General features: G+C 40.1%; 2 protein-coding genes, 1 long non-coding RNA gene, 2 other non-coding genes and 3 gene segments (V, D, J or C); 3 read left to right on the top strand and 5 right to left on the bottom strand.

The window, feature by feature from the left end:
- Positions 1-1,061: 1,061 nt before the first annotated feature.
- Positions 1,062-4,033, bottom strand: LOC142385706 (Ig kappa-b4 chain C region-like). The segment is given in 4 exon segments: positions 1,062-1,590; positions 2,275-2,356; positions 3,796-3,860; positions 4,024-4,033. Coding segments are annotated over 4 exon segments (498 nt in total).
- A 2,461-nt stretch (positions 4,034-6,494) lies between these two features.
- Positions 6,495-7,736, bottom strand: LOC142385857 (Ig kappa-b4 chain C region-like). The segment is given in 2 exon segments: positions 6,495-6,915; positions 7,705-7,736. A coding segment is annotated over 1 exon segment (303 nt).
- A 6,707-nt stretch (positions 7,737-14,443) lies between these two features.
- On the bottom strand, positions 14,444-16,614 carry LOC142385707 (Ig kappa-b4 chain C region-like). The segment is given in 2 exon segments: positions 14,444-14,743; positions 16,600-16,614. Coding segments are annotated over 2 exon segments (315 nt in total).
- A 16,167-nt stretch (positions 16,615-32,781) lies between these two features.
- LOC142385708 (protein NLRC3-like) lies at positions 32,782-39,306 on the top strand. The gene is made up of 3 exons (XM_075472425.1): positions 32,782-34,716; positions 34,933-35,024; positions 39,296-39,306. Exons 1-3 carry the CDS (start codon positions 33,467-33,469, stop codon positions 39,304-39,306), a joined length of 1,353 nt encoding a protein of 450 aa, XP_075328540.1. The 5' UTR covers positions 32,782-33,466.
- A 5,659-nt stretch (positions 39,307-44,965) lies between these two features.
- On the top strand, positions 44,966-50,892 carry LOC142385709 (ribonuclease inhibitor-like). Its single transcript, XM_075472426.1, has 3 exons — positions 44,966-45,042; positions 47,928-48,101; positions 50,700-50,892. Exons 1-3 carry the CDS (start codon positions 44,966-44,968, stop codon positions 50,890-50,892), a joined length of 444 nt encoding a protein of 147 aa, XP_075328541.1.
- A 139-nt stretch (positions 50,893-51,031) lies between these two features.
- On the top strand, positions 51,032-52,730 carry LOC142385858 (uncharacterized). Its single transcript, XR_012770250.1, has 2 exons — positions 51,032-51,190; positions 51,344-52,730. It is a non-coding gene; the product is annotated as an uncharacterized LOC142385858 (long non-coding RNA).
- A 2,707-nt stretch (positions 52,731-55,437) lies between these two features.
- Positions 55,438-55,511, bottom strand: trnan-guu (transfer RNA asparagine (anticodon GUU)). The gene has a single exon. It is a non-coding gene; the product is annotated as a tRNA-Asn (tRNA).
- An 897-nt stretch (positions 55,512-56,408) lies between these two features.
- On the bottom strand, positions 56,409-56,482 carry trnan-guu (transfer RNA asparagine (anticodon GUU)). The gene has a single exon. It is a non-coding gene; the product is annotated as a tRNA-Asn (tRNA).
- Positions 56,483-72,089: the final 15,607 nt, after the last annotated feature.

Here is a 72,089-nt window from a genome sequence, read left to right on the forward strand (position 1 = left end):
GTTCACACAGTGATACAACCTCGTACAAAAACCTCACAGCTGGAGAGGAACTGAAAGGACTCAACAGATGCTGAGAAAATAAAACCCATCTATATATGACTACAGTTTTTATCATATTTATATGACAGCAACAAAACTTATTAAGACTAAGTTTGTGATTTGAATAATCAGTTTTTATATTTAAATTCATGTTTTGCTTTTGTGTTAGCCATTATCAAAGTATGAATGACTTCATCTTAACAAATAGAGATAAAAACTAATCAGTCTTTTATTGTATAGATTATTTTCTCTGAGCATCATCAGATATTTATCTGAGATCCACGAAGGACCAAATGTGTTGAAATGGATATCTTGGATGGGATCAGATATATCAGCATTAACTCAAAGATAAACCTCCCTAAACCTCCCTTATGCAGTCTGTTAGTTACAAATCATCTGTATCCAGGTTCTTTCACATATCTACTGGAAAAGTTTTTACTAATAGTAAATATTTTGAAACAGTTGACCAAAAACTGATTTAGTATGTTTCAATAAACCTGCCTCCCATTGTCAGCAGTGATACTGATCAAATTATGACTTAAAGAATAAACTTTTATGTCAAACAAAAACTCACAACATTTGAATGCAGACCTTGAAAAATCCATATTTTAGATCAAATTTTATTTGTCTTTTCTTCTTAGGCAATCAAGAGCGCATTTTTCTGCAAATCAGCCAAACAACAACAATGATAATAATGATAATAATAATGATGATAAAGACAAGTTCCTGTTGGAGTCAGTCAGAGCATTTCCATAGAGAGCCACTTTCCATGTATGTTTATGTGATGTTTTATTTTTCATGCACCATAAAACCTTTGCCAAAGTGTAAAGTTTAACCCTGAACTTTCTTCTCCCTTTTTGTCCTGCATTATTCAAATGTTTGTAATTTCACCCAAAGCACATTTAAGGCATCATTTTAAAATTGCATTAAAATATAAGAAAATGAAAAAACAAAGTATACAACAATAATTTGGCACACTTTAAACGTATATGGGTTTAAATTAGACTAAGATTGGTGATTTGAACGAGAATTCAAATGGAAACATTTTGACTTGGAAAAAAAAACTTCTTCATAGTCTGAATTCAAGTTGAAATTTGGTGAAACCTTTATTGAGACAGATGACAGGAAAAGAAACAGAAAATAAATTTCATGATAAAAACTATTAGAATGCAGAAACGTTCAAATATTTGCCCAGTCCCAGTGAGTCAGGTCAGTACTGGAAACACTGGTCTGTTCTCAGTGTCTCTGAGACTGGAGTCTGGGAGGCCTGGGTGGCCTCACAGGTCACAGAGCTGGCCTTCTCCCACAGGTCTGCAGGGAGCCTCAGGGTGCTGCTCCAGCTGTAGAGGCCGTCCTTCTGCAGCACCCCGGGGCTCCTGCTCTCCTCAAAACTGATGCTGCTGCTGCCGTTCACCTTCCAGGACAGAGTCCAGTCTGAGGGGAAGCCCTTGTTGGCCAGACAGATGAGTGTGGCCTTCTTCTGTGAAGAGCAGACCTCCTGCAGCTCTTCACTGGAGGGGGGCAACACTGTCAGGGTGGGACGGACATCACCTAGGAGACACCAGTCAGCTTAGAGAACAGGAACCACACACTTGTCCATAGAACAGCAGACACTTGGACATCTCAGAGCTGATTTTCTCCTTTAAGAAGTTTCTGTCAGGTTCTGCTCCACCAGTCACTGACTAACACATTGTTTCACTTCCCTTTCAGAAGCCTCTGATGCACATCAGCACAGAGAGAATCATCACACAGTTTGATCTGAAATATCTAAAACTGTACGGGAAATTTAAAATAGCAGATGTCGGGATATTTACAAAGTAAGTTTTGCTTTAGTTCCAGTTCAGAAAAGCATCTCACTCACATTAAACATTCTACATATGGAGCATAAATATTGCTTAAACAAATTAACACATGGTTTATTTTAAAGGGGATTTAAAGTAACGTATGACATTATCATTACAGAGATGTTCAAATATTTCTTCAGTTTAATGTGGTTCCACATGTTAAAAATGCATGTTTTTCTTCATTGTAGAGACAGTCTTGCCACAATATTAAAATATTTACTCGACTTTCACAGAAATGTTGACAAATTTTAGCAAAGCTGATCTTCCAAGCTATGAGGATAAATAAAACTTGACAATTTTTGTCAAGAAGATATTTTTCATTCAAACATTAAATGGAATAAAGCCCACTTCAAAACTACAGTCATTGATATTAAATACAGTAAAAACTTACTTCCAATCTCCAGTCTGGATCCTCCACCGAACGTGTACCACAGTGATACAAACTCATTGAGCCGCCGTACAAAAACCTCTGACTGCACAGAGACAAACAAACTCAGCAAAACTTTTTGTTTTTTGTGGAATTTTACTTCAAATGAAAACTGAAGATCAGACAGAGCAACAAATGTCTCACATCAGAGTTTTTATGGTAGTAGTTTTACTTTTGTGAAAAGAAGGATGGACTTATTTAATGCTGTATTGCAAAACATATGTACAAATGGTGAGATATCAGGACCGTATTGATTAACTAATAATAGTTAGATGTTCTTCCATTTTGCATCACATGTTACTGTCATACATGGTCCAACAAATGTTTATCTACTGTATTCATGATTCTTCAGAAACATTCAGCTCTTATGGTTGTCTTTTTATGACATTTTTATGATGTGAAACTGTCAGAAACTTTATGAAGCTCATCTTCTGCATGTTCCAAAATGCTTTTAATGAGAAAAGAAGGGGTGTAGTACTTTTAATTCAACTTGTTTTTTATTGTTGTGGTATTTGTGGGTTATATTTTTGGTTAGATGTCAGCATTGTGTTTCGTAAGCACTACTGTAGGCATGTACAAAAACACATGCAAAATAAAACTTCTAACTTCATTAATCCTGAACACAAGATTTTAACTGCCCAACAGTTTGCTGTTGTCTGATTCTCTCTTTCATGAGCCAGATCATTTCGACAGGAGACAGATCTGGACTGCAGGCAGGCCAGTTAAACACAAACTGTTTAAGTCGAGGTCTTGCATTGTCCTGCTGATATCATTTAATTAATCTTGATGAGTAACTATTTGTCTCCCCAAAACTGCAATATAAACTTCCACTTATAAACAAGTGTGTCTATCTATTTACAGTGGCGGCTGGTGATTCAATTTGTTGGGGGGGCGCAGTTGCGCGTGACGGGTCAAATAGCACCTCACAATCAGAACACAACACACAAATTCTAAAAACCACCTAAACTAGACCATTGTTCAAGTATTAATACAATTAGAGAGATACTTTGGATATTGTTGACCTTAAATAAAGAGTTTTGGGACAGAATAGATAAAGAAATATAGGCTACTGTAATTAGAATAGACCACATGTTACACCATCTAAACACCAGTCAACTAGATAATTGTTAAACTATCAATACAGTTAGAGACAGACATTGGGTTGATCAAAAATGAAGAGTTTTGGGGCAGAATAGATTCAGAAAGTAGGCTACTTTAATGAAAATAGACCATATGTTATACCATAACCACAACATAATAGTAGGGAGGGATGATGGTTCTGAATTTCCTATTCTATTGCAAAATGTACAAATATTCAGGAAAAACAAAGACCACATTAAAAGGTAGGTGTGTCTAATGTTTTGAGGACTAATATAGAAGACTGGATCAATTCTGATGTTTTTAAATGTGCTATATAAATAAAGCTGACTTGACTTGACTGCACTGAAAAATGGACAACAACTAATTTCTACAACAGAGACTCACCTCTGCAGCAATCCTACTGTCTGTGGTCTTCTTCCCCGCTAGCCCAGCGCTTCCTCGGATGCTTGCTTGATGGACGTGATTGATTCGATGAATTGTCCAATCACGTTAAGATTAAAAATAAGGAAAACTCTGCCATTGGTCTGGGCGCACAGAGCTGCGAACTAGAATAAATTTTTCATGCGCCAATGAAAAGCTGCCTCTGCTTGTTCGCGGTAAAAAAAAGTTTGCTAGCTCTCATAGACTCCAGTGTTACCGGCGACCACCTGGAGGAGGGCTTTATATCCAATAGCAAGCCTATCTTAAAGTCGAAAGCATTTAATGGTTGCTGGCAGTGGCATGTAGCCTACAGCAGAGTCTATCACACCACTGCACGAGTAAAAACGCAATGTACAAATGTATAATTAATTTCATATTTGTTATGGTTGATTCACGGGAGGGGCGGCGCTCTAGCGCCCTCTATTGACCAACCGCCACTGTCTATTTATAATCAGCATCATCAGAGAGTTCCAACTCCCTGTTGGAGTCAGTCAGAGCATTTCCATAGAGAGCCACTTTGCATCAGCAGCACCATGCTCCAGTGCTCTGGGAGACTTTATAGTCCTGAGAGTTGAACACTGGATGACTGACAGCTGACCTTCATGACACCAGAAGCCACAGAAATCCTCCTCATCAGAAACATGACTTTGATCTGCGTCCTCATCTGGACTCTCCTCTGCTGCTGCTTCACAGGTAAAGTCCAGAGAATCAAACTCCTCTCCTCTATGAACATCCGTCCCTCTGAAATGAAGCCGACAAAAGCATGAAGCTGCTTTATGTTTTTGTCTCTGTATCCTCAGAGTCCAGAGGTCAGGTCACAGTGACTCAGGCTGGAGCAGTGAGCTCTGCTGTGGGAGGCTCCGTCACCATCACATGTAAAACCAGTCAGGCTGTTTATAACTCCAACCATTTAGCCTGGTACCAACAGAGAGATGCAGAAACTCCCAAACTGCTCTTTTACTATGTTGGAAGTCGAGTATCAGGGACTCCAGGTCGTTTCACAGATGGTGGATCAAACTCTGACTTCACTCTGACCATCAGTGGAGTTCAGGCTGAAGATGCTGCAGTTTATTACTGTCAGAGTGCTCATGTTATCAACAGTCAGTGGGTGTTCACACAGTGAAAAACAGTCGTACAAAAACCTCCCTCAGTCAGGCTGAACAGAAACTGAACCGACAGCTGCAGAGACTGATACAGTTCACTGAGGACACATACACACAATTCTGTAAAGCAAAATAGATATTACTTAAATTATTAATCATCTATTTATATTTTATTGCTTCCTTTCTTATCTGACTGATTTAAAAAAAAACGTGAGGCAAGAACATGGGAAAATCCATGAAAAAATTGTTCATGACCTCTGACCTCATCATCACCATCACTTACCATCATCTCAGTTATATCCAGTTAGAAAACATGAATGCACTCCTCAGTTATCCCCATTTTCATAAATGAATGACTGGATGGCCCAGAAGAAAACTCTAAATCTTCCTATTCAACAGTACATTGATTTAGATCAATAAATATATGTTTATTTACTTAAAAAAAAATCAAATCATGAATAATGAATATGTTTGATTTTTAAAAAGTACCTGCAAACAGTTGAAAATCTGTTTTCCATTTTCTTTACCTGTTTAATCCCACTCAGCTCAGAGTCTGGGGTGGGGCTGCCTATATATATGTGTGTGTGTGTGTGTGTGTGTGTGCGTGTATATTTATTTATACACGTTCAAAAATGTCTGAAAAAACAGCTATCTACTTTTTTTTTCTCAGGTCCATTCATTAACTGTTGTGTCCTTTCACTGATCCTTATGAGTAGAAGAAAACAGCCAATTATCACTGAAATACTGCTGATCAGATAGCAGTTTCTGAGAGAATTGTTGGTAATAATGTCCATATAAAAGATTGTTAGAATCAAGCTGGTAATACTTCATCTGTTCTATTTAATTTATTATACACATAAATGACATAAACTGTTGTTGTAAAGCCACAGTCTCAGAGGAAGTTTGAGATACCTTCTTTATCTTATAATGTAAAGAAACAAAGTTTATAACAGAGCACAAGCAAAGGAGCACATATGAGGTACACTCTTTAACACATTTCTTTGTTTTCTCATCATTTTTAACAGCAGCTCTGACCTCCTTTCCATCACACAGTTTAAAGGAGACGGTGTCATGTCACTCTGAAGGAACAGTCAGTGTTACACTGTCATCTACTGCTGTTAAAAAAGGCAGTTAAAGCCATCCCCCTGTGGATTTCATTGATCTATCGTCCTCATCAGTATATAAACATGTGACAGCAGGGATTCTTGTGATATCTGTAAGCCTCATAATAATACAGAACACTACTGATGACTTCTACATGAGGTCCCAAATGCACTTCAGTAACAGAGAGCTTCCTTCAGTGGTGTGAAAAAACGAGTTGGTCCTTTATGAAAAGGCTTCAGTAAAGTTAATGTTAACAAATCTGAAGCAAAGTCATAAAAGTCTAAATAAAAGTCAAACTGAATAAAGGTTTTATTGCTTTAAGTCTTATTCTGACTGATGGTCTGACTGTTATATAAACAGTGTGGCAAAGAAAAAAGTCATTTGATGAATGGAGCCATAATTAAAGAAATCTTTATTGATTTGAAACATGAAAGATCAACAACAGAAATAAAAACGTTAATGTTGATGCATTTATTGACAGAAAGAAAGACAGAATACACAGTGAGACTTGAAAGAGATTAAAACCAGTATCAGAGTCCCAGTGAGTCAGGTCAGGACTGGGAACACTGGTCTCTCCTCACTGTCTCTGAGACTAGAGTCTGGGAGGCCTGGGTGGCCTCACAGGTCACAGAGCTGGCCTTCTCCCACAGGTCTGCAGGGAGCCTCAGGGTGCTGCTCCAGCTGTAGAGGCCGTCCTTCTGCAGCACCCCGGGGCTCCTGCTCTCCTCCAGCCTGCTGCTGCTGCTGCCGTCCACCTTCCAGGACAGACTCCAGTCTGAGGGGAAGCCCTTGTTGGCCAGACACATGAGGGTGGCCTTCCCTTTCTTCAGCTCTTCACTGGAAGGGGTTAACATTGTCAGGGTGGGAGGGGCGTTACCTAGGAGACACCAATCAGCTTAGAGCACAGAAGCCATACAGCTGTCAAACACCAGACACTTGAACACCTTTACTCTGAGAAAGAAGATTTTCTCCTTTAAGGAGTTTCAGTCACAAGTTTCCTTCTGCTCCAACAGTCTCTCACACCTTGTTTCACTTCCCTATCAGAAACCTCTCATGCATGTCAGCAAGACAGAATAATCACACATTTTCTATTAAAATGTCAAAGAAGTCCTAAAACATCACTAAAGCATGTTTCCTGGTATTCAACAACCTTAACATTACACATGCAGTATTTAGTTTAAAACTGAAAAATAGAAAAAATAAGTGAGAACAATCAAACAAGTTTCAAGTAAACATGAGCCAGAATTCAGAGAATTCTTCAAATGGTTTCAAACTCTAAGCAAACCGAATAAAGAGATCAGACATTTTTCACACTTTTAAATAACCATCTTCACCTACATTCTGTATAGTTGCAGTGAAAGACCGACACTTCATTCAACCAGTAACAACCGTTATGGTGTTGGAAACCTGAAAACTATCCTAAGAAGTTAACACGCTTCATCTTTCCTTCACATCAAGCGGTTTGAATTTATGTCGAAAATGAACGTTGTTCTAACATTTTGACTCAGGTCTCACTTCAACTGCATGACAGAAGAGCAGACTCAAATATAAGAAAACTGAAACTATTGGAAAAAGACAGATTTTTTATCCTTCAACATTAGAAATAAGACATTTTAAACACTAATTAACAACATCCTGTTGAATTTGTAATGTAATATAAACTTACTTCCAACATCCAGTCTGGTTCCTCCACCGAACGTGTACCACAGTGATACAAACTCATTGAGCCGCCGTACAAAAACCTCTGACTGCACAGAGACACGGCTCTCTGACTCTGAGACACTGAACTAAACCAAAAAGCCCTGAAGAATAAATCATTAACCCCAAAAAACTACGTTTTACTTTTTTTCCGTTTTAACCAACGTAACGAGTTTTTTAAAAATTTGGATCGAAATCATGAGATATTTTTTGCACAATAGTATTTGTAAAAATAACTTCTTTTTTTTCCGTCTTAACATGCAGAACAGGGAAAAAACTACAACAAAAGAGAAAAAAAATAAGCAGCAACTAAAAGCAGCTTTAGTTGAACTTACTTCCAACATCCAGTCTGGTTCCTCCACCGAACGTGTACCACAGTGATACAAACTCATTGAGCCGCCGTACAAAAACCTCTGACTGCACACAGAGACACGGCTCTCTGACTCTGAGACAAACAAAGTTACTCAACAAAACAATGATGAATTTATGAGTTAATATCAAATAAAAATATATGAACATATAACACATAATAACACTGTGTATTATTGTATTTAGCATTTACAATTCATGACTTAAATCATCTTTATATTCATCAACGTTTTAGACTGATGATAATTTATGTACTAAATAATAAATAGTCTGGCAAGATTCAGACAGTCTAATTTACTGGTAGATCTCAATTTAAATCACTTTCTAGAATAATTTAACAGTATTGTATTAAAAAGGTTCATTGTTTAAAAAATGTCCTCTGTAGTGGACATTTGTGGATATTTAATCCATTTTGTTCTGGATTTTTTTTAAAAAGATGGAAGGGATTCACTGACAGAGGCAGAGAGAATTTTACTGCAGATCGTTCCAGTAAACTCAGATTTTGAGTTGTCTGATGAGGAAGATGGAGAAAGGTTAGCCTAGGTCAGTGGTTTTCAAAGTGGGGGGCCGCCAGGGGGGCGCTAGGGGGGCCTCAGAAAATTGGAGTGAAGATAAGAAAAAAATAAAAAAATAAATTTCTTTTTTTTTTTTTTTAAACATCATTATAAAAAATGTTCAATTTTCTTTTAATCAGTATTGTAAAATACAATTTATAATAATATATCATATCGAAATGTTATTTGCTATGCTTGTCTTGATTGGCTGCCAGTCAAAACATGGTAGACCTGGCGGTTTGCGCCTGTTCTGTTGCTGTCATTAAGTGGTTTGACAATAAGCCAGTGGTCCTGGCATCCTCTGCCTATGGCAGTGAGCCTGAGGACTCTGGGGATCACCGATGCGTGGCTTCAGTATGAGACTGACTGCCAGTTCTTATGTTGAAATAGACATTTTCATTGATTTATATTGATCGTCATCGTGGTTTAGTTTCACATGTATGAAATTCTAATTTATACTGTAGTGGACACGTGATATCTTTAAAATGATATATATATATATATTTTCAAATATTTGCATTAGGTTAGCATTGGGTTAACAATTAGGAAAGATGATAAAATTGTGATATGACGACAATTTATTTTCCCGGTAGTCAGGACTGAAACCAAAAATGATACTAAAGGAGAAAGAAGTTCCATACAAGACATGACTTGAGTTTTTTTCTTTTGGTTCATTTAGCTTTTACAATTTGTTTTTAATTAAATCTGTTACATTTTTAGAATGCAAAAAGCTGTACACATGATATTTCTCGAAAAGTTAAAGTATGATAAAAATAAGAATAAAGACGTTTTCAGTGAATACTTGTATGAATTGGCTGTTAATCCTTACACATGCATTTTAAAATTTGTTGAAACATTTCAAATAATAAAAAAAACACCATTTAATTTAAATGATTGATTATTTATTTCCAAATTGACAAAAAATTAATTAATAAGTAATTAGAACAGAAACATTTAAAGAAATCCTTTACAGTTTCTAACCAATTTCTTAATGATAAGAAATGTTGGAGTCAGTCAGAGCATTTCCATAGAGAGCCACTTTGCATCAGCAGCACCATGCTCCAGTGCTCTGGGAGACTTTATAGTCCTGAGAGTTGAACACTGGATGACTGACAGCTGACCTTCATGACACCAGAAGCCACAGAAATCCTCCTCATCAGAAACATGACTTTGATCTGCGTCCTCATCTGGACTCTCCTCTGCTGCTGCTTCACAGGTAAAGTCCAGAGAATCAAACTCCTCTCCTCTATGAACATCCGTCCCTCTGAAATGAAGCCGACAAAAGCATGAAGCTGCTTTATGTTTTTGTCTCTGTATCCTCAGAGTCCAGAGGTCAGGTCACAGTGACTCAGGCTGGAGCAGTGAGCTCTGCTGTGGGAGGCTCCGCCACCATCACATGTAAAACCAGTCAGAGTGTTCATGGCTCCAACCGTTTAGCCTGGTACCAACAGAGAGATGCAGAAACTCCCAAACTGCTCTTTTACTATGTTGGCAATCGAGTATCAGGGACTCCAAGTCGTTTTACAGATGGTGGATCAAACTCTGACTTCACTCTGACCATCAGTGGAGTTCAGGCTGAAGATGCTGCAGTTTATTACTGTCAGAGTGCTCATGTTATCAACAGTCAGTATGTGTTCACACAGTGAAAAACAGTCGTACAAAAACCTCCCTCAGTCAGGCTGAACAGAAACTGAACCGACAGCTGCAGAGACTGATACAGTTCACTGAGGACACACACTCAAACAAAAGCACACATTTTAACTATTGATAAACTCTACGTGTAACACACATTTAATCTCTGTCAATAAATGCATATAAACACATTTCACATATTTTTCCGTACATGAACTCTCTGTAAGAGTATTACCATTAATTCAACATTATTAACCCGACATCGCAGGTGACTGAAGCTCCAGTTCTCATCACAGTCATCCAAATATTAGTGTGAATTATCTATATCCAAGTCTCTCCAAGTACATGGAGACAATACCACTACAGAAATGATCATTAATTATATTTCTTGTTTTAAAATTTATTTTGATTAATTTATTTTTTTCCATAAACACTTTCATGGCTGGCAGCAGTTGGAAGATTAATGAAGATTTTAGGACACACAAACAGAAAGTTCAAATATTTAACCTGTGAATGAAATTTGGGCAACTATTCAGATTTCAAGCATGATGGTATCATTAATTATTTTATTTTTATTAGAACAGAGTCTCTTGAGCCTCTGGTTTAGATTGAGGTAAAGATTTGTAGATCAATACATTTTATTTTTAGTAATTTTCAGATGTTTTTTAAAACATATACAGATAAGTTTTTAATAACTTTCCTTCATTAAAAGTCTGGTGCTCCATACAGTCAGTATTTAATACAGTAAGTTATAAAGTAGAGTGTTTGCCATAAAATATTCAAACTCCTCTTCCTCTGAGCGTCTTCTCTCAACAAACTTTCTCGGCGTTCTCAGAACAGTAGCGCTGACACATTGATATCAGAGCAGTTGTGTGATCTGTTCAAATCCTAAACCCACCCCACCCTCATCTCTCTCTTTACCATATCCCACTAAACCCCCAACTAACCCATCAGACTCCTAATCATGAGGGCAAAGCATTTATTTTCATTCTTATTCTTGATAAAGCTCTCTGATGCAGCTGAACAAATATCCTCTGAGATGGAGGACCATGTTATTTATTCCAAAGTTCTGGGACAGTTAACATTAACCTGAGTTCACTGAGCACATTATCTGACATCCTGATCCTCAGAGTTACTTTGTGACTCTGAAATAACAAGTCTGCAACAGTATCACAATGGTAATGTTACCCATCTGGAGACACAGAATGAAACGCTAGATCAGTTCAGCATCAGACTTTTTAATATACCACAGTGATCATGTTAATGCTAACTGCAACAGACTCATCAGCAGAGAGCAGGAAACATCCTGACATGTAGAGCACAGCTCCAGCTGACTGACTCTGTGTGTTTGCATATGTGTCCTGCCTCTCTGCTCCCAGATGTTAAGAGGTCAGTGTTGATCAGTGGCTGTCCAGAGCTTTCAGAGACACTGACACACCAGCAGCACAATGATGATGATGGCACTGACTCTGCTGCTGAGCACCCTGGGGCTCCTTGTTCAGGGTGAGAAACAAACAGCCTTAAATACACATTCACCTGTTGTAAATATTAGAAACGTTCATTCTCTGTTTTTAAATTGAAGACGATTTTTTGTCTAGTGAGACAAATTTATTGTAATAACGTCTGTGCACTTCGTCCAGGTTCATCAGCAGAAATCATTCTGACTCAGACTCCTGGATCTCAGTCTGTTGCACTGGGACAGACAGTCTCTATCAAATGTAAAGCCAGTCCAAGTACAAGTTACTGCTTCAACTGGTACCTTCAGAAACCAGAAGAAGCTCCAAAACTTCTGATTTACTGTACTAACAGCCGTCAGTCTGGAGTTTCTGATCGTCTCAGTGGAACAAGCTCTGGGAATACTGACTTCACTCTGACCATCAGTAGAGTTCAGGCTGAAGATGCTGCAGTTTATTACTGTCAGAGTCTCCATGTTATCAACAGTCAGAATGTGTTCACACAGTGAAAAAAAGTCGTACAGAAACCTCCCTCAGTCAGGCTGAACAGAAACTGAACAGACAGCTGCAGAGACTGATACAGTTCACTGAGGACACACACACACACACAGAATCACAATAAATCTTATCAAGTTTTTTGTACATGACTTTCTCTAATGCAGCCTCATATCCTTTGAATTCTAAGATGAAATAATGTGTGCATCAAGAAGAACTCTCAGGCTGGAGTGCCACTATTAACTATAATTTTCTCCAGTTTTAATCAGTTTGAAGAAACAGATCAGAACTCCTCATAGTAAAAGATGAGTTCTCCCAGAAATCTGTACATCCTTGAATAATATAAGGTATTTTAGATATTAAAGATTATGTGAAGAAGATTTCTTGGAGTGTTCTTATAAATATTGAAATGATATAAGTATACTTCATGATAAATAAATCATATACACTACTAGTGAATATATAACTATATATGCTCACAACATACAATTATATACATAGTATATGCAATTCAAATGCCATAATATGAAAAGTTCATTACTATCCTACTAAGTATTGTGTCTTCCATTTCTCTTTGAATCAAATGTGAAGCTTCGCAGAAGCTTTGAAAGGCCTCAGTTTTACTCACAGACATTAACTGCATGGATCGTTGCTGACTTGGCTTCCATGTTTTCTGGCTCTGCCAACACGTCCAATTTCTGTTTGAAGTTTCCAGAGTAAGAAATCTAAGCTCCTGGGCCTCAGCATCACTTCAGGAATCATCACAGCTTTACTTGATAAAATCTCTTGGACACAAACACCATGACTTGTAAAAACTTTGAAATTCAAATGACAAAAACATGCACGTCCATGCACATAGCAGTCCAATGTATCTACGCACACATCAGGAGTGTAGGAACATTTAATCTGCGGTTTGTGATCGATAAGTTTTGCAGGCAGCATGACAACAATTTATGATGTGTTGTCATATCGAAAACTTCCGCTTTGGAGTTTGTGGAGCAGGTTATCTGAGCTCTGTGGCCTCAGGCATCATCCCATGACTGATCCAGTGGGTGCTGTGAAGCAGCTTCATGGGGAAAATAATGATGAGATTATCAAAGAGACGGGCAGGGAAAAAACATGGCATCATTGGCTGCAAATAGGTGGAGTAAACACAAGAAAGCAGGAGGGTGTATGTGACCGAAGTTAAAGCCTCTGAGCATCTGTTGGTCGGGTTCATAAAAAATCACAGTCCCTTTGAACTGAGAATTTGAATGACAAAAGTCACGCTCTCAGTTCTTCTTTTCCTATAGAGACTATTTATGTTCCCAGTGCTGTATGTATGTTTTCTGATCTAACTTTATACCATGATGACTGATCTCTAAATTCAAGATTGATTGAATGATAGCCTGATATTTTGCTTAAAGAATCTCTGTTTTCTTCAAAGAAATATACACTTATGTCAAGTCTGGATTGAAGACTTTCTTAAAGTTTTTAATCAAATCTTTGGGATCTGAAATATTTTTATATTTCTTTAATTTTCCTGTTGGGATCTGTTTGCATCAGTTCCGTCAGTTCCTCAGTTCTTCCTCTAGATGGCGCCAAGGAGCAGGGTTGGGCCACAGGCTCTGCAGGTGCGTTTTCCTTCGCACCTGCAGATCATCTACCCTCATCAGAGGAGGATAAGAGGAGGTGTCGGCCAGCACTTCGACGCCAGAGTGTTTTACCGTCGTGGTAACTCTAGCCCACTCAATCTTCTTACTGAAGACTTATTTCCTTATTACCTGTTTCAGGTTTTTTCTCCTGTCGATGGTCTGTACTCAACCTTTGTCTGAGTTTCAGAGAGAGAAAAGGGAGAAATGTTTATAATTATAGTATCCATTGATCTTTTATATAAATGTCACACAACTCTTGTGTAAGTGTAGATATCTTCTGGAGTTAGTGCACACTGAATTTTAGTTTCCCTTTGTACCCACTCTATGCGTTCACCGCGAACACAGTTGAGATATTGTTTTATATGTACCTATTCAAATCTGAAAATGGACAAAAAGGGATTCAGTATTCAGTTTGTGTTCATTTGAAAAATAGTCCACATCTGACTTTGAGAACAATTGACTGTTTATTGAGGCCGATAGCAGAAAAAGAAACAGAAAAGCTACATAATGCACATAAAGCAACAGAATGCAATAACTGTAAAATATTTTCCCAGTCCCAGTGAGCCAGGTCAGGACTGGGAACACTGGTCTGTCCTCAGTGTCTCTGAGACCGGAGTCTGGGAGACCTGGGTGGCCTCACAGGTCACAGAGCTGGCCTTCTCCCACAGGTCTGCAGGGAGCCTCAGGGTGCTGCTCCAGCTGTAGAGGCCGTCCTTCTGCTGCACAAAGCGGCTCGTGCTCTGATCCAAGCTGCTGCTGCTGCCGTCCACCTTCCAGGACAGACTCCAGTCTGAGGGGAAGCCCTTGTTGGCCAGACACATGAGGGTGGCATTTCCCTGCTTCAGCTCTTCACTGGAGGGGGGCAGCACCTAGGAGACACCAGTCAGCTTAGAGAACAGGAACCACACACTTGTCCATAGAACAGCAGACACTTGGACATCTCAGAGCTGATTTTCTCCTTTAAGAAGTTTCTGTCAGGTTCTGCTCCATCAGTCACTGACTAACACATTGTTTCACTTCCCTTTCAGAAACCTCTGATGCACATCAGCACAGAGAGAATCCTCACACAGTTTGATCTGAAATATCTAAAACTGTACGGGAAATTTAAAATAGCAGATGTCGGGATATTTACAAAGTAAGTTTTGCTTTAGTTCCAGTTCAGAAAAGCATCTCACTCACATTAAACATTCTACATATGGAGCATAAATATTGCTTAAACAAATGAACACATGGTTTATTTTAAAGGGGATTTAAAGTAACGTATGACATGATCATTACAGAGATGTTAAAATATTTCCTCTTTAGTTTAATGTGGTTCCACTTGTTAAAAATACATGTTTTTCTTCATTGTAGAGACAGTCTTACCACAATATTAAAATATTTGCTCGACTTTCACAGAAATGTTGACAAATTTTAGCAAAGCTGATCAAGCTCTATAAGGATAAATAAAAACTATGACCGGTACAATTTTTTTCAAGAAGATATTTTTCCTGAAGAAATTTTGATGGGTGCCAATCTACTGCCCGCCCAATCGATAAACCCTTTAGTGCAGTTAAAGTCGAGAGTCTCCTGTCACATATAAACTTTGAATGAGGTCTCTGCGATGTCGGATGGCTGAGTTATGGCAACTCCAAAATAGGGCAGTTTCTGGCATTTGAGGCAAAAGTGTCTTCTTTCTCTCCCCTATAACCATGAGTTTTAATCCTGATGCAGATGCCTGGAACAAACCCTATAAAGTTGAGAGTCTCCTGTCACATATAAACTTTGAATGAGGTCTCTGCGATGTCGTATGACTGAGTTATGAGGCCTCCAAAACAGGGCATTTTTTTGGCATTTTTGGCTTGTTAAGTGCTTTTCAATCGATTTTTCTCTGAGACAGGTCTTCTGAAGACAGTTTGTAGATGTTAGAGAAGTGTGAGCCTGTCAATTGTGTTATTTATCTGGTGGCTGAGTGCTTGATGTGGATTTCCCTATGTTTGTAATGGAGAGTTTCATTTTTTAAGAACCTTTTAAGTAATGAAAGCCAAAAGTCATTCCACACCTCTACAGACCCAGACGGACATTTCCACCAGCGGCGTCAATTCAGCCAAAGCTAAGGTATGGCAAGGTCACTATAGTCACATGACTACAGTATCAATAAATATACAATAATCACCGCAAAAGTCTGCTATGTAGCTTATCTGTGTGCAAATGCAGTCTCACTCACATAGCCGCTAACATAACAATGGACTCGTCTCCGTCTCCCTGTTAGCAGTAGCATTAGCATTAGCATTAGCGGCGGAGGTGCTGAAGTGGACAGCCTCGTTAACAGCCTGAGTCCCGCCTTCACTTCCTGGTCCTCCTTTCTCCGCCCCTGGGGCAACATTGGACCCATCATCACCTGCCCTTTCTTTTTGGTGATAAATAAATCTAAAGTTTTCTGCTTTCTTTTCATATTTTACATTAATTAGCAAACAACATCCCGCTAATAACATCAGCTTTGACCTCCAGGCTCCATCATCTCGTGGGAGGGAGGGGGGGCTGGGAGATACCACATTTCAAAAGGGAAGATGATACTTAGATCAATTGATTGTGTTTTTCAGAATTTCATTTGTAGTTCATCTATATGTATTAAATAACAAAATAATCAGTTCAAATTGACACAGAGTAATTCCATGAATTAATTAAAAAAAAAGAAAAACGAACATTTACATTTTGCCCTGGAGCCGCCATTACCTTGCCATACCCAATTGACGCCCATGTCCTCCACCAAAAGTCCACCACTGTGATACAAGTGATTATGGTACAGAGAGGCCAGTTATTTCAAAGTAAAGGCTTAAAATCTCCTCAGAAGCATCATCGCAGCATCATTTAAAAACAAACATATTCAATTCAAACACCATCAGTCTACACAACTTTTTTTCTTCACATTTCACTCCACCAGTTCTAGAAGATTGTAACTTCTGCTGAGGACTTGTTGCATCCCAACATGAAGAAAACACTCTCAGAAACCCAGAAAAGTGGAACAACATACTTCCAACAGGAAAAATATCAGGTTGGAGAAATGTCAAATCTGCACTCTTTTCTAAAGTTTCCACTGAGAAGATTTTTAAAAAGTTCATAGTCACTCATATTCAAATGACCAAAAACCTCTGAAATAAACACTTCCCACCTTCAGCTTAAAGGCAAAGTATGCTGAAGTCAGGTTTAAACTCATTTCAAAAGAAAAACAGCATCCAAACATTAGCTCTTCTCAAATTGGACTAAGTGTAGAACAGGGTAATTTTTTTTTAAATAAATCAATCTTTTCAATAGTTACACATAGAAATTGGTACGAAGAGTTGAACATTAAATCATATATATTTACTTATACAGCTGATAAAACAAGCCCAGATAGCAAATAGTCATTGAAACGATGTTAAATCAACATCCCGCTGTCAACGATAAAGTCATTGAATCAACGTCGAACTCTGACGTTGATTCAACATCATTTTGCACCCTCTATTATCATTGAAACAACGTTGAAATCATACCTAGAGATCAACAAGATTTCAATGATATTTCGATTACAATGGATATTGAAACAATGTTGAAATCATCAACGAAACTTCAATGGTATTTATGCCTATACCACAGGTTTAATCTAAAAAGGTCTAAATTAAAATATTAAAAACATTATTATTAGACCATTAACATTAATATCTTGTAAAGCGACCTTGAGTACCATGAAAGGCGCTATATAAAACAAATTTATTATTATTATTATTATTATTATTATTATTAATCCTGCTATCTACAGCCAGGATGGGCTATGAGCAAAATATAGAAACTATAGCAGACTAAGCCTGTAGGCTATATCGCCTAGCACAAATAACACCCCATGCATTTTTTTTTTTTTTAAATCAAACATCGTTTTTATTGCATTTTTCTTTTTTTTCTTTTAATGCGCGAGGCTATCTCCTGCAGTGGCCGTCGTCCAGATCCCCCCCGCCCGGTCTGGAGCGTAGCGCAGCGCTCTGCACAGCTTGTGCGAATTCATGTATTTGCAGTACTCAGTCGTTGAGTCAGGGCATCTAAAATAAAAAAAACAAGCAAAAAATACATTTCAGTTAAGCATAGCAGACTTCTGCCTGTGACAGAAACACTATGTGTGTGTCTGTGTGTGTGTGTGTGTGTGTGGTATATCTTTCCCTCTCAAATATAGACATAGAATCCTATATTTTAAGACGAAGCTTATTAAACTGAGGACTTACTTGACGATGTGGATTAATGATCTGAAAAAAGAGAAAAAGTAAATCACAATGTCAGTAAACAGCAATTTAATTCTGAAACAATAAACCACTAATTAAAAAAAAAAAACGACGAGAAGATAGTGACAGCCTCCAGGCATCACGCAAGCTGACGTGTTGCTAGCGCATGCTAACTTATTCATCCAGACAACGTTGAATTCAAGTCAATCTTCTGATTGTTAAGTAGCCTATTCAATCGTTTTATTAGACACCTTGCCTCTTCGATCGCTGATCCTAGCTAAAGGTAGGGCAAGGATATGCAGATATACTGTAACACCCCTTGCTGGGAAATAAACCGGTGAATAAAGCATTGCTAGCTAACTGACTATTTCGTCAGGGTGTTTATGAAGCCTGCAGTTAACTTGCTTTTGACAACTTGCAGGGTTGTTGATCGGAGGAATTCTGCTTGATTTATAACAGAATGCTATGACAGTATCTAGCCTATGCACCATGTAAACTATACATTTAACTGTGTAGGGCAGTTCAGCATTCAAAAGATTAAATCAAAGTGCTTTCTTACCTGAAATTGATTCCGAAATGAATGGGATGGGGTGCAGTACCGCCGGTCTACCACATGATGGTCTCCCGGTCAACTATAAATCCATGACTTTTCAATCATCTTTCCCGGTCAACTATAAATCCATGACTTTTCAATCATCTTTCCCGGTCAACTATAAATCCATGACTTTTCAATCATCTTTCCCGGTCAACTATAAATCCATGACTTTTCAATCATCTTTCCCGGTCAACTCAAAATCAATGACTTTTCAACATTACTATTATCACCCGGGAAACCAAATATCAATGATGCATCAATCATACTAAGGATAACTATGTATCAATGTTGTTTCAATATCACTGCGGTCAACATTATGTTGTGTCGGGTTTTCATCAGTTTGCCAATATTGATTCAACATTTATTTTGCATCAAGATTTCAATGTCAACCATTCTGATGATTCAGATGGAAAAACAATATCATTTCAATGTCAGCTTGCTATCTGGGAGCTGTTGTTTTGGGTCTCTCAGTTAGATGATGATGAAACCCCAGTGTGGGTACATATGGAAAGATATGCATCTAGCCCAGTATCCCTACGCTCCCTGATCTGCGCCCCTCTGCCCATAAGCAAGCACCTTTATACGAACAATCCTGTTGTACATGACTCTATCAAAATCTGGGTCCAATTCAGAACTCATTTTAAAGACAGAAATGCCCTTCTGTCCGCTCCCGTCTACGGCAATCACTTGTTTTCTCCGGCCCTTGGGGGGACAGCATTTAGAGAATGGTATAGAGCTGGGGTGGAATGTGTTAAAAATCTTTTTAAAGATGGTGTGTTTATGTCTGCTGCTCAGCTGGAGAAGGAATATGGAATCCCCTCAAGGACTAACTACCTCAGATACTTTCAGATTCGAGATTTTGTGAAAAAGACATTCTCCTCATCCCTTGAATTGCCGCGGAGTGGGTGGATAGATGGGCTGTTGGACTTGAACCCGACTCTTAAAGGGATGGTTTCTATGCTATATGTAAATATCCAGAAGGTGGCTTCCCCATCCCTTGATTACATAAAAAGGAAATGGGAGGAAGAGTTAGAGCTGGACATATCGGATGTTGACTGGGGCTGGGCAGTAGAATTAATACACTCTTCCTCTGTATGTATTAGACATGGACTGATACAGTTTAAGGTGTTACACAGGCTTCATTTCACAAGGGACAAACTGTCAAGAATTTACCAGGGTGCTGATCCGACTTGCCCTAGATGTAAACAGGTTCTGAACTCCCCCCCCCCTTTATTTTTTGTTTTTGTTTTTATGTTTGAATGAATATCACTATTGTTATTACTGTTGTCATTTTTACCATTTTTATTTACTTATTTATTTTTAACCCGAGAGTGTCTGGACCACACGGGTGGTGGCTATGTCTGTCGTCTAGTAGTAGTAGGATCTGTCTTGTTACTGTTTTGTCTGTAGTTTAGACCTGTGTTTGTGGTATATATTTTGAATCCTACTATTTTGTCTTGTTTGGGATGTTTGATGTTTGTGATATGAAAATCAATAAAAACACTTTGATTATTATACAGCTCATAAAACTATTCACAGGACAGAAGTCCTCAGCTTCCTGATAGCTATATTGTTGATATTGATAATGGTCTCCCTATTGGTGTGTTGCATTATACCCCTTTCTGAGAAGTTGGTTGCTGCAAGTGATGTTCAAACAAAGAGTGGAAGAAACCAGCATGCTACCCAGGCTCCGCCCTCGCAGTGACGCAACACCTTCGGCTCTGCTACACTTACTCAGGCAAACTGCTCATTCAGGTGGATTCGAGTTCCCGAAAAAATGGGAACTCCACCCACTTTGTCGGGAAGCAATCAACTTTGAACAGCGCCAACGGCCCAGGGTAGAGGCGTGTTCAAGGTAGTGACGTGGTTGAACTGCCACTCAACCCATGGATTGTACGCGGAAGCGCTTCATTCAATATCAACATGGAGCTGCGTCAAGCTTTTGACACTGCTGTAGATGCTGTAATGAAAGTGTTCGACGGGAGATTCTCGTTAAAAATCGAGCAAAGAACAGCCCTTGAATCGTTTCTTGACAGGAAAGACGTTTTCGCCTGGCTCCCTACTGGCTTTGGTAAGAGTTTAATCTACCAGTTAGCCCCGCTGGTAGCTAAATCATACGTCAGAGGAAAGAGTGGTGTGATTGGCTTAAGCTTAGGCACAGCCTTTTCTGGCCTCAACCAGTAGCAACCCGAGGGAGGCGGGTTGACCAGGCCATTTCGAATCGTATTCGTTATGGTCTTGGTCAGACCAGAATCTCGAAGAGATTTGAAAGTCTATGTTAATCAGGCTAACAGGGGCATTGGCCCCAGCTGAAATCTGATTGGCCCCCTGACGTGCCCCTGTCCTGTCACTCATCTGTCTTTTGTCCGGTTCAGTTCCCGTCACAAAAAACGAAGAATAATGCTGTTTTAGAGTAGTGAAATGTGACCTGATCCAGCAAAATGAGTCACAGTGACCCAAATGTCAAAATTGAGATTTTGGTATCAAAAGAAAAGAATGGAAATAAGCTTTAAAATGATACCATAGTCAAAGTCATACGTTGGATGGTTGTCAAAATATGGCCATTTGATTTATGATCTTCCACCCTCTTTTTACGATTGAAAACCTGAGAAAATCGCGTTTAAAGTTTTTTGCCCGTTTTTTTGTTGATATCTTTCAAAATCCTGTGAATTTAAAGGGATAAACTCTTTATCTTAAAGCTTAATTTTACCAAAGGCATTTGTACACATATAAAATGGTATTAAACCAGACTGAAGCCCAAATGATTAGAAAATATTTATTTTTGTTCCCACACACACTGCTTCACAGCTCGACATAGCCCTCGTCACCTCATTAATATCAGTCACAGGTTGCTCAATGACTTCATCGTCATCTTCCACATGAGTGGCGAATTCTTGCTCCTTTTCCATATCCGAGTCTTTGACATCGCTGTCATTTTCTTCTATAGAAGATATCACCTCAGCTCCAAAAAAATCAGTAACTAGCGCTAGCAAGTCTTGCTGTCCAGCAGCAGAGCTAAAATTGGACGCCACGAGAGTTTAAAGCTTTCGCGACTACTTTCTTTAGCGAATGACATTTTAAAACAAAAACACAGATCAACACACTACACTATACTACAGTGCTACACGATACTAATATTGTAATAAGACGATGACTTTTTTGACAATGACGAATATTGAGAGACTTTCTACAATTAGTTTAGGCTACACCAACACAGATAGCTAGTTTGACAGAATGATGGCTGGACCAATCGCGTGCACCAGTCACTCGAAACGTGACTTCCCGCCTATTGTGAGCCTTTGTGTCACTGTTTGTGTACATTTTTAAGCATTTTGATTGGTTTTATGAAGCCAGCAGAGATAGAGACATTTCAGAGGTAAAGGGAAATCCTCAGAGGTATTAGGAACGGTAGAGGAGTCGATGAATTTGTTCAACCTGTTAAATTTTAACGCATTTAATACAACTTGCAAGTCAACTTGAATTGTCATTTACGTGCCTTTCCTCAATTATATGGACTATACAACTTTGGGAGATTGTTTTTTAATGTCTATTCTTTGAAATTAGCAAAAAAAATATTTTTTTTTAATCCATGGTTTTTCACGTTATCTGCCCGTAACTCAAAATAGAATGTTGCGACTTCCGACTCATTTCGCCAGAGCGGGTCACAAATGTACAGTAGTCACCCACATGCAACTTTGTGTATGTTTGTGAGAGAGATGTTTTGAACTGACAGTATTTGTGAAAAAGTAAAAAGGTTTTAAAAAATTAAATAAAATGTTAGATTTTCTCACATGCTGTGTGTGTTTGAGAGCATTTTGTCTATGTACAGTAAAAATGCATGTAAAATTGGTTAGGAGTTTTTTTTTAAATTGTGTTTTTAATTAAGTGTTTGAACATGGTGTGACTGGTGAAATGTACATACAGTACCTTACCAAAACAGGGAATTGTGTGCAAGGGTGTTGGACAAATACTTGGCCCCTCTATGAACACTGTGGCCCCTTAATGGCCCCTTACTAAATATCCTAGATCCGCCACTGCGTGGGAGGGAGGGAGGGGGGGCTGGGAGATACCACATTTCAAAAGGGAAGATGATACTTGGATCAATTGATTGTGTTTTTCAGAATTTCATTTGTAGTTCATCTATATGTATTAAATAACAAAATAATCAATTCAAATTGACACAGAGTAATTCCATGAATTAATTAAAAAAAAAAGAAAAAAAGAAAAACGAACATTTACATTTTGCCAGTGGCGGTTCTAGGATTTTTCTGAAACAGGGGCCAGAATGGGGCCAAATGTAACCTTCAGGGGCCAACAGTGTCACCACCATCTGATATCCAGTGATGACGCTGCTTAAATAAACATCAATTGGCGACAAGGCAATACACACATTATCCAGCAGGCGGTGAGAAAACATCATCGTCTTACTCAATTAATTTACCAATCATAGCCTCATGGTAAATAGGCTACCAACCTGATTTGGATATTTTGTTTAGGGATGGGGCCGATCCGATCCAGTATCGGTATCGGGTTCCGATATCAACGTAATTCACCTATCGGAAATTTCCGATCCACACCCCTAGATTTCCGATCCACACATTATGCTGAAAAAATTCTCCGTGCACGGTTCTGGTATGCTGCTTTGCTACTGCAAGATGTGGAATGGATTTCCTAAACGGGGCCATCTCAGTGATCACAAGCACGCCTCTGTTCAAGAATTCCATGCCATAGTTTGCAACAAGCCAGCAGGCTAAAGGCTGATTCATACTCGGCGCAAACGCGCAACTGTTCTGGCTCGAGAACCATTAATGACGTCATCGAAAGCGCCAGCCCCTTCACAGTTCCTTCAGCTCATAAGCGCAGTTTGCGCCGAGAATGCGTCACATTTGCAGTTCTCTCCAGACCAGCGAGCGTCACTGTTGAGGAAACAAGCTGAAAAGCATACAAAGAAAGCATACACAATGCCACCTGTGGTGTCACGCCAGCAGAGGCTGGCACATCTGATGCGGAATGAATTTACTCTGGGTGTAGAACTGTATATGTATCTCAGAGCTAAGCGGCTGCGGCAAAAACAGAAGAGAAGGTGGAATGTTCGTCCTTTGCAACAAGACGAACTTTGTCAAACGTTGTCCCAGTGTAACTTCATAGACGTGTCGTACAGATGTTTGTAGAGGCGCATCCTCTCGGTCACCGCGGTCTCTGCAGTGTTCATTTTTTCTTTTTCTTGGTCAGCTGTTTCCTTTGGAGCGCGCGCGGAGTCAGAAAAAAAGTTGTGTGCGCGCCCTTGCGCCGCGCAAGGATTTTCAAGCTTGCGACGGGGGGCGTGGCGGAATTTTGGGACACGTGACCGTTTGCGCCATTTGCGACCAGCTAGTATGAGCGAGGTCGCGCCGAGTAAGAATCAGCCTTAACGTTGAGCATGCGGTCTGGTCTGGTAGTTATTGCTAACAGTTATTTTATCTCAATATGTCTGCTGTGTGGCAATACTTTTTGCTCGATTCACCGCAAAGCGCAACAGCAACATGTAATGTTTGCAAAGCCGTTGTACCCAGAGGTGGACGCTCCGTTGCGGCATACAATACTACGAACCTAATAAAACACCTGCAGAAGCACCACCCTAAAGAGCACGGTGAGTTCTTAGCCGTGAGGGGGCGGAAAGCACAGACTAGCCGTCAGGAGTCACTTTTGCAGTCATTCGAAAGACAAGGTAAACTCTCACCAGACAACGTGAAAGCTAAAGAGATCACTGAGAAGGTACTGAACTTCATCGTACTCGATGACCAACCATTATCAGTGGTCGAAAATGAAGGCTTTCGCGGTCTGATGGAACACTTGCAGCCAAGATATAGTTTACCATCGAGGAGATATTTGTCAGAGACTGCGCTACCTGAACTTTATAACCGAGTGTCAACCAAGTTAGCGGACAAGTTAAAGGGAGTCCCAAATCTGAGCTTTACGACAGACATTTGGACGTCAGATGTCTGCCCAATGTCACTGATAAGTCTTACAGTGCACTGGATTGACCGCGAAACATACAGGCTTTCTTCTGCCGTGCTCCAAGTAAAGAAATGCAGAGGCTCCCACAACCGTGCAACAATCGCAGCATCCATAACAGAAATGCTAAACAACTGGGGGATCCCACTGGAAAAGGTACATGCTATTTTGCGAGACAATGCGAGCAACATGAAGGCAGCAATGCAAGACATGTCCGTTTCTAACCTCGGCTGTTTCGCTCACTCACTGCAGCTCGTTGTGAATGAGGGTCTCATATCACAGCGCAGCGTTAGCGACGCCTTGGCTAACAGCCGAAAGATCGTAGCTCACTTTAAGCATTCACAGCTTGCACAGTCTCTCCTGGAAGACCTGCAGCGTGAAATGCAAGTGGGAACAGCGACCAACCCGTCTCGCCTGGTTCAAGATGTGCAGACTAGATGGAATAGTTCCTTCTACATGATCAAGAGCATCCTGAAAGAGAAACGACCCCTCTGTGCTTATGCTGCCGACCACAACTTACCAGCAACACTGTCAGCCAACGACTGGGCTTTGCTTGAAAAAACAGCGACTGTGCTGGAGCCCTTCGAGGAGTTAACCAGGAAAATCAGCTCGGCTACCTCCACTGCAGCCGAAGTAATTCCAGCCGTCACAGTTTTACAACGCCTGCTCGCAGAGAACACCAATACCGACAGCGGCATCAAAACAATGAAAAGTACGCTTCTCCAAGCTGTCAACCGGCGTTTCAGCGACATCGAAAGTGAGCCACTCTATGCTGTTGCCACTTTAGTGGACGCTCGATACAAGGACAGGTGAGGCATTTTTTGTTGCAATTTAATCAAAATGCTGCTGAATCAAGTGTTAACCTATTCCTAACTTTAACGTGAATATTTATTAATTACATTAACTTAATGTAAAATAAAAGTAATTGGATAAGGGGGGGGGTGTGCATGTTTGCCTGCCTGCATGCCCAGCTGTATAAATTGTACTCAATGTTTCTTCTTCTGTGTGTGTGTGTGTGTGTCAGATTCTTTACAAGTGGAGAACCTGCCAGGAGGGGGAAGGCTCTCCTGATTCAAGAGCTGGAGAAGGTGGAGCAAGCACTCACTGATGAAGCTGGGACAACGGTGGCTGAGCCAGCTAAGAAGATTGCTTGCATGGAAGCTGGGCCAAGCACTGGTGTTCCTCCAGGCACAACGAAAAGCAGCTTCAGCAGTCTATATGACAAAATTTTGGAGGAGCATGATGAGCCTGCAGGAGGTACCCAGACTGCGGTCACACAAATGCAGATGTTCTTAAAGGAACCAACTATAGGTGAGGGAGACAGCCCTTTTCAATACTGGGAAAACCACCATGCTCGGTTTCCCCTCATTGCTGCAGTTGCCACAAAGTTCCTGAGTGCCCCTTCAACCAGTGTGGAAAGTGAAAGACTTTTCAGCACAGCATCCAATATCGTGGATGAAAAAAGAAATCGCCTGACAGCAGAGCGGGCAGAAATGCTAATCTTCCTAAAAAAGAACCTGCCAATGTTTAAGTGAAAGTGGTTGATCCTGGCCTCACTGTTATGTTATGTGTTATGTTATCTCAGATAGTGCTGGTGCACTTCATTTGTTCATTTGTTCATTTTGTTAAGACAATGTATTACCCATTATGGGTTGCTGAGGTGAATAAATATTGAAGGCCAACTTGAAATCCTGCTTGCGTGTAGTTTGTTAACAGTAAAGATGATGATCATGTATGTCCTCATAAATGTAAGGGCTATTTTTTGGAGGTTTAGTAGGCTACAACTTCTACTTAAGTGCTTCCTGTGCCAGTATACTTTGGTCTATCATCAAGTGACTGGTATAATTTGAAAGAACAAGGCTGTTATCAGAGATATCGGAATAGTATCGGTATCGGCAGATATCCAAATTTAGTTATCGGAATCGGATCGGAAGTGAAAATATGTGTATCGGTGCATCCCTAATTTTGTTTAGTGCAGAGGTCGCGTTAACCGACAATTGTCCGTCATTGACGGATTTTTTTCAGCTATGACGGAAAAATTTGAAGGCCGTCCGTCATTTTGACGGATTTGACCATTACCATTACCAATAATAAAAAAAATAACAATAAAACACACAATTGAAATCATAGGCAAGTTATGACATTTTTCTTACTCTACATAAGTTTCATTGCAGTCACCAACTTTCAATCTGAGCCGCAGCTTTGGTGTTCAGTGGGCCGATACATTGTAGCCAGCTGCGCGAGGGTGTTCTGATAGCCGCCCGTCTGTAACTTTGACAGATGATGAATCATAAAAGTAGCCTACCGGTAACCTCACACCCGACCTGGTGGTGGCGAGCTCGTGCATATTAATTAGCAATTTATTAGCGATTGATTAGCTGTCATCATGTTCAGAGGCTCTTGCCGGCTTCTTATCGTTTCATTGGGAGACATGTTTCCCGACTTCAGAGCTTTAGCTGAAGTGGCGCTGGTCATTCCAGTCTCCAGCGTCGCAGCTGAGCGTGGGTTCAGCCTTCAGAATAAAATTAAAACCTCAATGAGAAGTCGTCTGTCGGAGGCAAGGACGCAAAATTTAATGACAATCGCCTCGGCAGCAGTCTCAATTGAAGCGTTCGATTACACACAAGCGAGCTCCCTATTCAAAGCAATGCGGGCCAGAAGGAAGGTTTGAGCTACAACAGGTCAATTGCAGATTACCACTGCAACCATTCTAAGTGGACTGTTCATATTTCACTTCAATTGTTCTAAGTGGACTGTTCGTATTTTCACTACAATTTTCTTCGTTCGACTACGTTATAAAATAACATGTTCATATGCCCAACAGCCGCAATGTTTTTAGCAGCGAAAAAAACGAGTTCACAAGTGACCGAACGTCAATCTCTGAAGAAATGCATAAATAAAAAAAATATTAGCTAATACACACTTGTTCTGTGAATTATTTTTTAAATGAAAATAAGTCAATAAAACACAAGTTATTATAAGCATTAGGATATAGCCTGTATATTAGCCTACCATTTAAAAGCCTGTATATTACCATTTAAAATAAAATGACGGATAATAATGGACAATGACGGAATTTTTACGACCCTGTCCGTCAAAATGACGGACAGTGAAAAAGTCTAGCGCAACCACTGGTTTAGTGTATTGCATACTGTAATACATCATACCTACATACCTACATTTTTTTTAACTTACTCTTCTACAGTATACTGACAGTAAAGAACATCTACTTCTAGTCTACTATCCAAAAACAAAAAGGAATAATTCAGTATCCCTTTTGAAACTGAAAAAAAAAAAATCATGAATCAGTAACGTTTGTAATAATTCTTTTTTTTAATTCAGTGTGCATTAAGGGCACATAAAACACACAAAACATAAAACATAACAGCTTTTAACTGTATATACAACAACATATTCAATCTCATTCTCCCTCCCTCCCACACACATGTAACCGATTCTTGCGTCACTCCACGGTGTTAGGACAGACCAAATAACCCCTTGACTCTGCGTTGTGTATTTTTAATGAAGACAAGGAGTTTCTGGACAGTGGACACTTTATTTCCTGCGTGGGAACATAAGTTTGCATCAGTGCAGTTGGTTTAGCTTCACACAGCACACTCTGACGCAGCTTTCACAGACTGGCCCAAATTACAGTAACAATATTCCCAATGTACAATAAAGAAAATAATAATAAATGGTGTACCTGCGTGGGAACATAAAGCCTGGTTTATAGTCGGTAACGCAAGACGCAAAGTTACAGCATCCTCTGATAGACACCTTCTATATGTAAATTTCTTCTCAGAAACTGTATAGTCAGGTAATGTAAACTCAAAGGTTATCAAAAAATGGTCAGATAAGACAGGGTCATGAGGGAACACTGTTAACTGTTCACTCTCAATGCCATAAGTCAGCACAAGATCAAGGGTGTGATTAAGGCAGTGAGTCGGTCTGTGAACACTCTGAGAAAATCCAATAGAGTCTAATATAGAATTAAAGTTCATATTCAGGCTGTCATTTTCAACATCTACATGAATATTAAAGTCACCCACTACAATGACTTTATCTGTACTCAGCACTAACTGGGATAAAAACTCTGAGAATTTAGACAGAAACTCAGAATAAGGGCCAGGTGGACGATACACAACACCTTCTGAAGCATCCTCTGAAACTAAACCTGCCTCACATCCTGAAGCTTGTGCTAAATATGAGCCCAAAGTATGTGAACCAGCACCAGCAGTCACATCCAGACTTCAACCTGAATATGAACCACCAGTTGAGCCAAGACTAGAGTCTGGACTGCATTCAGCTCTTGAAAGACAGCCTCTGAAGTAAACTGAAGCTGAAAGTTACTCAGATTAGCTTCATGGTGAAATATTTTAAACCTTCTTCACACACACTCTTGTTATGTACTTAGTAATTTACTTTCGCATCAGTTTTATTAGTTTTTGTTGCACTATAGAGAACTTTCCGGCTTCTTTTTCTCTTTTAGAGCAAAGGTGGAGACACCTGTGGAGCACCTGGAGGACCCTCCAACCCTGGCAGCTCCACCCCCTTCAGCAGGTAGGAGTCCAACAGTTTCTGCATGTAGACACCAGTAAGACACATGATGCTCAAACTGACCAATCACAGCTCCGGTTGTTTCTGTGTGGTTCCTTCAGCCTTCAGTTAGCAGTGACTGTTAGACTCTTTAACTACGTTATAAACCCTTAAAGGGACAGTTCGACTCTTTTGACATGAAGCTGTATGACATCCCATATTAGCAATATCATTTATGAACATTTTCTTACCCCCTGCTGCATCTTGTGAGCCGAGTTCCAGCCTCGTTTTGGTGTTGACAAAGGTAGTCTGGCTAGTTGGCTGGGGGCACAAAAATAAAGCGTTTTGCTTCTACAAACAATATGCGTTCAAAAGAGTAATGCATTTGCATCACAAAATCGTCCTTCCAGAAAAAGTCAGACCTCACAATCGCTTGGCGCTATTTTTGCCTCCCTTCATATCAATGTGTACAGCTACCTAGCGATAGCCGCACCTGTTACAGTGTTTACTGCTCGGAAGCAGGGAACTGCTCGGTCTGCACTTCGGTCTGCACAGTTTACACAGCCCGTAGTGATACGAAGGTAGAGAGAAATAGCGCCAAGCGATTGTGAGGTCTGACTTTTTCTGGCTAACGATTTTGTGATGCAAATGTATTACTCTTTTGAACGCATATTGTTTTGAGAAGCAAGACGCTTTATTTTCGCAACCCCAGCCATCTAGCCGGACTACCTTCATCAATGCCAAAACTCGGCTGGAACTCAGCTGGAATTCGGCTCACAGGACGCAGCAGGGGGTAAGTCAATGTTCATAAATGATATTGCTATATGGGATGTCATACAGCTTCATGTCAAAAGAGGCGAACTGTCCCTTTAATACAACTGCAGCAGTGGGCAGGAGGCAGGGTAAAACACCCCACATTCACCTGTCAGTCACAACTCTGATATGTAAGGGAAAACACCAGTTACCATGGTGATAAGCGCCTCACAACAGTCATATGTGATTTAAATTCCTTTAATCTAAAGATCTCTGCAGCCTGCCATCGGTTTGATGCCATCATTGAACAGAATGTAGAATGAGTTTTTAGGTGATGTCTTCTCCAGAATAACCAGAAACAAGTATAGAAGCCTGTTCTATCCCGCTGATATCTGATCGAACACATCAGCCTTCATATCAGACAGTATACGTCAGATTAAAATGAACTTTGATTTGGTCATTGAATCTCTACATTATTTTTGGTCACTGTCAGAGCGAACTCCGCTGCTTATTAAGTTCAGAGCTTTATGTGCAGCTGTCAGGATATTAATGGCAGATAGATATTAACTTTGCACAAATTATACAAGTTTTCATTTTGGTTTTGGACACAAAAGTCTAAAATTTTTTAGTTCTAATTGTGTTTATTTTGAAAATGCTTCAGATTTCCATCACTACTTTATAGCATTGGCTTTAATTTATCTTCAAACAGGGACAACAGCAATGACTCTGACAGCCTGGAAGGTTCATAAAATCACAAGCACTCTTCTTGTGATTTACCCCAATTTTTGGAATACCTTGAATTTCAACCTTTTATGTCATTAAAATATTGTTTAACACCCTGGTCCCATTTTCTCATTTGGTTTGGGTGTGTGATATTAGGAAGAAACACTTTTTGGGAAATCTTCCACACAAAGCGAGCTCCTCTTCCCTGAGCCTCACAGCCATATGATCAACAAAAGCACAATGAAAGCTATGTTCATGACATCATTCATCACTGACTGTCAGCTTTCAAAATGTACATGGACCCCTGAAGTAGTCATGATTCAGATTAGTTTAACATTTCAACAACATTTACTGAAAAGTGAGATTCGTGTTCATGTCTATGACACCTTGCAGAGAGCGAACTCAACAGAATACGAATGGAGTTTGTGGAGAGGGTGCCAGAAGAAATCCTCAAGCAGCTGCTTGATGCCCTCTTTGTAGATGGTGTCTTCAATCGTTTGGAGAAAGAAGCAATAATCGAGATAAACCATAAAGCAGATAGGGCACGAAGACTCATCGATGATGTAGGAAAAAAAGGAGAGGAAGCCAGCAGGAAGATGATGGAACATCTTCAAAAATTAGACCCTACACTTTCCTCTCAGCTGCGTTTGTTGTCTGGCCCATCAGCACAAAAAGGTAAGGCCACATATTTCTGTTATAAGGGCTTATATTTTTATATTCAGTTATATTGACCAAATTAGTCTTTTGGACTAATAATTTAAACATCTCTTAAAGAGCTGACATCCCTTATGGCCCTTTAAGACCAAGTGTGACATGTGCTTAGCCTTAGATCAGCACACTGGTTGCAAATTACAGAGCAAAATAGACACATTATTTTGTTGTTGGCAGGCAGGCAGGAAGCTATTGGGTGTTATGTATTGTAGGCTATTTGTACTCAATAAGGAGGGTTAATCTGTCCTGTTCCCATCTATGTTGCAATGCACCGCTGCACTGACAGTGATTCTGTGGGTGCAGGAGGGATCATCGCGAATAATTCACCCACACAACCAGCTTGTCCTCCATTTTTGCTTTGACGTGGACTTTTCCTGCACAGCGACAAACCATCATTACACAACGCAAGCTGTTGAAATGAATGGGTTACAGAGTGAAGCGGTGGGATTGTCTCATGAGGTCAGAGAGGGCCATTAGTAGGGGAGCAGTGTCATTTTTACAGACTTGAACCAACACCAGTTCAGTTCCACATTAGTTTGTGTAGTAGCTGCATCGGTGTGGCATGATAGATACAGTGGAGTCCATCTTTAACCTCGGCAGAAGTGGGAGAAAGATGTGTTTGGGAGACGCTCTTCAGTGGCATTTTCTGAGGGTGTACCTCTTGGTTTATGTTGGGAAATGTCTGGAGTAGCCTGTTTTCTGAGGGCTTTGAACAGGGTTATGGTTGCTAATGTGTTTGTAGCAAAGAATCTGTGATTTCAAGATGCGTTTGGATGTGTGTTTCAGAAGGAAGCTCCACCTGTGCAGCAGCAGGTGAATGTAGGGTTTGCAGTAAAGTTTGGTGTTGAGGATTTTCTGCAGTTGCTCGAAATTGTTTGATGTATTTATTTTTTTCACTTGGAGTGTTTTTAGTGGGATTATCTTCTTGTTTTTCTTGGTTTGTGTTGTTCTTATGGTTGTTATGGTTGGTAGTTTGTGGAATAGTTTTTCTGAGGGAAGGCCTTGAGTTGCTTCCCTTACTGAGAGCTTTGAGTTGGGTGTGTGATTCACAACTCCAAATGTTTTACACCAAACTGTTACAAGTTGTTTTGTTATAGGTTTTGCAGACATGTGATCCTCCCCATCTACACTGAGTGTTAGAATGAATTGATAGGGACAAAAACATCAAAATTATTTGTGTCTTTCATTTGCAATAATAGCTAATATTCATGACTGTAACTAAGATAAGTGTCTCATCAGAGATTGAGGGAAATTTAGCTTTAAAGGCACGTCATTTCAGACTTTATTTTCTTTATATTTACGCTCTACGCTGCCCAGTAACAGGAAATCTTTTGTTTTGTCATTCAGAGCTTCTTCACATGTGTCAACCCAAACTCAAGTCTGCTCTGAAGAAGAAGTTCCAGTGTGTGTTTGAGGGGATTCCTGAAGCAGGAAAGCCAACCCTTCTGAATCAGATCTACACAGAGCTCTACATCACAGAGGGAGGGACCGGAGAGGTCAATGATGAACATGAGGTCAGACAGATTGAAGCAGCATCCAGGAAAGCAGGCAGAGCAGAAACACCCATCAGACATGAAGACATCTTTAAAGGCCCACCTGGAAGAGATGAACCAATCAGAACAGTGATGACAAAGGGAGTGGCTGGCATTGGGAAAACAGTCTTAACACAGAAGTTCACTCTGGACTGGGCTGAAGGCAAAGCCAACCAGGACATCCAATTCATGTTTCCATTCACTTTCAGACAGCTGAATGTGCTGAAAGAGAGAAAGTTCAGCTTGGTGGAACTTGTTCATCACTTCTTTAATGAAGTTAAAAAAGCAGGAATATGCAGCTTTGAAGAGTTCCAGGTTGTGTTCATCTTTGACGGTCTGGATGAGTGTTGACTTCCTCTGGACTTCCACAGCGAGGAGCCCCTGACTGATGCTACAGAGCCCACCTCAGTGGATGTGCTGCTGACAAACCTCATCAGGGGGGACCTGCTTCCCTCTGCTCGCCTCTGGATAACCACACGACCTGCAGCAGCCAATCAGATCCCTCCTGACTGTGTTGGCATGGTGACAGACGTCAGAGGGTTCACTGACCCACAGAAGGAGGAGTACTTCAGGAAGAGATTCACAGATGAGAAGCTAGCAACCAAAATAATCTCCCACATCCAGACATCCCGAAGCCTCCACATCATGTGCCACATCCCAGTCTTCTGCTGGATCACTGCTACAGTTCTGGAGGATGTGTTGGAAACCAGAGAGGGAGGACAGCTGCCCAGCACCCTGACTGAGATGTACATCCACTTCCTGGTGGTTCAGGCCAAAGTGAAGAAGCTCAAGTATGAAGGAGGAGCTGCGACAGATGCACACTGGAGTCCAGAGAGCAGGGAGATGATTGAGTCTCTGGGAAAACTGGCTTTTGAGCAGCTGCAGAAAGGAAACCTGATCTTCTATGAATCAGACCTGACAGAGTGTGGCATCGATATCTCAGCAGCCTCAGTGTACTCAGGAGTGTTCACACAGATCTTTAGAGAGGAGAGAGGGCTGTACCAGGAGACGGTGTTCTGCTTCATCCATCTGAGTGTTCAGGAGTTTCTGGCTGCTCTTCATGTCCATCTGACCTTCATCAACTCTGGACTCAACCTGATGGGAGAAGATGAACGATCCAAGAGGCCAACGATACAAGGAGAACAGCCATCATCATCAGCTCCTATTGCAAGGGCACAAAGATCTTTTTCTTTAAAACAATGTTTTTTGAAAAAAATGTTCGGTTTTCGCTCTGGTGTCAATCAGCAGAAAGAACAACAAACAACCTCCCAGAAATTTGAAACAAGAGAAGATGAATCTGCACATTTTCTTCGACTCTTCTCCCAAAGTGCTGTGGACAAGGCCTTAGAGATTCCAAATGGACACCTGGACCTGTTCCTCCGCTTCCTCCTGGGTCTTTCCCTGCAGACCAATCAGAGGCTCCTACGAGGCCTGCTGACACAGACAGGAAGTAGCTCAGAGACCCATCAGGAAACAGTCGATTACATCAAGCAGAAGATCAGTGAGAATCTGTCTGCAGAGAGAAGCATCAATCTGTTCCACTGTCTGAATGAACTGAATGATCGTTCTCTGGTGGAGGAGATCCAACAGGCCCTGAGTTCAGGAAGTCTCTCCACAGATAATCTGTCTCCTGCTCAGTGGTCGGCTCTGGTCTTCATCTTACTGTCATCAGGAAAAGATCTGGATGAGTTTGACCTGAAGAAATACTCTGCTTCAGAGGAGGCTCTTCTGAGGCTGCTGCCAGTGGTCAAAGCCTCCAACAAAGCTCTGTACGTACAAACACAGATATATTTCTTTTTAAATACATTCTTTACTTATTAACAGAGAAAAAAACTCTATTTAGCTTCTTTTATTTTATGTTTTTACTTTATTTCCATCGACGTATAAACAGAAACAAACAGGGAAACAGAATTCTTCCACAATTCAAATGTAGTTTGATTGATTAATTGATCAAGTTATTTCCTTCCATCTCATTTCCTCCTCAGACTGGATGGCTGTAACCTCTCAGATGAAGGATGTGCAGCTCTGTCCTCAGCTCTCAGCTCCCAGTCCTCCAGCCTGGCAGAACTGGACCTGAGTAACAACAACCTGCAGGATTCAGGAGTGAAGCAGCTTTCTGCTGGACTGAAGAGTCCAAACTGCAGACTGAAAAAACTCAGGTAAGGATTCATGACCTTTTCAGCTGAGAGCTGATATAATTCTGGCTTAAATCAAATCAAATCAAATCAAACTTTATTTATATAGCACCTTTCATACTAAAAAAGCAGCACAAAGTGCTTTACATAATAAAATCAATAATCAAATCAATTCATGCATAAACTCACACACGACATCACACCGACAACCACACTGCACACATACCACCCCCCACCACCCCCAACATGAGCAACATCAATATCAACAACAATCAACATTAAAATAATCATTAAAATCAACATTAAAATCTGGCTTGACGCTGAAGTGAGGAAACGGTATCTTGGGGATCTGTCCACACCGGGAGCCAGCCCACCAATGACCACAGAGGCCGCCACCACGGGGAACCGCCCAGATCAGGGCAGGCCGGCATCCACACCACAGCCAGGGCTGCAGTGCAGGATCCCCCAGCCCCCCCAAACCAGGGCCATCCCCACAGTAATGACCCCACAGACCGAGTGGGCATAGTCCCCGGTGTGGAAGATCCCCATGAGGAAAAACACTGGATAAATAAGTGTATAATAAGTATATAATAAAATAATAATAATTATTATTATTATTGTTAATAATAATAATAATAATAAATAGATATTTTAAATAATGGATTAATAGATAAAAGTAAACTAAAACAAAACAAACCAAAAATAAATAAATTAATTAATTAAATAAACAAATAAAATAAGATATATATAAAATAATAAATAAATAAATAAATAAATAAATAAATAAATAAATAAATAAATAAATAAATGAAATAAAATTCAGCTGTAAGCTAAACTAAAAAGGTAGGTCTTGAGCCTCTTTTTAAAAACATCAACATTCTCTGCAGCCCTGAGGTTCTCTGGCAGGCTGTTCCACAAATGAGGTCCATAATAGTGGAACGACGTCTCACCATAAGTTTTTGTTCGAACTTTAGGAACAACTAAAAGGCCGGTACCAGAGGACCTCAGGGTCCGCGAGGGCTCATAATTTAAAAGCAGATCAGATAGATAAGAAGGCCCAAGACCATTAAGACATTTATAAACAACTAAAAGAACCTTAAAATCGTATTAATTGTAGGTAATGAATACTTTTTTGGGAAGACCAGAAAGCAGGGCATTACAATAATCTATTCTACTAGAAATAAAAGCATGCATCAGCACCTCCGTGCTGGCAAGAGAGAGAAATGGGCGGACTCTGGCAATATTTTTAAGATCATAAAATCCTGTCTTTGTTACATTTCTAATATGTTGGATAAAATCCAGCTCAGAGTCAAAAAGAACACCCAGATTTTTTACATGTTGAGACGATTTAAAATTTTGTAGTTTGGGTAAAATTATCTCTCTCTTGTCTTCAGGACCAATAATTAAAACTTCAGTCTTGCCCTGGTTGAGCTGTAAGAAATTCTCTGCCATCCATGACTTTATATCTAAAATACAGTTTAAAAGAACGTTAACTGGTTCTAGGTCATCAGGAGACATGGCAATGTAAATGTGTGTATCATCAGCATAGCTGTGAAAACTAATGCCATGTCTCCTGATGACATCCCCAAGTGGCAACATGTACAGATTAAAAAGCAATGGGCCTAAAATTTATCCTTGGGGAACCCCACACTGGATTTTATGAATACTTGAGGAGCATGTATCCATACTTATAAAAAACTGTCGATCCGTGAGATAGGAGTAAAACCATTTAAGAACAGTGCCAGAGACACCCACCAGACTTCTACGTCTGTTTAATAAAATCTGGTGATCTACTGTATCAAAAGCTGCACTAAGATCCAGCAACACCAGGACTGAAAGCTTCTGTGAGTCCATGTTACACCTGAGATCATTTACAATCTTTAAAAGGGCTGTCTCTGTACTGTGGTTCTTCCTAAAACCAGACTGATGTTTCTCAAAAATATTGTGTTTGTTTAAAAGCTCATTTAATTGGATAAAAACAACTTTTTCTATAATTTTACTTAAAAACGGTAAGTTGGATACAGGTCGGTAATTATCAAGGATCTTGTGATCTAATTGTTCTTCTTCAGAAGGTGCCTCACCACTGCAGTTTTACAGGCAGATGGGAAAACACCCTTCTGAAGAGAGCAATTTGCAATATTTAAAAGCTCACACTCGAAGAAACCATAAAATGTCTTTAACAGAGATGTGGGAATGGGATCTAAAAGGCAGGTTGTTGGGTTTAGTTGGGAGAAAACTCGACCAAGCATCTTGGCATCAACCAGGACAAAACTATCCAGTGTTTCCTCGGGTAAAAACAATGCTTCAGAAATGTTAAAATCAACATTTTGTTGAGATAAAAGGCTGATCTTACTTCTGAAGTGGTCTGCAAAGTCCTCACATGCAGCGTCTGATGCTGGGATGGAGGACTTGTTAAAATCTGTGTTTATTAAAAGATCGAATGTTTTGAAAAGGAACTTAGGATTATTTTTGTTCTATGTAATAAGATTTGAAAAATGGAGGGTTCTTGCCTGTTTTACTGCACTGTTGTAATTTTTTTGTTGTTCCTGAAAAATCTGTAAGTGAATAGTTAATTTTGTTTTCCTCCATTTTCTTTCCACTGTCCTGCAGTTCCTTTTCATTTGATTTGATTCTCTCATTTCTCCATGGTGGTGTGGTTTTAACTTTTACTGATTTTGTTTTAAGTGGAGCTGCAGCACCAATGGCTGACTTCAGTTTGCTGTTAAAATAATCAACCATAAAATCACACGATGCAGGTAAAAACTGTGCAGGGGTATGATGTAAAATGTCAATAAATAAATAATATACCGCTTCCTCACAGTTCTCACCGGGGCCTCCTGTTGGATAAAACTGGTGACATTAAAAAACACACAGTAGTGGTCTGACACAGCACCAGTGGATAGGCCATAGGTTATGACCAAATCTAGGGTGTGTCCTCTGTTGTGAGTAGGCTGTGTGACGTGTTTTTTAAAATCCATGCTGTTCAATAGGTTTAAAAACTAATTTGCATAAAAATCACAGCTGTTGTCAATATGCAAGTTAAAATTACCAGTTATTAAAATTTTGCTGTATTTTGAGTGTATAAATGTTAAAAAGTCAGAAAACTCTTGAATAAAACAAGAAGGAGGCTTGGGTGGTCTGTAGACTGTGACACATAAGACAGGTGGGTTTCTAAAAACAAAGGAATGATGCTCAAAAGAAGAATAATTATTTAAAAGAACTTTCTTTGTTAAAACTGAGCTTCGAACAGCCTCGGTGAGAGTAACTGGTGCGTCAGCGCCAAGCCAGGTTTCAGTTAAAAAGAGACAGTCGATATTATTGTCTAAAATCAGATCATTTATGATAAAAGATTTATTTAAAAGAGATCGAACATTTAAAATAGCCATGTTAAGAGTTGAGGAAAACTTCTGTTGTGGGGTTGTTTTTCTCAGAGATACTTGGTGTATGGGGCGGAGACATCTGGAACTAGTGTATGGATGTGACTGGAGGTGTTTGTAACATCTGCTGGTGATGTGAACTGGTATAAGGTGTACTGTAGATGAGGGTTTGGCTGGAGGGGATTGGAGTTTGACTGATTTGTAGCTGTTGTACCGTCAATCTGAAAATGGTTTATTTGATTGAAGAGTCAGTTTAATGTTCATGGATAAAAGATGAGATCCTGTATGATTTGGATGTAAGCCGTCGTGTTTGAAAAGGTATGGTCTATTGTAAAAGGTTGTAAAATTGTCCACATATGGAATATTGTTGGAGTTGCAGTGTCCTTTGAGCCAGATGTGAAGTTGTTGCAGGCGGCTGAATTTGATGTCCCCAAACCGAGGTGAGGGAAGTGGGCCGGAGATGATGCATTGTTTCTTTAACTGTTTAATGCTGTGGATGAGGGTGATAAAGTCTTGCTCAAGGGTCTCTGATTGCTGCAGCTTGAGATCGTTTATGCCTGTGTGAACTACTATTGTGGAAACAGATGATTTGTTCTGTGAAAGCTCATGGGTGGAGTTGGTGATGTCATTGACGAACTCACCTGGGTAACAAAATTATGCGGCACCTGGTTACCTGGACATGGATTAAAAACAGCTTCCAGGTACCTTGATCAATGAAACGGGTTGATCTGTTCTGCCTTTTGATTATCTGGCTTAAATAACTCTGATAATGAAATATAACGCACACAGTTTAAAGAAATACCAAAGTGCTCTTTTACTCCTTTCCATTCCTGTAGATTTGTCCTAAAACACAGATCCATCACATACCCAAAGTAAACTACTTTACAGAAATATGAGCTGTTTTTTCCTCTAAATGTGAGCATCAAACCTCCTTTAAATGTGGACACACTGCACTGGAACACAGTGATGATATCTGTATGGTTATTGGGTTTGAGGTGAACCTGACCCTTTGTGAAGGCGACTGTGAATTAGACAGATGTGCAGCCTCTGGTTTGCTGCCATTTAACGGGCAACAAAGCCACATAATCCTTTAGTGAATCAGAAGCTGAATGTATTTCCCAAACACGCAGAATCCTTCTAAGTGTTACTGGAAGTGAATAAGACTTGTTTGAACACACTGGGGAAAACATCATGTCCAAGTGACTTTTATTAACAGATGTCTGTAGATGACTAAAATCAGGATCTGCAAGTCGTACTGCTCACCAAGTCTGACTCCTAATATTAAAATGGAACAAAAAAGGATATTTTACAGCTTTTTATCAGACTAAATCTAGAAGCTGTCCAAAAACAGCTCCACACAGTCCACAGAAATGTTGCTGTTTTTATAAGATATTTCCTCCCCAGACTCCTCAGAGTCATGATGACTGCATGTTTTCAGTATGTCAGGAAAATGAATAAGAATACTCAGGAATACTGTCTGAAATTCAAAAGCAGAGGACATTTAATTATCCTGCAGTAAGGGAACGTTTACATACACAAGCTGTGATGCAAATGTTCAGAGATGCGGAATTCTCAGGAAGCTTTTATAGGGCAGAGAAGATGGATGCTTGGGTCTATGCATGAGACATTTCCTTCTGTCCTGCTGGGAGCAGATAGTGGTGTTGATACCGCCCAGGCTGTGGGACACTCAGTTCTTAGAGCGGACAGTGGTGATCTCCCGAGTGCAGCTATTAATCTCATGCATGCGTCAACATGCATGAGATCCTTTATGCTCATAATGTGAGCATAAAGGATCAGATTTTTTCTATCACAGTACGTCCTGAAGTGTAGATTTAGTTTTGCTGTCCGTTTTGAACATGAACATGAAACTTTAAAAATAAATAAATAAATAACCAAAGTGCAGTTTAAGCTTTTTAAACTAACGGGAGTGAACCGGGCATAGACAATACAGTGGGATGACATCATTGATGCGTGGAATGTACTTCTCTTTGGAAACTTTTTAAAGTGAGTCAATATAAGAGAAAAACAAGTTGTCCTTTATGTATTCATTTCTTGGAAGAAAGGTCAGTCAGTCCTACATAAAGCATGGCGGTCTGCAGAGTGACACACAAAGGCTGCAGCTACAGAGCCCCGCTCGGCTAGGGTTAGAGGAGAGGAACATGAAATATTTCCACATGCTAAATTGGAGTTTAAAGGCTTATTGAGGGACCAAGGGGATCAAAAAGACAAGATAAACCTGAGGAATTTAGGGCAGAAGGGCCAAAAGAGCCAATCCTTGCTGGGTGATGATGACACACTCGACTTTGCATGAAGGAGGGAGGTTGAGTGACTTCTCCAGAGGCCAAGGGCCTTAAAGGGGAAGTTCGTTTTTTTAAACCTGAACTTTATTTCTAGCATAAAATACGTTCATCTACTCACCGATAACAGTTTGGTGAAAGTCGCCATCCTTCAGACACTATTTATATCACTCGAGATCCGCGTATATCCATATAACGGGAGTGAACCGGGCTTAGACAATACTGTGGGATGACAACATCGACGCATGCCGCGCCACTAGACGCGTGTATAGAAAGCCCCCGATAGCCCCAAATAACAACAGCATGGCAGCTCTGAGCTAACAGTGCAATAGTACGCGTTCATTCAGTCATTGATCTTAAAGTATTGGTGAAATAAAGACAGATAATATCTTATTTAGAGGCTTTATTGTCTGCCCTGTTCACTCCGGCAAAACAGCTGACTGTCAGTGTGAGAAGATGCTTTGCTCACATGGTGTTCTTTGCTGAGCTGAGATCATCAGTAACAAAACAGGATGAGCCGATAACAGCAGAAGATCCATCTTTTAGTTTCTGCTTTGGTAGCGAGCATCTGTACTGATCTGCTCATTAGTCCAGTGTTTGGATTTCCTGAAGATGAGTCTCTAAGCTGAGCTGCTGTGTGCTGTGTTTCTGTCTGCTTCTAAATCATGTGACTCTGATGGAAGCTGTGATGTTTAAAGTCTGAATGGAAACTCTGAACTTAACACTCTGACTCCTCCTTGACTTCAGCTTTGTAGCTTCCTGCTGGAGATGGGGGAGGTCTCCCAACCATCAGCCTCAAACTCCACTGATTCTGATAGTTAGTCAAAGCGTCCATCAGCATCCATTAATCAGCCAAACTGATCAATCAGTCCACCTCTGGATGGTTCCAACACTTTTCTAAGGCTCTGTAATGTTTGGACTGACTGACATATTCAAACACAACAAGTCACAGTAACAAGTTCTGCTGCTGTCGACTCTTTAAAGAAGTTTGATTCCATGATTCCATTAAACATCACTGCACCATGTTTTTGTGCCTTTAACCTTCAATAAAACAGTGAACCTGATCTCCATTTCTATCAGTTTGTCCCCATTTGCTCCAAAGTTCCTCCTGACATGTTTGTTTTCTTTGAAACTTGAATCATTTGGCTGCACAACATGAGTTTGTATGGATGGAGCCACTGGTGGAGCTGGCAGAGTTTAAGAGCTGAAGTCACTCCGTCTTTATTGAAGCAGCAGCATGTTGTCATTAATATTAATGAGAGCTCTTTTTCACTTGTTCTGTTTGACTGTTTTAACCTGCATCCTGTTGGCTTCAGCTCACATGTTTTATTCTTTATTCAGATTGGAGCTCTGCAGTTTGTCAGAGATCAGCTGTGCTTCTGTGGTCTCTGCTCTGAAGTCCAACCCCTCCCATCTGACAGAACTGGACCTGAGCAGGAACACCATCAGTGACTCTGCAGCGAAGGAGCTGTGCAGCTTTCTGCAGAGTCCTCACTGTGGACTGAAGACTCTGAGGTCAGACACCATGTTTTAGTTGTTTGTTCAGATTAATATGATGTGAAAGTTGTGCTGGTCTTCATGGTAAAGTCTGTTTTCTTCTTCAGTGGTTTAGTTGATGAAATGATGATTCATTAAATAATGAGAAAACACAGTGGCCCTCATTTATCAAGCCGTCGTAGAAAGCATCGTAGATATGAGCGGAGAACTCGTCGTGCGCAGAGGCTCAAGTGAGATTTACAGAACATGCGTACCACACCAATCCCATCGTAAGACCGAGCGGCTGTTGATAAATCCGGTGGCTGAAATCCATCGTAATGATCCTAACCACGCCTTCTACAAAAGGGGGCTGGGAGGCCGCACCTCTAGAATTTGCGACATGGATAGACGAAAGGCGGCAAAGAAACGCTGCCAACAGCGTTGACAGCTGGGACGGCTGTCAACAGCTGTTGGCGATGTAAATCGCAGACCGGACGAGGTATGTATTTTCCCCTACTGTGATGGTCAATAAAATGTGATAAACTCCAGATTAAATTAAATCTAAAATTGAGCGATGTTTTACTTTTTCTCCAGTAAGATCAGGAAGAAGTGGTCCGATATGAAAAAGAAGGTCGCAGGTTTGGATTTGAGTGCCTTGGAGGAGAGGGTGGCTGGCGTGATCGGAGCTACGTCCTCATCAGGCGTGCCAGGGAAACTTGACACTGATGCGCCCATGCTAGAGCTCGAGAATGGTAAGAATGACTGCACACCCAAGACGTTTAAATAAAACAGTTGCTTTAATTTTCAACACAAATGAGGTTCCTAATCAAACTAATATTTTTCATTCACAGATGAATCCGAAGTGGCATCCGGGCAACCTGACCCGCGCGACGAATACGCGGCCCGTCAACATCCGAAGCGTCTGCCTGCCTCTGCCCCCCGGTCTGCAGCGTCACACCGGCCAGCCGTGTTAACCACAGAGGTCCTAGAAAGACAAACAGAGATCGTGAAGTGGATGATGGCTTTAACACACACCATGCAATCTATCGACAGTACATTGAAAGACATAAATGAAACACTGAAGTCACAGAATAAATGCTGAAAGAAATCGTTGTTCTCCTTTCTTTTTTCCTTGAATAACAGAATGCTTACCGAAAGTCAGAATCGCTGAATAAGTTCCTCTCTCCTCCTGAGCGCTCTTGGCTGTGCAGGCTGGTGGTAGGGATCTCTGGGTACGGGGTCCTCTGGATGTACATCTGGAAATGGCACTCCATTTTTTTGGGCAATGTTATGGAGATCCCCGCATGCAATAATAATATTGCATACCTTTTCGGGCGTATAGGGTTCCCCCCGCAGCCGAGAGACAGATCCAGCTTTAGGAGCCCTATACACCTCTCCACAGTGGCACGCGTGCGCGAATGCGCAGTGTTAAAGCGCCTCTCCTGTTCGGTGTGAGGGTGCACGGTTGAATAATGAGCCATCACTCTTCCAATTACGGAGTTGTACTTGTTTAATTTATTTAATTTGCGTTTATGTTTATATTTATGTCGAAGTCAAATAAAACATGGGCCTTCTTTAAAGTTATAAGTCTGTAATTTTAACCTAGGGATTTGTTGCGACTCCTGAGCACGCACTAGTGACGCTGCTGTATTGCAGTCACCGCAAGTCAAAATGGAAAAGTGCGTACACGGCCTCAGACCTGTCGTGGCGATTTCATCTTTCCTGCGCTCACGATGGATTTGATAAATGCCAACCTTTGCGCAGAAAAGAACGTACACACGACCTACGCACGTTTTTCGTCTTACGCAAGTTTGATAAATGAGGGCCAGTGAATCTGTCAGACAGAAACAAATATAGAATCACTGGCTGATGCTTCTAGAGCTCCAGAGTTGGTGAATATTTCTGGCTGAAACAATAACAACAGTTTGGAGCAGCAAAACTCCAAAAGCCCGTTAATCAGCTGATACTAACAAACTCCCCTCCAACACTGTTGGAAATGAACAATCTTTGACTTGGTTAGAAAGCAGCTTTCATCACAGCAGCAGTTATCTTCAGTCAGATTCATTCATGATGACAAAATCCAGCCAAAAAGCTTCTCCCACTAATACCTGAAAGGAAATCACTTTCAGTTGAGCTTTATTTCATGAACTCTATCAATAATTCCCTCTGTTACACAATGTCAAGTCCAACTGAAAGTGATGCTGACATTTAGTGACTGTGAGGAAAACACAAAGAAGAGTTTATCAGAAGAAGAATAACATGATTGGACGATGGATGGAAGAAAAGCTGTGAGCTAACTTGTTGCTAGGTAACAGCAGATGGAAGGAAGTTGTGAGTGTGTGTGAGCAGCTTTTTTATTTCCACTTTAGTCTCATTTCTTCATATTTGAGATGTTTTCTTTTTTCAGATTCAAACTTTCTGTCAGATTCTGAACTTTTTTCCACCTTCTGATCCGTTTTTTCACTTTCAAACTTTTGCTGCTGACCTGCTTTGAGAGCCAGGACGTCAGCTGACAGGGGGGTTAAATCCTGACTGCCAGAATAACAGCGGAGGCTGAAGGGACCCCCATCGTGCTGCCTTCAGGGACTGTGGGAACTGCAATCCTTTCTTAGACACCTCCTCCACACTATATTTCCATGAGTGCTGGTTAAAATAACCTGCAGCACTGACACACTTTGTTAATGTCAGCTGTTTCTGTCAGCACTCAGCACAAATCACAGTTGCTCATCGTCCATGATGGACAGCAGCTTGTTCAGAGTCCTTTTCTCTGCATCTGATGTTAAGGACTCCAGGGGCCTCATGTACAAAGGGTGCGTACGCACAAAATAGTGGCGTACGCACCTTTTCACGTCAACGATCAGATGTATCAAGAGTGAAATGACCGTGGAAATGTGCGGTGCCTCACGGCAGCTTCAGGGCTGGCGTACGCACGTTTCTGCAGCTGTTGATTCTTTGGCGACACCTAAGGTGATGTTGGGAAACTGTTGTAATGAATAAATGTGAAAACAATTAGTCCTCAGACTGTGATGTGCACATCTGAGACACTTGAACAATTAATACTGATAAACAATTAACACATCCATGTGTCTGCAATTACACGAGTGGATATAAAAGCAGCGCAAAGTGGTGCAATGCATACCATTAAAAACAATGGCTGCTTTAGCAGTATTAGAAGACTTTTCAAATGATGCAATTCGAAGAGAGCGTGTTTTCACTAGACAGAGAGGATTAGCTGGCATATGATGGCGACTGATTACTCATTAGCCGTTTTGAGGGAAATCCTCCTGGAACTGTGCGCAGAGCTGCGGCCGGCGTTGGAGCGCAACACAGCGAGGAGCCATGATAAACCTGTGCTCACAGGTGATGTGCACACTGGGGTTCCAACCGGAGCATTCCAGGGGCAGGTCGCCAACCGATTGGGACTGTGCCAGTCTACCCTGAGCCGAGTCATGCCAGCCGTGTGGGACAGAATTATCCGCATCTCAGCCACGTTTATCAAATTCACATACAATGAAGTCGAACAGGCCAACATTAAAGCTCAATTTGAAGCGAGAGCCGGTTTTGTAATCGGAGCCATCGACTGCACACACATTGCTATAAAAGCGCAATCACATGATGAATGTGTATGTTAACAGGAAACATTTTCATTCGATCGATGTACAGATCATATGTGATGCGTAAATGCAATTAACCACCATTGTGGCGAGGTGCCCTGGTTCAACGCACGATTTATACATTCTGAGTAACAGCATTGTTGGGAACAGACTGCAGGGTGGCACTGTGCGTGATGGTTGGCTTCTTGGTGAGTAACTTTATTGTGTAATTGTCCTAATATTATTCCCCGTGACGCGCATTAAGTATGTGCGCCCCCAATTTCTATCCCGTCTTCACAGCATCATAGTCGGTGGTTAAAGTTAGTTTCTTGCTGTTTTTTGCTGGTTAAACTTCAGCTTAAGATCTTTTTAACAAGCCCCTGGTCATCTCTGTGGGCAAAGAGCAGTGCTACCCATAGTTGCGCCGACTCTCTGTTCAAAGAGTCGGTCACCCCCCCACCCGCCTGTTTTGGCCACACTGCGGCGGTGGGCAGCCAGTCTCCGCTTCACATCCACGTTAATGTCGGACCACTTCTTCTTCACCTCTGCTTGTGTGCGCTTCTCTGACCCCACAGCATTGACAGCATTAACAGCCTCACGCTCTCCCACCCACTCCTCTTGCGTTTGCTGCTTATGCCGGAGGACAGCGTGCCAAAGAACACATTTTTGCGGGCCTCCACTTCAGAAAGTAGCAACGATATCTCGCTTTCCGTAAAGTTCTAATTTTTTCCCGTCTTATTCATTCTTTTTTCTTTATTTTCTGACCCTACACAGAGGGGAATCGCAGGTGCAGGGCTCATTTAAATATGATTTGCAAATTTAAGTAGGGGCGTGGACAGGGAGGAGTCGGGTTCTCCGACATGTGCTCTCAATTCCAAGTTGATTGGGATGTACAAACGAAATGTGCTTGGATTGATGCGTGCGCACAGATTCGTACATCCGACGTTGGAGGGAATTTGGGTTTGAGCGTACGCCAAGTTTCAGTAGGAAATCCCCGCAAGTCTTTGTACATGAGGCCCCAGCTCTGCAGCAGCCACAGAGCCAGCTTTCCTCAGCAGCCTGTCCAGTCTGCTGACATCTCTCCTCTTAAAGTTGCCTCCCAGCACACCACCGCATAGAAGAGAAGGCCAGCCACTAAAATATGAAGAATAACAGAAAAGAGAAGATGTGATATTAAATCAAAGTTAGCTTCAAACTAAAATCATCTGTATGACTTTGAATGAAACGTCTTTTTAAAGAATAAGGCTTGACTTTCAGTTTCAACCAATGGAACAACTCATATTTCGGCCCAGTTAAACTCCATGGAGAAACAGCTTTGGTAGCGAGCATCTCTACTGATCTGCTCATTAGTCCAGTGTTTGGATTTCCTGAAGATGAGTCTCTAAGCTGAGCTGCTGCCTGCTGTGTTTCTGTCTGCTTCTAAATGATGTGACTCTGATGGAAGCTGTGATGTTTAAAGACTGAATGGAAACTCTGAACTTAACACTCTGACTCCTCCTTGACTTCAGCTTTGTAGCTTCCTGCTGGAGATGGGGGAGGTCTCCCAACCATCAGCCTCAAACTCCACTGATTCTGATAGTTAGTCAAAGCGTCCATCAGCATCCATTAATCAGCCAAACTGATCAATCAGTCCACCTCTGGATGGTTTCAACACTTTTCTAAGGCTCTGTAATGTTTGGACTGACTGAAATATTCAAACACAACAAGTCACAGTAACAAGTTCTGCTGCTGTCGACTCTTTAAAGAAGTATGATTCCATGATTCCATTAAACATCACTGCACCATGTTTTTGTGCCTTTAACCTTCAATAAAACAGTGAACCTGATCTCCATTTCTATCAGTTTGTTCCCATTTGCTCCAAAGTTCCTCCTGACATGTTTGTTTTCTTTGAAACTTGAATCATTTGGCTGCAAAACATGAGTTTGTGTGGATGGAGCCACTGGTGGAGCTGGCAGAGTTTAAGAGCTGAAGTCACTCCGTCTTTATTGAAGCAGCAGCATGTTGTCATTAATATTAATGAGAGCTCTTTTTCACTTGTTCTGTTGGACTGTTTTAACCTGCATCCTGTTGGCTTCAGCTCACATGTTTTATTCTTTATTCAGATTGAGGGGCTGCAGTTTGTCAGAGATCAGCTGTGCTTCTGTGGTCTCTGCTCTGACGTCCAACCCCTCCCATCTGACAGAACTGGACCTGAGCTACAACACCATCAGTGACTCTGCAGCGAAGGAGCTGTGCAGCTTTCTGCAGAGTCCTCACTGTGGACTGAAGACTCTGAGGTCAGACACCATGTTTTAGTTGTTTGTTCAGATTAATATGATGTGAAAGTTGTGCTGGTCTTCATGGTAAAGTCTGTTTTCTTCTTCTGTGGTTTAGTTGATGAAATGATGATTCATTAAATAATGAGAAAACACAGTGAATCTGTCAGACAGAAACAAATCTAGAATCACTGGCTGATGCTTCTAGAGCTCCAGAGTTGGTGAATGTTTCTGTCTGAAACAATAACAACAGTTTGGAGCAGCAAAACTCCAAAAGCCCGTTAATCAGCTGATACCAACAAACTCCCCTCCAACACTGTTGGAAATAAACAATCTTTGACTTGGTTAGAAAACAGCTTTCATCACAGCAGCAGTTATCTTCAGTCAGATTCATTCATGATGACAAAATCCAGCCAAAAAGCTTCTCCCACTAATAACTGAAAGGAAATCACTTTCAGTTGAGCTTTATTTCATGAACTCTATCAATAATTCCCTCTGTTACACAATGTCAAGTCCAACTGAAAGTGATGCTGACATTTAGTGACTGTGAGGAAAACACAAAGAAGAGTTTATCAGAAGAAGAATAACATGATTGGACGATGGATGGAAGAAAAGCTGTGAGCTAACTTGTTGCTAGGTAACAGCAGATGGAAGGAGGCTGTGAGTGTGTGTGAGCAGCTTTCCATCAGGTGAGAAATGTGTGAAAACATGCAGCAGAGTCAGTGTTTCATAGCTGTGCAGCCAAAGAGAAGCTGAACAGGTGAAGTGCTGCGACCCTGTGCAGGTGAGCCCAACACAGACACAAAGGATGATCACTGAGCTGCCATGAAGGAGGGAGGCAGGGACTGCTTCATCACTGCAGATACATGCTGTTCTGTTCCCCTGCTGGCTGTGTGGGAGCTGTTCCCACCTGTTTTATTCAGTAAGAGCTCAGAGTTGCTGTGAGCAGCATGTGAGTGAATGCAGGCTGAGAAACAGCAGATAAGAAACATGAAGCTTCATCAGTTTCTCTGAGGAACAAAAAAACAGATTCAAAGCGAAAAAAAGTGCAGCAGACGTTTATTTCAGTTTGAATGTAAAGTTCATTCTTCTTTCATAGTGTTTTATTTCCACTTTAGTCTCATTTCTTCATATTTGAGATGTTTTCTGTTTTTAGATTCAAACTTTCTGTCAGATTCTGAACTTTTTTCCACCTTCTGATCCGTTTTTTCACTTTCAAACTTTTGCTGCTGACCTGCTTTGAGAGCCAGGACGTCAGCTGACAGGGGGGTTAAATCCTGACTGCCAGAATAACAGAGGAGGCTTAAGGGACCCCCATCATGCTGCCTTCAGGGACTGTGGGAACTGCAATCCTTTCTTAGACACCTCCTCCACACTATATTTCCATGAGTGCTGGTTAAAATAACCTGCAGCACTGACACACTTTGTTAATGTCAGCTGTTTCTGTCAGCACTCAGCACAAATCACAGTTGCTCATCGTCCATGATGGACAGCAGTTTGTTCAGAGTCCTTTTCTCTGCATCTGATGTTAAGGACTCCAGCTCTGCAGCAGCCACAGAGCCAGCTTTCCTCAGCAGCCTGTCCAGTCTGCTGACATCTCTCCTCTTAAAGTTGCCTCCCAGCACACCACCGCATAGAAGAGAAGGCCAGCCACTAAAATATGAAGAATAACAGAAAAGAGAAGATTTGATATCAAATCAAAGTTAGCTTCAAACTAAAATCATCTATGACTTTGAATGAAACGTCTTTTTAAAGAATAAGACTTGACTTTCAGTTTCAACTGAAGGAAAAACTCATATTTTGGCCCAGTTAAACTCCATGGAGAAACAGCTTTGGTAGCGAGCATCTGTACTGATCTGCTCATGAGTGCAGTGTTTGGATTTCCTGAAGATGAGTCTCTAATCTGAGCTGCTGTGTGCTGTGTTTCTGTCTGCTTCTAAATCATGTGACTCTGATGGAAGCTGTGATGTTTAAAGTCTGAATGGAAACTCTGAACTTAACACTCTGACTCCTCCTTGACTTCAGCTTTGTAGCTTCCTGCTGGAGATGGGGGAGGTCTTCCAACCATCAGCCTCAAACTCCACTGATTCTGATAGTTAGTCAAAGCGTCCATCAGCATCCATTAATCAGCCAAACTGATCAATCAGTCCACCTCTGGATGCTTCCAACACTTTTCTAAGGCTCTGTAATGTTTGGACTGACTGAGATATTCAAACACAACAAGTCACAGTAACAAGTTCTGCTGCTGTCGACTCTTTAAAGAAGTTTGATTCCATGATTCCATTAAACATCACTGCACCATGTTTTTGTGCCTTTAACCTTCAATAAAACAGTGAACCTGATCTCCATTTCTATCAGTTTGTTCCCATTTGCTCCAAAGTTCCTCCTGACATGTTTGTTTTCTTTGAAACTTGAATCATTTGGCTGCACAACATGAGTTTGTATGGATGGAGCCACTGGTGGAGCTGGCAGAGTTTAAGAGCTGAAGTCACTCCGTCTTTATTGAAGCAGCAGCATGTTGTCATTAATATTAATGAGAGCTCTTTTTCACTTGTTCTGTTTGACTGTTTTAACCTGCATCCTGTTGGCTTCAGCTCACATGTTTTATTCTTTATTCAGATTGGAGCTCTGCAGTTTGTCAGAGATCAGCTGTGCTTCTGTGGTCTCTGCTCTGAAGTCCAACCCCTCCCATCTGACAGAACTGGACCTGAGCGGGAACACCATCAGTGACTCTGCAGCGAAGGAGCTGTGCAGCTTTCTGCAGAGTCCTCACTGTGGACTGAAGACTCTGAGGTCAGACACCATGTTTTAGTTGTTTGTTCAGATTAATATGATGTGAAAGTTGTGCTGGTCTTCATGGTAAAGTCTGTTTTCTTCTTCAGTGGTTTAGTTGATGAAATGATGATTCATTAAATAATGTTTTATTCTTTATTCAGATTGCTGGTCTGCAATTTGTCAGAGATCAGCTGTGTTTCTCTGGTCTCTGCTCTGAAGTCCAACCCCTCCCATCTGACACAACTGGACCTGAGGAGGAACGACCTGAAGGAATCAGATGTGAAGGAGCTGTCTGATCTTGTGAAGAGTCCACACAACAAACTGCAGACTCTGAGGTCAGTAGAGAGTTGGAGGTCCATGCAGCTCTCAGCAGTATTTTATGAGACTTTATTTATAATTTATTATATTTATTAAAGCTGATGGCAGCTGACAGCTGAGGATGCTCTGAAACACTCGTTTATCTCCTCTCTTCTTTCTTATCTCTACAGATGGGAGCCATCTCTTCAGTGGTGGTGATGAACAGGACGATGTGAGCTGAGAGGATGAAGCAGCAGCAGCTTGTGTGCAGAGAGACTCTGACTGGATGATGATGTATATCATGCTGATGTGTTTATATTCTGTGTTTTTCTTCCTTTGGAATAATAAAGTTAAAGTTGTTAGAAATGATCAGTAATGAAATGATCCATAAATCCAGCTGCCATCACTACCTGCAGTTCCACCTGAATTTAAAGAAAAGCCAGCGTGTAAAATCTGTCACCTGTTTTATTCTCTTTGCTTCCAGCTTGACCTGGTTACATCTCACTTTGTTTGATTCTGATGGATTTGATAAACATCCATCAGTGGAAATGAGAAGCTGTCAGTGTGATTGCCTTCTTTTATGATTTTATTGCCTTCTTGTGATTTGATGTAGCTGTACAGCACTTTGAATTGCCTTGTGTACGAATTGTGCTCTAGAAATAAACTTGCCTTGCCTTGATTCAGTCAGAGACGAGCAGCTTTAGAGACAACTAAGCTGAATGAAATGTGGGGACCTGGAAGGAAGATCTTTCTCTCTTTTCACTTTGGATGTTTTCATCTGAAGGTTTTTGTACAGGCTGCAGGGATCATTTCTCCCTGTGGAGACCAGACTTCCAACACCTGCAGCAGTAGGTGGCTGAATGATGGAGTTTAACTTTCTGTATCTGCAACTCACAGCTGCTCTGTTTATTCACAGCTGAGAAATCATCTTCCTGGGGATGACCATAACCTTTATAAACATCACCGCTATCTTTATTAATATCAAGAATCAGTCTGAATGTTTCTGGTTCTTTCTTCTGGTACCAGAATACATCACCATTAATGACCAACTCTCCTGGTCAGTGTTAACTGGTCCTGAATCAGCTCTGCTGCCATGGCAACCAGCGCTGTAGAGACACAGACAGACAGATGAAGGGACAGTGTTTGCTCCAGGTGGAGTTTGTTGGCTCCTGATTGGCTGGAAACACTCACCTGAACACAGACAGCACAGAGCAGCGGCTGGGAGGAAAAGCATTTTGTGCAGCGCTGCTTCCTCTGGTGAACCTGGGGAGAAGTGACGCTCTGATGCAGCTCAGGCCAAACAAGGACGAGCTGTGAGATCAGAGCAGGGCCCCCCCCGTGCTTTCTAACAGCTCCTCAGAGCTCCCAGCAGCCCCTGCGGCCCACAGAGAAGTCCGCTGCTGCTGAGTGGCAGCTCAGCTGAAGCTGCTGTGTGGTTTCATGCTCTTCATTTGAATCTGACGGCAGATGAAAAACAAATCGGGGTCACATGATGCAGAAAGCCTAAAAAACATTCATGTTCCCACAAACACATTCAGCTTGGTGGTAAATTTAGTAACACACTCTGTTATCTGTTGTTTAACAGCTGGGATGAAAATGCACAACTACAAATCCACACAGCTCCTCAACTCTGATTGAACTCTACAACGTATTCGACTTCATTCAATAATGGAGCTGAATTTCTATCGACTCATTCTTTTCCCACTCTGTCTTCTGACATGATGGATTTAGTTTGTCATGTTGTTCTTCATCGTGTTTCCATCATGCAAACAAAGTGCTGTCAGTGTTCAGCTCTCAGACAGTTCACCTTCAGTTCCACTGACACACTGATGCTGGGAATTCATTTCAAACGGACATTTTTATCAGTGCTGCAGTCTGTCCTTCACTCACATGGTGGGAACCTGAGATTTCCTCTGACTCCCAAACACAACTGCATTGCTGTCACTGTGCTGCTTATTGGGCTGTGAATGTTGTCAGAGCAGCTTTTCAGCAACAAGCTGCAGATGTGGCTGTTGTGCTGCTTCTGATTCACAGTCAGTTCATTTATTTCTTTTATTTATATTGTGCCAAATACAACAAATGTCATCTCAAGGCACTTAGATAATAATGTCCAATTCAAGCCAATTTGAATTCAATTCATTGTAATCACAGTCAGTGTGGACAACATGGAAAGTGGAGCTCAGGAGGAGCAGCTGAAGCTTCTGCTTCTTCCATCATTACTTAGAGAGATGACACTGGAATGACACTGAGATGCTTTTGTATTCAGAGGTTTTATTGATTCTTTAAGGGTGGCAGCTTCATGACACTTTCTCCAGTCTGACCCTCACTTGGAACACAATCAGACATACTGGGACATGTGGGAAAGGATCACAGTGTATACTGTACATATCTGAGAACATCCACAGGAAGACACTTTATCATTTACATGTTGATTCTGTCTTTCAAAGTCAGATTCTTACTGGAATCCATGTTATACACTGTATGCTGACACGTAGAAATAATCCCATTCTGCTTGTAAGCAGCTCTTAATAGAAACCAGCATGACCACACTGTTATTACTGTATTATGTTGATGCATGAAAACAGCTGAATGATTGTGCTGCAAACACTGAGAACAAGCTTAAGATGGGGCTGTTGTGTTACTTTTGCTTCACAGTCAGTGTAGACAACATACAAAACAGCTTCAAAGATACTTCCAGGTGAGGCGTGAAGAAAGCAGCTGTGAGCACCGTAACACACAATAAATACATTATTACTGACCTGGACAATGATGCATTCGGGTTCAGTTCCTGTTGTCCCATTTTTAATCACATATATATAAAGGATCACTGCTTCTGTTTTCATTTACATCTCATGCAGCATTCATACACCCCATGTTTGCCACCATTGCCTGGGCTCAATGAACATGTGCTGCATATTATTTACAGTTCAGATCATAAAGCTGAAAAAGAGAGCAAAACAGCACACGTGATGACTGCTGACTGAGAACAGAGCACCACTGCTTCTGAAATCACAAGAAGTGATGTCATCACTGATTATGACTTCACAGTTTTGCATGACATCACAGTGGAAACATGACATCAGAGGACATGACATCACTGTAGTTTCTAAAAGCCTGAAAGACAAAGCCCCTGAAAAACAACACGTACTTAAAAAGTCATTTAGACAAAATGCTAAAAAACAACAAGCAAAACGAGTCAAAGCAGAATATCCTCTCCTGCACTTCTGTGGGGTGACATAGTAGATGAAGAGATTCTGGAAAATGAGTCTGAGGGTTTCTACACATTTCCCTTTGAAAGTGGCAAAGAGGAAAGTTGTGAGGAACCCGCCAACAGGCCAGAAGCTGTAACAGCGAGCTCAGAACACCATCAATCCCAGGTCTCTGCTGCTTCCAACACACCCAACACAGAAAATCTGCTGTTGTTAGAGGAGCAGTCAGAGGTCTCTGCTGCTGCTGGGACTCCTCACTCAGAGGATGTCCAGCTTGTGCAGAATCATCCCCAGGCCTCTGCAGCTCAACACGGCAAGAGGAAGGTTACAGATTCAGGAAGCTGTCCCACTCCCTCTGTGGGCAGCACTCAGAGGGAGGGGACTCCCTCTAAGGCCTCTGCTGCCAACACCAGTTATGGGTCAGAGAACTTTAAGGGGAATTTCTGCTTCCAGAGCAAAAGTAAAGTTTCAAGTAAAGGTTTAATTCCAGCAATCTGAAAACTCAGTGGTGGACTGATCTAATCCAATGTGGAGCTGTGGATTCAGGGGAAAACCTGCTTGAACAGTCTGGTGAGAATGGGTCTAAAATACAATTTGATGGTTCAGAAGAGTTTATTTTTATTGTCGGCTCAGAGAGCTGGACTGGACAGAAACAGTCTAAATACAGATCAGGTTTCTACACATACTTCTGCAGCTGCCACTGAGCACTGATGTTGGAGATGATGGTCCTGTGCCACTGCCCATTGTTGGCAGTGGGCGTGGCTTCCAGCTTGACTGCCCCCTCATGTCGGCGGATGCAAGCGTTCTGTATTTTTGCGTGATGAGACTTGAGTGAACTGCTGCTGATCTATGTAAAACTTGAACCGAAAAGTAGGAGGTACTATACAGCAAGATTACCAGTTACAATACAATTGTAATATCTCTCATAAAACAGATCAGCATGCTTTGGCACCTAAACTCTTGTTAACCAAATGACAGCTTGTGGGTTCAGTGGGACAAGTTACCCAGTACAGCTTTTGAATTGCTACCAACCCTACAACTGGTTGCTGACCAGTGGATTTTTTGGTACACACACTCGTCCCTGGGTGGGCTCGAACCACCAACCTTTCAGTTAACAGCCGAACGCGCTGGCCTATTGCGCCACAGAGACTTGCTGTAGCTTTCTGTGGGCGTGGCCTTGATCATCACCATCTCTCATCCCTTCATTAGAGTGTGTCTTCAATTTCTTTATGTTTGTCATAAGTTTGATATCTGCTGTGTTGGTAACAAGTAAAGTAGCACACAAGTAGTCAATAACTTCCTGGTCTGACTTGTTAAAGAAAGAGATTTAATGTAAAATACTTTCCCAATTTCCCTCATTTGGTGTCTCAGCCTTTTTTAATTTTTTCTTGTTTGTGTGTGACTTTCATAGCAATATGACAAAAAAGGTTATTTTTTCACTTTGCTTGTGCAATTTTGACAAAAGACAGAGGAGCCTCCAGGTTGAGTCATGCATTACACTGCACTTAACAGGTCACCCTTGGAGAAATGTTTTGCCAAGGAGCGTGTATAATGCGTAAGGAGAGCATTTTGGCGGCAGAACTTTACGTTAACTCACGTAATTCGGATAAGTCAGAAAGTCCCTAGGTGGGCTTGAACCACCAACTGCCCAGTTAACAGCCGAACGCGCTAACCTATTGCGCCACAGAGACTCTGCCTGGCTTTTGTTGGCAGTGGGCGTGGCCTTGGGCTTGACCGCCCCCTCATGGCGGTAGATGCAAGCGTTCTGTATTTTTGCGTGATGAGACTTGAGTGAACTGCTGCTGATCTATGTCAAACTTGAACCGAAAAGTAGGAGGTGCTATACAGCAAGATTACCAGTTACAATACAATTGTAATATCTCCCATAAAAAAAAGCTCAGCATGCTTTGGCACCTTAACTCTTGTTAACCAAATGACTTAAAGGATAACTTGTGGGTTCAATGTGACAAGTTACCCAGTACATCTTTTGATTTGCTACCCAACCTACAACTGGTTGCTAACCGGTAGATTTGTTGGTGCACACACTTGTCCCTGGGTGGGCTTGAACCACCAACCTTTCGGTTAACAGCCGAACGTGCTAACCAATTGCGCCACAGAGACTGTGCTTAGCCTTTCCTGGCAGTGGGCGTGGCCTCTAGCTTGCCTGCCCCCTCATGGCGGTAGATGCAAGCGTTCTGTATTTTTGCGTGATGAGACTTGAGTGAACTGCTGCTGATCTATGTCAAACTTGAACCGAAAAGTAGGAGGTGCTATACAGCAAGATTACCAGTTACAATACAATTCTAATATCTCTCATCAAACAGCTCAGCATGCTTTGGCACCTTAACTCTTGTCAACTCAATGACTTATAGGCAGTGGTTTAGTCCAGGGTATATGGGGTATACGGCGTATACCTACTTATTTGTCAGTCAGCATTGTGTATACCCACTTCTAAATCCCCCCTGTTGCGGCTAGTAGTACTCGCTGCCAGTGCCTTCACTGATTACACCGGTTAATTTTAGGTACGAGGACTGATGAGATAATGAGAGGCAGTGGGGCGGGAGATGTGCTGGCCACCTCTGGAACGCGATAGGACACCTCAGGTGCCACTCCAGTCGATTGACAGGCATGTCTATTAGAAAGATACGTGATGCGAATGAGAAACATGGCGTCTTCAAAATGAGTGGCAGGCCTGTCATGTTGAAGCTACTGTCGGAGTGAACCTACTTTCGTGGAATACATAATTTTGACTTAAGTTTTAATGTGATTTCCAAATGAGTCATTGTTTTTTAAAGACACTGCACATTTAGAGAAGAGATTTTGCTGCCAATTGTTACACTATATGAGTAGGCTAAAGTTATGAAAGGCTTAACTCAAACCAAATGACTTAGCATGAAGCTATGTAACACTATAAAGTGGTACCTTGAGTGACGAGTGTCCCGACATACAAGTTTTTTGAGTTATGAGCTGTTATTCCGTCGATTTATTTGCTTTGAATTGCGAGAAGAAATTTAAGTTACTTGTTATGAAACTTCAGGAACACCGCCGCTAGTTGGCTTGGTGAGTGAATCCGGCCAGCATCCCGCCTCTTACTTGTTCACTTCACTTTGTTACCTGACCATCTTGTGTTTTGGGCTCGCAGTTGTTTAGCCAAACTTTCAAAGTCCATTGAAAAGAAACACCCTGAAAAAATGCAACTGGTCGTGCGGCTGCGCTATATAATGACACAGAAACAGAAACATTCTTAAAGGCAGGATTAACCAAACTTCCTTGGACAGGTTTTTATTAAAACGTGCTGCAGATGAAAGTGAGGAAAGTGTGGCGAATAAGCCAAACATCAGTGAAGATAATTAAGTTTCATTGTTGGTTTTCAGTAAGTGTATAATCAACACAGTTCGTAAGGATTTCATACTATACTGTAACGTTAGATGAAACTGATATAATCTTTGGGCATTTGTTACAATATCCATGAATCTTGTGTGTTATTATAAAGGTCTAAAAGTATGACTTTAGCCAAGCTACTTCCCCTGACTAACCTACATGATCTAGTTTAATTTTATAGCAGCTAGGCTTGTCTTTGATTTTACAGTTTTTCTCGATTGGTTTGGTTCATTTCTTGAAACTGAGATGACATTCCTATAACTATAGGGTCACTTGGCCAAACAGACTTGCAGTTCTTCGCAACACTTGAGATAACCAGCAAAATGTCATATGTCTCCCAAAACGTTCATTCTTGCTTCAAAATGAAGTCCCTGTCTTTTTGGCTAACCAAGTTGCACTCTGCTCACTGTTTTTAAATGCGCCATAAAAACAAACCTTGACTTGTCTTGTTATGGCTCAGTCTTTGCTGTAGCTGTCCCTCTGTTTCTCTCCTATTGACTATTGAATTGGTGACCAGAGGCTGAGGAAATTTAGAGCAGCTAAAATTTTAAAGTCAAGTTAATATCTTAAATTAAGTTGATATCATATTAAAGTTTTAACAACTTTAATATGACATCAAATTGTTTGACATCTGACTGTCTGGCCGTGATATTAAATCCTAAATCCTGGTTGTTTAATCTATGTTATATGGTCTGACTGTCTGATCTCAGTCCTGCTTCAAGTGATATCATAAAGTTTCACTTTGTAGAACATTTTTTCAGATGTTTTTTTAATTAAAGGAGCAAATCTCTTAGACCCTCTGCTTGTGTATTTGACTTTAGCTCTTTAAGAGAGCTATTCAATCTTATTTCAGCAACCATTTGTATGAATGTCTCAAACACTGTTCTTCCTGGATTTAATTTTTTCTTATCTCATCATTGCGATTTTTGCATTGTAAAGCTGGTTATAGTTTATCTACAGACTTTGGTGTCTTTCCTAATCATATGCATGTTAAAATAGATGGATGAATCAATACTATTTGCACTAATACAAAACTAAACCCTTAATATAATCATTATAAACTCAGGCCAATGATCACTCAGAGTCTGTTTGGATTGTTCTCACTCTCAGGTTTGAATGAGAGAAAAAACAGGGTTGAGAAAAGACAATCTTAGGGTGTGCGCATTTATGATAAAGAGAACAACTATAAAATTTAATTGGGAATATTATGGCTCAAAAAGCGTTTGAGGCTTTTCATTATTCATTATTCCTGTAATGCTGCTGCACAGCTGATCTTTAGTTAGTAACTTCAGGCCCCAGGTCAAGCCTCTAAATCTGTTGATTTTTTCTTACAGGTCTCTTATTAGGGCGTTGCTGCTGAAAATAATTATTAACTTTTGTCAATAACCTTTGGGATCAAATATATCATATATCAACTTTTTCTTTCTGTATCCTGCATGTGGTTGATTCTTATTCTCTCGTTTGTTTTGAAAACATTTTGAACACACACACTTAGCCTCAGTGGAGCAAACTTGCACACTCTTTTTTCTGCATTTCTCCAGTCCAATTTATCTGTCCCTCGTTTTACTTCTCACCTCGGGACCATTTTCTTCCATCTTTCATTCAATTTTTGTGACATATTCACACCATAACAATTGAAACACACCCAAACTCAAAATGGCGTGTGTCACACTTTTGTAACAACTTAAGAAAGAGAAAGAAATTCAATTTGTCCAGCTGTGGACAGGGAGAAATACAAACCAAACAATACAGAAACGATGCATAAGCGAGAAACTTTCTTTATCAGGAATGTCAAACATCACGTCTAATGGCGTGATAAAAAATGCCTTAGAGACAGCAAACTCTCCTCTAAGTTTTGCGAAACCCTCATTTACTCGACTGATAACACTCTGCAATTAGCACATTACCTAAAGAAAACTAATACTTATTACAGTTCAACCATAAAGTGCTCTGGAAAACCTAAAGGAAAGAAAATGTGCACAAGAATGTCAAGTACAGAGCGGTGTACAAACAGCTGCGACCCATCGTGCACGCGCAGCCCCTTGTTCTCCCCTTATAGAACAGAAACCAGTCGAGATCTGCTGGAGCAGTAAAATATCTTCGAGCGGCGAACCCCACCCCACAGTTGCAAGAAAATTACAAAAATCTGACCCTTGGTGTCCTTCAACTATAAATTTATTCAGTACATCCCACTCAGTTTCGGGAAAACTGCCACGCAGCACGCAAGTCTTCAATCCTTCGTCCCAACAATCGTCAGGGGAGAAGACCTCTCGTCTCGGAATTCATCTAATTATTCTAGTCGACCACCTCAGGTTATGGAATTACAAACTACTTCGTTAAACAATAGCTATTGCTCACGGAAACCTCAATATTGACGACAAGTTCCCCGCATGGGACATTCATTTATAAAATTAATTTATCTTGTCACTTTGTTCGAATTCACTTGTCATGACACTTATTTACTTTCCCTGTGTGAGGCTATGTGTTTTTATACTGGACGTGTTACCATTCAATGCAAACAGACAGACATTACATTAACACTCGAATTTTACCACGACCAGAGGACAACTTAATTCAGACAACTTCATTTAGTTTACCCAATATGCAGAAATTACACATTTAGTCATTAAGTGGTGTTCTGCTCACCCTAATCTTGGCGCCTGGTTGTCTGAACAAAGCTGTCCCTCCAATCACCTCGAGGCGTCCTCCCTCGAATGGGGGTCGGTCGCACGGCACAGTGGTCCTTTAGCCTTCGAACCTCGTGTCACGGCACCATTTGTTAGATTCGGTTCTTTTAGTTGGAAGCTCAAGAACGGACCGAAGTAATTCAAGTGAAAATGAAGTGTTTATTTGTAGTCACACATCAAAGCATATCAGCGCCGGGCTCAGTGGGAAAGAGCTCCCGCAGGAAGTCTGTCAGACTGCGCCCTGATTTCCGGGTATCATGTTTATTTATAGTCTCATAGGTTGGACTCACATTCGACCGAGTATGATTGGACATGAGTAGGTTCAACATGCTTCGTCATATTCTCTGGATCAGCCCAAAACAATGTGTGTGTGTGAATCTGCCCTTGCTTTCCCAGGCTTTCCTAATTGTTTTGTCTTTCTACTCCTGGATCACTTTAGGTCATCATGGAAAAGTACTGAGACTTATTTCATTCCTAATGTCTAAGAACAAAGCCAATTTAAACACCCATATAAATAGTCAGTAGTACCATAAAAATGGCATCGATCCTTCTCAATTGCTTTGGCACATTTTCATTCATTTTGTCCTCCTGTCAAAATAAACTGGACGGTGCAGCACAACTACATGGATCCTCATCACATGCTCATATCGCTCCAAAAATAGTTTACCCATGTGTCAAAACTAAATTCCTTTCTCACACAAATCATCAGTGCTTCCAAAATGCATTGTCCCTTTGGCATTGTGTAAGCACTGCAAGTCAAAATGATTAGATGTTTTGTCTTTATGAGAAAAGGTCTAGCTAAAGGAATACAATTTTCACACCACACACACTGCACTCATTCTGCTGAGGAAATTGTAACTATTTTTATTCACAAGTACATTTTTACACATTACTGTAGGTAGGAAAGAAAAAAACTACAAAGGAAAAGGTATACAATATAGGCCTATGTATACAAAATACAAAAACCTGCAAGAACCAAAAACAAAACCAAAATACATTACAGTAGCCTATGTTACAGTAAAAAAAAAAACCCAGTCAAGCATCACAAATGAAATACAGTAATATTCTGACTACTCTGTGTCACTTCCCTCTTGCTCCTGGTGGAGGTTGGCTTTGTACTTGCGGTCTGTCCATGTTGACATTGGAAAAAGTACTAGCACCAGAACAAGCTGTATATATAAAGCAATGCCAGCATTCAAAATCATAGACAACACCTGTCAGGTAACTCACCAAACTGATGGATTGGTCACCTGTAATGTGGGACACTCCTCCTCGTCAGAACCTGCTTTCACCTTTTACCTACTCACCTGATTGTCATGAACGTATGAAATGTTCCAAAATATGTGTACTGTATTGTATTCCAATTTCTTAAAGAATTTTGACAATTGAGCAGACTATTCTGCAGATGATGACTTATACAATTAAATTGTGCTGACATGTTTTGGAGAGAACAACCATTACACTGGGAACCAACCAATTGGGATAGATCAGCAAGATGCACTTTTTTGGGAAATGTTCTAAATGTAGGCTGATTGTGTTAAATGTAGGCCACTTGTACATAACCATTTGCAAAGATGTACTAAGTGCTTGAGACATGTACAAAGCATTTGAAATGTGATGAAAGCAATGAGAAATGCCATTCTGTTCTGAGACACCGCCTGTTAGTTTGGGGATTTGTCCATGTCATTTTGAGAATGTCATCTCAGTTTCAAGAAATGAGCCAAACCAATCGAGAAAAACTGTAAAGTAAGTTAAAGGTGCCGTCAGCAACTTTTTTTTAGTCATATTAGCTTGAACTGTCATGGGATTCTGGAAGTAGAATATTAAATAGGCTGTTTAGGAAAAATCCCGAAGTCTGTAGCTCCCACTAAAGCCTGTAATCATGCTTGCAAAAATCGAGCGCTCCCGGCTGTTTTTAACCAATCACGTTCATGTCTTCCATGCTGAGCGTGAGTCGGCCCCCAACTTGTGTGCGCGCACACTGGTGTGAACTCACGTGCACAACCTCGTCCACAGAGGGGGAGGGGTTTGGGGGGCGGTTTGGAGCCGATTTTCCGACTTTAGACTCAGAATTTTGAAAACCTGCCGACGGCAGCTTTAAAGCACAAGAATGGAGACAAATGGTTTAAGATTAACACAATATGGAGGTTTAACCAGGCTGTATTATTTTGTGTAGGGACAGATAACAATGAAAAGGCTTCTTTGTTACGAAGCACAAATCAGACCCAGATCAGGCCCAGTCAGACCCCAGCCATGAAACCAGCAGCCCAGGCATTTTCAGTGTGGGCAGATACAAGGACCCAGTCTACCACCACCAGGTCAGAGTATTCAAAGGCAGCTAAATGCATCTCCAGTTTGTAGAAGTGGAGCCTCACTTTGCCCAGATTGTTCAAATAAAGAGGGGGGTGTGCTTGTCCTGCTGATGAATATTATGATCACAATAGTGTGGATGTGTGAGAGAGATATGCATATTTTTAGTTGTTTTTCTGTAGACAGCCTTAGTGACTGGCCAGACCTGTGCACTGTCAAACAAAAAGAAGAAAATAAATCCAAATTTTGTTGAATGATTTAAAATAAAATGTTCAAAACGAAGCATTCGTCCAAAAAATATATATATTCAATATTTGCAGTGATATTTATATTCTGTATATCTAACAAAGTCGGCTAGAATAGTGTTCAGCTATTGAAAAGTAAATAGTTTGTTTCAATGTTACAACAGTGCACTTTTGAGTTTATCTGATTGGTTTTGAAGTTTGGAAGGAAATTATTTTTGGTGAAATATGGTAAAATATGAACATGGATACATTGTCAACAGTATTTTACTTAAATAAATGCTGAAAAATAACATGAAACAACAAGTTTTCCTCATGTTGAATATATTTTACATTCATGCAAGCTGCTTGTGTGACCAGTAATACCTACAAACTGCACCTGATCAAGTCATGATAGTTTTGTAATAGTGAGTACATACTACTGACAGATTTTTGGGTAAACTAAATAGACTTTAGTCTTACATGTCACTGTATCTAAAACGGTGCATTTTTCTGGACTTCTTAAAAAAAGGGGCAAAATTGAGAGTATACCCACTTCTCCAGGGAGCACTACACCACTGCTCATAGGATAGCTTGTGGGTTCAGTGGGACACGTTACCCCGTACGGCTTTGGATGTACTGTGCCACAGAGACTTGCTGTAGTTGTCTGTGGGCGTGGCCTCGATCATTACCACCTCTCACCCCTTCATTAGAGTGTGCATTCGATTTGTTTATGTTTGTCATAAGGTTGATATCTGCTGTGTAGGTAACAAGTAAAGTAGCACACAACAAGTAGTCAATAACTTGGGTAAAACGATAGTAAAAACGTCCAACTTCGTAGTGAAGGACGAGGCAGCAGCCCGCAGAAAGAAATATATAGTATGTGCACGCAGTCTGTCAATCGAGTATTGGGAGGTCACGAGATCGTGGTGCGTACAGTGTCTCTGTGGCGCTACCTCGCTCACGTTAGTCTGCATCTCCCCTCCAATAGGCTTCGCCCTTCTCCATTCTCACATTGAACGGTTTAGCCAATGTCGCACCGACTCACAATGAACCGAGCCTATCAACGCCCGTGCTCACAATGGAGCTCGCCCAATCACCGTGACGATATACTAGCTTATCAGCGCCCGAGCTCACAATGGAGCTCGGCCAATCACCGTGACGATATACTAGCTTATCAGCGCCCAAGCTCACAATGGAGCTCGGCCAATCACCGTGACGATATACTAGCTTATCAGCGCCCAAGCTCACAATGGAGCTCGGCCAATCACCGTGACGATATACGAGCCTAGCAACGCCCGAGCTGACAATGGAAATTGGCCAATCAAGGTGAAGCCATAACTTGGAGTTAACCTCCCCTCCCCTCCCGCTCCTCCAACAAAACCAACAAAAAAACAAATTAAAGATTTTGTCTTCGTTAGGTTAGAGGATTATAAAAGTTAGCCGTTACAGAAAAGGGATTTTTCATCGAGCCGTTGTCTCTGCCGACTTAAACAGTCTTACAGTAAGTATCAAGTTATATTGTTTCTCATATATCCTTCCATTCAAACAAAAGTCGTATTAATATAGCTAAACAAATAAAAATAATATACCATAGATTAAATAAAATAGTGTTATTATGATGTCGCGTTCTGTGAGCAAAGTATAATGACACATTTAACTTTATAGCATAGTAGTAACCTTTTAATTAAAAATGTCAATAGATAGATAGATAGATAGATAGATAGATAGATAGATAGATAGATAGATAGATAGATAGATAGATAGATAGATACTTTATTAATCCCGAGGGAAATTTAAGGATCCAGTAGCTTATACAGAATACAAAAAACAACACAAGTGACCTGTGACTGTGGCTTTCACTCTGCTAAGGTAAACTGGTTTAAAATGAAATCTGATTACAACTAGAAAGAGCTGTTCCTGCGAAACAGCTGTGAGAATGCATGAGCTGAATTACCTTAATAAAAAAAAATCTTAAAAAGCTAAAAGATTTGAACATTTTAAAATTTGAATGGTGTCTCTAGCTGAAAGTATGCTAAAGTAGTTAAGATTTGAAAGGATTTGGAGGATTTGAAGGATTTGAAAGGATTTGAAAGGATTTGAAGGATTTGAAGGATTTGAAAGGATTTGAAGATAAAATTAAGCTAGAAACAGTTGAAATGGCTGAAAGTATGCTTAAATAGTTATACACAGAGCACAGCTGCTGAAGCCGCGGGACAAATCTCAGGCGCAGACTGTCTTCTAAAACGTCCTTGAAGCTGATTCAAAAATGGCAGATTTCCTCAGAATTTGAGAAGTTGTTCAAGTTTAAAGGCTCATAGTTCAAAATCTGTCCATGTGAGCTCTTTAGGAGTTACATTGGCTGAAAGAGGACAAGTTTTCCTACATTTTAAGGTATAATTTGTTTCTCTCAGTTAAACTGTATGAAAGTTATAGTAATTTGTTTGAAAAGTTGAAACTTATCAGCACTGCTGAATGTCTCACTCTAAAATCCAAGAAGGAACCTAATCTTCATGTTTTTTAAACTATCATATTTCAAAATTGGCCGAATATTTTTAAAAGATGAAACAAGTTGTAATAGCTGAATGTCTTATGAACATTTTAAAATTTGAATGGTGTCTCTAGCTGAAAGTATGCTGAACTAGTTACGATTTGAAAGGATTTGAAGGATTTGAAGGATTTGAAGGATTTGAAGGATTTGAAAGGATTTGAAGATAAGGATTTGAAGAACTTAATTTTCATATTTTTGAAACTGTCATATTTCAAAATTGGCTGAATATTTTTAAAAGATGAAACAATTTATAATAGCTGAATGTCTTATGAACATTTTAAAATTTGAATGGTGTCTCTAGCTGAAAGTATGCTGAACTAGTTAAGATTTGAAGGATTTGAAAGGATTTGAAAGGATTTGAAAGGATTTGAAGATTTACCATTACTTATAATGGGGGAAAAAGTTGAACAAAAAGCTTAATATCTTAAAAAGTTGAAAAGTTAGAAACACCAAAAAATATTTCCCATCGAGAGCTGAAAGAGCTGAACATTTTGATACCAAATTTGTTGAAATAGCTGAAAGTATGCTGGAGTAGTTGAATGCCAAAAATCGGCGGAATAATAATAATAAAGGGAAACAGGAACTTAATAGTGAGAATGCTTCATGCATTCTCACAATAAAGGGAAACAGGAACTTAATAGTGAGAATGCTTAATGCATTCTCACAATAAGTCATTTTTACAGCTATGTCTTGTCTTTTACAATTTTGGTGAATGATGGCTTTTATACTTAGAATATATATGTTTTTGTAGCCTCCACTGCAGCCTCCTCCTTTTGTAAAATGGTAACTTGAGGCATAGAAAATAAATTGATCTGTAGATGTAACTGTAAACTAAATACTTTATTAATCTGAATTCCAGGTATGCCTGTGACATACCTGTCATCCGCCTGATGCGGGATCGGACTCAGGGCAACAGCTCTGCACGGCTGTTAAAACAGCTGAAAGAAAATCACGGGGAGGAATGGCTGGATAGGTTGGGGCACTATTTTGAAGAGTGCTCTAACTTTGTTAATGGGCCCAGCCTGTTCCCAGTTGTGTGCCAGGAGCCCCCAGAGCCCGCTGACGTCCCCACTGATCGCTGGTTGCTGTCTGTGTATGGCAGAGACATCCTGTCACGCATAGACCACATCAAGGCCAGCCTCACATCCACCTTGGGCACCATCTTAAAGTTGGACTCCACCAAAAAGGTGAGTAATAATGTAATGATAATAACAATTACAATTATCATCATCATTATTATTATCATATTGAAGTGTATGGACCCACAGGCAAAATGGGGCCTAAAGGCACATGAGGAAATCTGAACTGAGTTCATTGAGTCCACAGACAAAATGGACGAACCAGAGTTTAATGAGTCCACAGCTGGTTAATTTCAAGACGCCTCCGCACGTCTCCGTGCAAGACACTGAGATACACTGAAAAACAAACTCTTAAATAGTTTTACCCAAATAAGGTAGATTTGATATGGGACCGTACAGTCAGACCATATCTTTTGGCTTTACGCCTGGACCAGTGGCCTTGAATCTTCTTTAAAAGTAAGGGACTTTCTCTCCCCAGGCAGAGAGTTTTTCGATTTGACCACAGGCTCTCCCGGGAAATGCATTTTCTGTAACTGAGACGGACCTGATGACAGAAATAAAGATTTCTTTTGTTCGACTACGTCCGTTTCAACAGCTTTCTTCATCACTCATTTTTTACACCGGTTTTTGAAGACGACCTCTCTCAGAATTTACTACATTTGGCGTCACGAACACAGAAGTCTTTGCTCCAGCATCTGGGTTCCGCCTGTCCGCAGTGGGGCTGCTGTCGTCGTGAGGCCGGCTAAGAAATAATAGGTGAGCTTGTCATCTTCTCATGGGGGCCGCTTAGCTGCACTGTGGACTGGGGGAAAACTGTTTTGCAGAAAGGGCATGCTTTTAGAGCCTGTCCGGGGTGGAGAGGTCGCCTACGGTTATCAGTGAGTGGGGAAGAATCTGTCTAAATTGTTGAGGTTGTTATAAGTACTGAAGTTGATGAAGTGAAGTTTAACAGGCCGGAGAGAGGCTGTTAGTGAATATGTCACAAGGATTTTGAGGGACCTAAAATAGGCCCACCCTGCGTCGCCGCAATGGGATAAGCCGGTTCTAGTCGTTCGGTGGGATATGTAACTCAATAATCGTTGTTTTCGGCCAGTGGAGTTTGTTTATGGATTAAACTGCTTCGGTAAACGAGTTTTAAGTGATACAGAGTCCAGGGGGTCACTGTGGTGGGGAATCGCGGACGCGCGCTCTCCACTGCAGGCCTTCTGAGTCACAGTGCTTTTGACTTAGGTGAAGTTAGTTTTACGTTGGATATTCGACAGACATTCGCAAGCAAGCCACTCCAACATTTCAAGTGCACCCGTATTGCAGACTTTACAGTAAACACACGGAGAGGACGACTGAAGCGTGTTCCAACTTCCTGTTTTCAAAATAAAATAAAAATGATAAAATATGATATTTAAAGCAGAGATGAGCTACTGTGTATGAAGTTATTGAAATTTATGGACGGAACTGAATTGTAAAAATAAAAGGTGTATCTCATGTAGCAAGTGTAGTTAAATGACCCCACACTGATTTCGAGTCAATTGATCACATTACCTGGAAGCTATTGAGCAACAATGCTAATATTTACATATAAAAATTAATAAAAAATATGAACAGATCTAAAATGTAAAAATAAAAGAGGTATCTCATGTAGCAAGTGTTGTTACATGACCTCACACTGATTTGGAGTCAATAGATCACATTACCAGGAAGCTATTGAGCAAAAATGCTAATATTTACATATAAATATTAATAAAAAATATGAACAGATCTAAAATGTAAAAATAAAAGGCGTATCTCATAAAGCCAGTGTAGTTACATGACCTCACACTGATTTGGAGTCAATTGATCACATTACCAGGAAGCTATTGAGCAAAAATGCTAATATTTACATATAAATATTAATAAAAAATATGAACAGATCTAAAATGTAAAAATAAAGGGCGTATCTCATGTAGCAAGTGTAGTCACATCATTCCACACTGATTTGGAGTCAATAGATCACATTACCTGGAAGCTATTGAGCAAAAAGGCTAATATTTACATATAAATATTAATAAAAAATATGAACAGATCTAAATGTAAAAATAAAAGGCGTATCTCATGTAGCCAGTGTAGTTACATGATCCCATACTGATTTGGAGTCAATTGATCACATTACCTGGAAGCTATTGAGCAAAAAGACTAATATTTACATATAAATATTAATAAAAAATATGAACAGATCTAAAATGTAAAAATAAAAGGCGTATCTCATGTAGCAAGTGTAGTTACATGATCCCATACTGATTTGGAGTCAATTGATCACATTACCTGGAAGCTATTGAGCAAAAAGACTAATATTTACATATAAATATTAATAAAAAATATGAACAGATCTAAAATGTAAAAATAGAAGGCGTATCTCATAAAGCCAGTGTAGTTACATGACCTCACACTGATTTGGAGTCAATAGATCACATTACCAGGAAGCTATTGAGCAAAAAGACTAATATTTACATATAAATATTAATAAAAAATATGAACAGATCTAAAATGTAAAAATAAAAGGCGTATCTCATGTAGCAAGTGTAGTTACATGACCTCACACTGATTTGGAGTCAATAGATCACATGACTTGGAAGCTATTGAGCAAAAAGACTAATATTTAAATATAAATATTAATAAAAAATATGAACAGATCTAAAATGTAAAAATAAAAGGCGTATCTCATAAAGCCAGTGTTGTTACATGACCTCACACTGATTTGGAGTCAATTGATCACATTACCAGGAAGCTATTGAGCAAAAATGCTAATATTTACATATAAATATTAATAAAAAATATGAACAGATCTAAAATGTAAAAATAAAAGGCGTATCTCATGTAGCCAGTGTAGTTACATGATCCCATACTGATTTGGAGTCAATTGATCACATTACCTGGAAGCTATTGAGCAAAAAGACTAATATTTACATATAAATATTAATAAAAAATATGAACAGATCTAAAATGTAAAAATAAAAGGCGTATCTCATGTAGCCAGTGTAGTTACATGATCCCATACTGATTTGGAGTCAATTGATCACATTACCTGGAAGCTATTGAGCAAAAAGACTAATATTTACATATAAATATTAATAAAAAATATGAACAGATCTAAAATGTAAAAATAAAAGGCGTATCTCATGTAGCAAGTGTAGTTACATGATCCCATACTGATTTGGAGTCAATTGATCACATTACCTGGAAGCTATTGAGCAAAAAGACTAATATTTACATATAAATATTAATAAAAAATATGAACAGATCTAAAATGTAAAAATAAAAGGCGTATCTCATGTAGCAAGTGTAGTTACATGATCCCATACTGATTTGGAGTCAATTGATCACATTACCTGGAAGCTATTGAGCAAAAAGACTAATATTTACATATAAATATTAATAAAAAATATGAACAGATCTAAAATGTAAAAATAGAAGGCGTATCTCATAAAGCCAGTGTAGTTACATGACCTCACACTGATTTGGAGTCAATAGATCACATTACCAGGAAGCTATTGAGCAAAAAGACTAATATTTACATATAAATATTAATAAAAAATATGAACAGATCTAAAATGTAAAAATAAAAGGCGTATCTCATGTAGCCAGTGTAGTTACATGATCCCATACTGATTTGGAGTCAATTGATCACATTACCTGGAAGCTATTGAGCAAAAAGACTAATATTTACATATAAATATTAATAAAAAATATGAACAGATCTAAAATGTAAAAATAAAAGGCGTATCTCATGTAGCCAGTGTAGTTACATGATCCCATACTGATTTGGAGTCAATTGATCACATTACCTGGAAGCTATTGAGCAAAAAGACTAATATTTACATATAAATATTAATAAAAAATATGAACAGATCTAAAATGTAAAAATAAAAGGCGTATCTCATGTAGCAAGTGTAGTTACATGATCCCATACTGATTTGGAGTCAATTGATCACATTACCTGGAAGCTATTGAGCAAAAAGACTAATATTTACATATAAATATTAATAAAAAATATGAACAGATCTAAAATGTAAAAATAAAGGGCGTATCTCATGTAGCAAGTGTAGTCACATCATTCCACACTGATTTGGAGTCAATAGATCACATTACCTGGAAGCTATTGAGCAAAAATGCTAATATTTACATATAAATATTAATAAAAAATATGAACAGATCTAAAATGTAAAAATAAAAGGCGTATCTCATGTAGCAAGTGTAGTTACATGATCCCATACTGATTTGGAGTCAATTGATCACATTACCTGGAAGCTATTGAGCAAAAAGACTAATATTTACATATAAATATTAATAAAAAATATGAACAGATCTAAAATGTAAAAATAAAGGGCGTATCTCATGTAGCAAGTGTAGTCACATCATTCCACACTGATTTGGAGTCAATAGATCACATTACCTGGAAGCTATTGAGCAAAAATGCTAATATTTACATATAAATATTAATAAAAAATATGAACAGATCTAAAATGTAAAAATAAAAGGCGTATCTCATGTAGCAAGTGTAGTTACATGATCCCATACTGATTTGGAGTCAATTGATCACATTACCTGGAAGCTATTGAGCAAAAAGACTAATATTTACATATAAATATTAATAAAAAATATGAACAGATCTAAAATGTAAAAATAGAAGGCGTATCTCATAAAGCCAGTGTAGTTACATGACCTCACACTGATTTGGAGTCAATAGATCACATTACCAGGAAGCTATTGAGCAAAAAGACTAATATTTACATATAAATATTAATAAAACATATGAACAGATCTAAAATGTAAAAATAGAAGGCGTATCTCATAAAGCCAGTGTAGTTACATGACCTCACACTGATTTGGAGTCAATAGATCACATTACCAGGAAGCTATTGAGCAAAAAGACTAATATTTACATATAAATATTAATAAAAAATATGAACAGATCTAAAATGTAAAAATAGAAGGCGTATCTCATAAAGCCAGTGTAGTTACATGATCCCATACTGATTTGGAGTCAATTGATCACATTACCTGGAAGCTATTGAGCAAAAAGACTAATATTTACATATAAATATTAATAAAAAATATGAACAGATCTAAAATGTAAAAATAAAAGGCGTATCTCATGTAGCCAGTGTAGTTACATGATCCCATACTGATTTGGAGTCAATTGATCACATTACCTGGAAGCTATTGAGCAAAAAGACTAATATTTACATATAAATATTAATAAAAAATATGAACAGATCTAAAATGTAAAAATAAAAGGCGTATCTCATGTAGCAAGTGTAGTTACATGATCCCATACTGATTTGGAGTCAATTGATCACATTACCTGGAAGCTATTGAGCAAAAAGACTAATATTTACATATAAATATTAATAAAAAATATGAACAGATCTAAAATGTAAAAATAGAAGGCGTATCTCATAAAGCCAGTGTAGTTACATGACCTCACACTGATTTGGAGTCAATTGATCACATTACCAGGAAGCT

Source organism: Odontesthes bonariensis, chromosome 8 (genome assembly GCF_027942865.1).
Source record: "Odontesthes bonariensis isolate fOdoBon6 chromosome 8, fOdoBon6.hap1, whole genome shotgun sequence".
In the NCBI taxonomy this organism is placed as follows: Eukaryota; Metazoa; Chordata; class Actinopteri; order Atheriniformes; family Atherinopsidae; genus Odontesthes; species Odontesthes bonariensis.

Bases quoted from the DNA above. Each gene is read 5' to 3' on its own strand.
- LOC142385708 (XM_075472425.1), top strand. From the start codon at position 33,467: ATGGTGACAGACGTCAGAGGGTTCACTGACCCACAGAAGGAGGAGTAC. The intron at 34,717-34,932 runs GTACGTACAAAC...TTTCCTCCTCAG, and splicing joins AAAGCCTCCAACAAAGCTCT to ACTGGATGGCTGTAACCTCT.
- LOC142385709 (XM_075472426.1), top strand. From the start codon at position 44,966: ATGATGGACAGCAGCTTGTTCAGAGTCCTTTTCTCTGCATCTGATGTT. The intron at 45,043-47,927 runs GTGCGTACGCAC...TTCTTTATTCAG, and splicing joins AGGGGCCTCATGTACAAAGG to ATTGAGGGGCTGCAGTTTGT. The intron at 48,102-50,699 runs GTCAGACACCAT...TTCTTTATTCAG, and splicing joins TGTGGACTGAAGACTCTGAG to ATTGGAGCTCTGCAGTTTGT.